The sequence below is a fragment of the Benincasa hispida genome, chromosome 2 (genome assembly GCF_027475165.1).
Source record: "Benincasa hispida cultivar pf3 chromosome 2, pf3_genome.v1.1, whole genome shotgun sequence".
Classification (NCBI taxonomy): Eukaryota; Viridiplantae; Streptophyta; class Magnoliopsida; order Cucurbitales; family Cucurbitaceae; genus Benincasa; species Benincasa hispida.
In genome coordinates, this window is record NC_143479.1 from 28,782,658 (window position 1) to 28,843,605 (window position 60,948).

The 60,948-nt window shown below is 32.0% G+C and overlaps 2 protein-coding genes, 1 long non-coding RNA gene and 1 pseudogene across 6 annotated transcripts; 3 read left to right on the plus strand and 1 right to left on the minus strand.

Moving 5' to 3' along the window:
- Window positions 1-5,459: 5,459 nt before the first annotated feature.
- On the plus strand, window positions 5,460-6,536 carry LOC150037789 (uncharacterized; annotated as a pseudogene).
- A 14,295-nt stretch (window positions 6,537-20,831) lies between these two features.
- Window positions 20,832-23,884, plus strand: LOC120070544 (S-adenosyl-L-methionine-dependent methyltransferases superfamily protein). Of its 4 annotated transcripts, XM_039022335.2 has the most exons (9): window positions 20,914-21,197; window positions 21,461-21,575; window positions 21,693-21,750; window positions 21,855-21,902; window positions 22,597-22,825; window positions 22,938-23,046; window positions 23,138-23,203; window positions 23,332-23,400; window positions 23,479-23,884. In XM_039022335.2, the coding sequence occupies exons 3-9, from the start codon at window positions 21,696-21,698 to the stop codon at window positions 23,569-23,571; spliced, it is 669 nt and encodes a 222-aa protein (XP_038878263.1). In that variant the 5' UTR covers window positions 20,914-21,197; window positions 21,461-21,575; window positions 21,693-21,695; the 3' UTR covers window positions 23,572-23,884. The 4 variants fall into 4 exon arrangements, with proteins under 4 accessions (XP_038878261.1, XP_038878262.1, XP_090166648.1 ...); XM_039022333.2 differs by lacking the exon at window positions 21,693-21,750 and having other exon boundaries at window positions 20,832-21,197; XM_039022334.2 differs by lacking the exon at window positions 21,693-21,750 and having other exon boundaries at window positions 20,832-21,197; window positions 22,938-23,025.
- Window positions 23,885-41,538: 17,654 nt separating this feature from the next.
- LOC120072013 (putative xyloglucan endotransglucosylase/hydrolase protein 26) lies at window positions 41,539-42,879 on the minus strand. The gene is made up of 4 exons (XM_039024437.2): window positions 42,714-42,879; window positions 42,503-42,603; window positions 42,234-42,427; window positions 41,539-42,062 (listed from the first exon to the last, which is right to left on the minus strand). The coding sequence occupies exons 1-4, from the start codon at window positions 42,877-42,879 to the stop codon at window positions 41,639-41,641; spliced, it is 885 nt and encodes a 294-aa protein (XP_038880365.1). The 3' UTR covers window positions 41,539-41,638.
- Window positions 42,880-46,649: 3,770 nt separating this feature from the next.
- LOC150037790 (uncharacterized) lies at window positions 46,650-47,831 on the plus strand. Its single transcript, XR_016527897.1, has 2 exons — window positions 46,650-46,962; window positions 47,340-47,831. It is a non-coding gene; the product is annotated as an uncharacterized LOC150037790 (long non-coding RNA).
- Window positions 47,832-60,948: the final 13,117 nt, after the last annotated feature.

Consider the following 60,948-nt stretch of genomic DNA (forward strand, 5'->3'; position numbering starts at 1 on the left):
TTTTGGGCCAAAAAAATTGGTCATCCGTACAAATTTCCCTCAAAACTAAAGACCTTGCATCAATTTAATGGGACCATTTATGCAGCTTTTTTATATGACTTGCCAGAGTTTGTTATTAATGATATACCAAATGATTGGAACTCTCTCAAACTCGTCAAAGCCTTTGAAGATGGAGAGATATTGTGTATGATCAACATGGACTTTTTTTGCTTCTACAATCCTATCACTGAGAGGAAGAGGATCATGCCGAATAATCAAAAAAAGTTTATACAAATTTGTTCAATGGAATCCTTGAATTTTGGTTCTCTACCAAATATTTTGACGAGAGACGAGACAAATTCAAATTTTTATTTTAGCTTCAAGAAATGCATATTTATTTTTACTGTTTTAATAGACTATATTTTGTTTTGTTTTGTTTTCAGGAGGCTATGTTTTGTTTTATTTTTATACCGAATATGAATTATATAGCATATAAGTTTCTTGTCATGTTCAATCTATTTTGTTTTATTCACATACGTTCTGTTTTCATGTTTTTCTTGTTCCAGATATTGCATCATAGACTTTCTTTATAGGATGTTGTAGGTTAATATTGATTGTTTCTAACTTCTTTTTTTTCTCTTAGGAGTATGTGCTCATTTCATGCTTGATAAGTTAGCTTTGTTAGTTATGTTTGTATATTATTGCATTGTTTATGTAGAGATTCAAATGCGGTGAGTTAGCGAATCAGGAATGTACGCACATAGCTAATGAAATCAATTCAATCTTATGAATTAGATTTTAATTTATTTTATTCTCTTTTGACTTCATGATCGTGGTCATAACTGAGGGCAACACCCAAAGAAAACAAAAGATCGAATACAATAATGAAGAAAGAATATTAATAAAAAAAATTAGAGAAGACCAAGAAGATCAACCCGTCAGGAAACAGCATGAGCACGAACCATAGAGATAATAAGATCGAATAAAGCATACGCCGTCCTTAGACGACCTCCATGTAGCCGACGATTCCTCTCCTGTTAGATAAATAGAAGCACACCAGAAGACTCGAAACAACTTACTTCATACCCCCTTACCTGCCTCCACTCGACAAACCCAACTCAGCTCAACATCCCACCCAGCCACCTGATGAGACGACCCTAACAGACACAACACACCCGATCATACCTCTCTTCCAAACCCACACTCGAAGAATAAATGATCCCAAGACTCCCAACCTCCAACCTCCCACACACAAGCACCATAGACGAGACACTCCACCTCCTAATCCAATCCCCCAACCTATCCCGCACAGCCAACCAAGCACAAAAAGAGTGTCGAGGAATACCACCCCCAGACCACTGAAGATGCACCCAAGACACTTTAGGATAACGATGACGCAAACTCTCCCACTCACTCGCAATAGAAAACCAATCATTAGCACTCGACATCCACACCCAATAATCCTCACCACTCACCCTAGACCCCGTTGCCTGAATCAAATCCCAAATCTCATGCAACTCACGCGAGTTTCCAGCCCCACTCTCCATCCAAACAATCCGATAACCGCGCTAAGATGCACACTTATTTGTTTCAACCCACATTCTGCCTACACTCAACTATCAGTTCAAGGTTATTGAAGCCAAAGCATAATCTAAGCATTAACGATAACACACAACTGATTTGGTTTACAAACCATCACAAAGTTGAAAAAGTTGATAAATAAAATCGCAACTCGTATTTACACAACAGTGTACATATAAAAATCATGTATAAGATAAGAAAAGTGACATAAATCAGCTCTAATCGACACGCTTGAAATTGTGATGTTTGGAACAAAGAAAAAATTAGGAAGAAAGGATTAGTTAGCCCATTGAGTGGTACTTTTAATAGCAGTTTATTAAAAATTTGTTCTCGTGGAAAAATATTATTTGAATTCTTGAATCCATGTAAAACACGATCAAATAATCTTAAGACATTTAAACCATCTTAAAAACCAAAAGCTCAGGTGTAAAAATCTTCACCAAACATGTACGGTGTACCCATTCCTGATCATACTAGCATAAACTAATCTCATAGCTCTAGTCAATATACGACTTATCAATCAATCTCTAGTAACGATGAAAATATTGTTATCGATATAAATATCATTAACTCAAATTTACAGATATATTAATGGATATTTAAATATCAACGGATATTTTGAAAAGAAAAAAAAATCACGGATTTCACGGAAAATTTATAAAAATATTTTAAATTTTTTAGTAAAATTTTAGAACAAATTTATTTAAGTAATAAACTATAACTTTAAGCAAATGAACCAATAATTAGAAGCTAAATATGACTGGTAATAAAATAATAAAAATAGTGAAGACCGAAAATTATTATGAACTGGATGTTTTATTAATAAAGTCTAAATCATACAAAATGAATGTCAAGTATTGCTAATAAAAATAAGGCTAAATTATATATAAAAAAAATTACCCCTAAACTAACACTTTGTGTCAAAAATGCCCCTAAAATTTCAAAAATACTCTTAAACTTTAAAAATAGTTCAAAAATATCCTTGTCATTAGTTTTGGATGGAAACCGTTAAAGTTTAGTTTAAAGAATGCCTCTGAACTTTCAAAGTTTAAAAAATAACCTTAACTTAATAAAAGTTCAAAAATACCTCCAACATTAGTATTTGAACAAAAACCATTAATTCTTCGTGAGAAAAAAAACTTTAAAAATTAAAACAAAAAGTTAAAAAATGCTCCTACCATTAATATGGTGGTCAATTTGTTTGAAGTTCCCTTAAGTTTGAAAAGAATCAATTTTAAAACAAATTATATAGATATCCTCTTTTTTTTATATAAATACTTTCATATTTCTCTTAATTTTCTAATTTTTATTTTATACCAATTGTCTCTACAATCAAAATAAAAACCAAAATTTAAAGTTAAAACACAAAATCTCACAAAATTTCACAAAATTCCAAAATCAAAATCCCCTCTTAAAATATACCAAAATAATAAATAGTCAAATAAAAAATGCATTTGACTATTAACATATACACAACTACTATTCTATAATTTTGTTAAAATATGCAAGTCTTAAAATCATTTGGTGCTTTATTTATTATCTTTCTTCGTATTATAGTTCATATATCTTAATCAAAGTGTGCAATTTTATTTATTTATTTACTTTAGATAAACAAGTGTCAAATAGTTAACAAAAAGGGGAGTAAGAGTGTATTGAAGAAGAGATAAAAGAAAAAGATGAAAAATAAAGAGGTAAGACGATATTAACAGTTTATGTTCATATAATATAAAGGAATAATGATATTTTTTAGCTTTTTTTTAAGTTTAAGGGTATTTTTGAAAATTTTGAAAGTTCAAGGGTATTTTTTAAATACAACTTTAACGGTCTTCATCCAAAATTAACGACAAAGGTATTTTTTAACTCATTTTGAAAGTTTAAGGGTATTTTTAAAACTTGTGAACCTTGACATTTTTGACACAAAATATGAAGTCAATGAGCACTTTTTATCATTTCGTCTAAAAATAAACTTGAATAATTTGTAAATTAAAATTTGGATCAACAAGTCCATTCATAATTTGATAATAACAGATGTTCTTAGGACATTCCAACATTAATATAAAGATAACAAAATATAAATTATATTATACAATATAAACAAAAATAGAAAACAAAAATAGTGAATAATAAAAAGGAATAGATAGGGGAGGTAACTATAAATTATATAATAATTATAAAAAATAAAAGTTAGAATATGAAACGGAAAAGATATTGAGAAAATAAAAAGGAAAAAAAAAAAAAAAAAGAAGAGAAGTGAGAGAAGTGAGGTGTAACGAAAAAAAAAAACTTTGAAAATAAATAGAAAAAGTAAGTAGGTAAGAAGCCAAATATGATTGATAATGAGATAATAAATAAGAGTGAAAAACGAAAAATGATCATGAACTGAATTTTAGTTCAGGAGTTTATAATCAAGTGAATTAGTGGCCTAGTTTATAATTAAGCGTAATCGATTTAGTTCAAGAGTAAAATTGGACTTGTTTACCATCAATATTTTTTAAAAATATGCATTTTCAATATATTATAAGAAGTAAGATCAAATTTCAGAATTAAAAAAAATAGACAAGAGGTAAAGAGAGATTGAGATTATGGACCAGGGAAAAAAACAACAAAATATAAACTATACAATATACTAAAATATATATATATATTAAATAAATAGATGTAATTAGAGAATTAAAAAAATGTAAGGGGAGAGATAGTTGTTGTGACTGAAAAAATTGGATTGATATATATTGTAGGTTTAGAAAATATTTATGGAAATATTGTAGTTTTAAGTATTTATAAAAATATTGTAGTAGTGATGATTTAATTAGTCGAGTGTTCAACACTCGATCACTTACTTTTTTTTCTTTTTTTTTTTTTTTATGGTCCTTGTATTTATTTATGGTTGTGTGTTTAGTGTTTTTTCTTTCTTTCTATTTTTGGTTTTTCTTTAATTTTTTTTCTATCTTAGTGTTGTGAGGCTAAATGTATTTATAGTGGATTTTGTGTATATAGCCAATCCACAAAATTCAATTGAATTTAATAAAACTCTTTATCTCTTATTTTACAGGTGAGGGTTAACACTCAACCAATTTTTTCTTTCTATTTTTAGTGGACCTTATTTTTCCTTTCCCTTTTTTCAATAGAAAAAACATATTTTATAAAAATTACCATTCTATTTTTTTAATAATAAAAAAATATTTTTTTATTAATAATAAGATAGAATGGTAGTTGGTTTGATTTTGTCGGTTTTGGGACCAACCCAAAATCGAACCAAATCAATGATTTTATAAAGGAATGATCCAAACCAATATCCAATAAAGAACAAAACAATGAATTGTTTTTTATTTTGTTCAGTTTATTATCGATTCGATTCTCGATTAAAACCATTCTATCTTTACGAGACATTATAGAAAATAACAAATTCTCAATCATTTTTCTGTCATACTTAAAATATTCTTCATAACAAAAAAAAAATAATAAAATGTCTATATTAATGCAATAATTTAATGTTTTATATTCATTTAAAAATAATAATTAAAAAAATCAATGTGTATATCCCACAAGGTGGACGTTGTCGATCTCGAACTGATTATTGTAATATTACAACTTTTGGAAGCGTAGGAATATTTTTTAAACAAAAATAAAAGTTGAAGGGTATATGTTATTATTTAGCCTATTATTATACAAAGGGTAGTTGTTATGGTAATATTTTAAAAAGATTGCAAATATAGAAAAATGGTTCTAATATCCTGATTTATTTTAGAATTATTCCGCTTATACCCTTGTCAACGAAGAAGAATGATACCACCTCTTCCTTTTTTTCCCACACCAAACCCACATTCTACTGCTGGTATATAATTTTCCTAATTTCTAGATCTTTCAACTTCATATATAATATTACTTATTAATTAATCCAATCCTTTTCTTTGCTCAAAGCCGCACGTGCGACTTTTTCTAATCGTCACAGATATGAATCCCAAATCTTCAAGGTCGGGAGTTATAACTAGTACGTTTTTCTAACATGTATTATCTAATTATTTACTTTTTCATTTCTCTTTATATTTTGTTTCTTAGATATAATTTTCTTTTAATTAAAAAATAACTTGAATCAACTAGTCTCTATACTATTTTAGAATTTGTCACAATTTAGTTTCTATTATAAAAATTTCATTAACGTTAGGTGTCAAAATTTATTAACAGCTTAGTTGTTTATAAAAATATTTGATTCTTAATTAGTTTATCTATTTGTATGTGTTATTAGATCTTACATATGCACTATGTTGTTATTTATTAAAATTTCAAAACAAGATTACTTTTTTTTTTTTAAAAAAAAAAAAAGACTAATTTATTATTAGAAACTAAAAGTATAAAAACTATTTTAGGGATAGTGTTTTATTTTTTGATGGGACAGGAAATTAGCTCTCCATCCCAATGAAGATGGAAAACAAAATGGTACTAATCATATTTTCCTCTATTTGATAAAAGCTTATCAACCCAACACTACTTTTTCGAGGTTCATGTTAGTATTTACATTTCTTGTTTACGACACTCTGAAAGATCAATACATGACACTCCAAGGTAATCAAACTATTTAAACTACTCTTAACACGTTTTTAATTTTTTGTTAGGGTTCTTTTATTTCTTTTCCTTTTTTTTTTTTTTTTTTTTTGAATTTTAATTTGTGCATTATTTTACTAACTAATTGATTCGAAGGAAAAGTTAGATGTTTTCATGCGACGAAGAAAGAATAAGGTTTTGAAAAGTTAGTGTCACTTAACACTTTTAATGACGCTTCAAATGGAATTTTGGTTGATGATTGTTGTGCTTTGGAGTTGACGTTATTGTTATGAACTTATGAAATCGTATGATGGGAATGGAGAGGTCCTTTCCTTGATTAAGCAACCAAAAAATTACAAATATACATCAAATTTTCCCAACTTCTGAGTAACGAATTTTATAAATCAAATCCTTTTACCGTGGAGAGCTATACTTGATATGTACAATTTTTATTAAAAAAATATATATAGATGTATGCCATGCTGCTATTTTGGAATTAAAATGAATTTGTAGTATTGTATATATTTACATTTATCCATGATAATTTTTATGCACAATCAAATAATCTCGAAGAGTAATTTCATCTCAAATACTACATTACATAATACATAAATACTATCAGTGATATTCTTTACATTAATAACAATAGACAGATATAACTGACAAGAGATATCAATGATATCCTTTATGACTATCAATGTAGAAGGATATCATTTTATACCTATATGCATCAATAACGACATACAAACACACTACATGTATCAACAAATTAACTAATCAAAAGACCCCGATTTTTACTAACAAGTATAACATGATATCAAATTCAAACAATAAAAAACATAAAAATATTACCATTGATAGAAACATATTAACAATAACTACTAGTTGGCTATCATTGATAGAAACATATCAGTAATAACAACAGATAGCTCATTTCTTGAATTGAAAGCTATAATAATTGCAACACTAGTAACAGCTATCAATGATAGTAACTGGATAGCACATTTCTCGAATTGAAAGCTATCACGATAGCAGCTATCAATTGTTATTACTAATAGTAGTTATCAACGATATTCATCGATAATAGCATCACTGATAGCAAATGATAATAGCATTAGTCATAGCAACCGATTAGATATTTCTTAAATTGAAAGTTATCTTTGAAGCAGTATTACAGATTGCAACTATCAATGATAACAACTAATACCACACTTCTCAAATTGAAAGTTATCACTGATAGCAACTAATAATAATAGTAACTAATAGCACACTTTTCAAATCGAAAAACTACCACTAATAGCAACTATTAGTAATAGCTACTGATAGCAGTTATCAGTGATAGTCACTTATCACTTCTCAAATTGAAATCTATCAGTGAAAGCTTTCAATTTGAAAAAAGAATCAGCACACAAAATGGTGGTTGGGTATAAAATTTTTAGTCTTTTACTGTTTTTATTTTTATACATACAGTTGTTTTATCTTTATACTATATATTCTATTATTTTGGACTTGAATTCCATTTATATAATACATAGAACTTGAAACTTTTAGCCACTGGAACTTTTTTTTTAATTGCTTTTGTGAAAGAAAGAAAAAAAAAAGTGAATCAAATGAAAAACCAGTTAGCATTATTTGTTAATACTCGGTAGTATTTACAGTCTACTTTATTAAAGTGAATTGTGCACTTGGGTCCAATGAGAATGGAAAGTGGTTCCCAACGCAAGAGATGAAGCATGAGCAACTCTAACAATTTTGCATAAGATTCTAAATAAAAAAAAGCACAAATGAATAAACTAAATGAGAGATTAGGAGACTACATAGGGTATATACAACTTAAATTACATAGTAATGATGAAAGGGAAAATTACGAAAACCATCCTGTGATAGTTGTAATTATACCATCAAATTTTTATTTATAAAAGTTAGGCTCCTAAATTTTTATAATTATTAAAATTGAACCCCCAATTTTACAATAATGGTAAAAATTGGACTCATAAAGGATAAAAATTAAACCCTTAAATTTATACAATTTTGTAAGTTTGAAGGTCTAACCTGATAAGACTTTTAAGTGTTTAAACTTATATTAGTTTGGGGCTTAATTTCTAAAATTGAAAGTCAATTTCTCACCAACGTGTATTTTACATGATCCACCAAATGTCACTATTTATAGGCAAATTGGCAACTACAAGGTAGATTACAGGGACATTAATGGTGTGTTGGCTTTTTTGCCCTTAACCTCAAATTAATTAATTTTAATTAACTAATTAATTAATTAATATTTTGATGATAAAAACTTGCTTTTATTATTGACAATTTAAATGTTTTGAAGTGTCTATTGCGTAGAGCTCGGAATAACGATTTCAACACAATTAAAATGGCCTAAATCAGAGCTCAAACAAAGAAGATATAGGCAAAACAAGTTTAATGGAAAAATCGAGAGCTAATGACATGGCATAAGTTTTCTCATCATAGTGGGCAAATTGGAAGGTGTCACTTGGAGGAATGGATGAGTGACACATGGTGGACTTTTGATTTTTAGATTGTTTTTTTTTTAAAAAAAATTAAATGAAAATAAATTTAATATTATTTTATGTTTTTGTCTAACAACTAGTTTTGGACATATGGTGCTCATGTGCTTTTTATTGGGTTTTAAAAGAAATTATTTTAAAAGATATATATTATTATATCATTTTTTGTTTGTATCTAAGGGCTAGTTGGGTTCAAAATCTTCACCATTGATTTTTCTTTTCTAAGATCCAATGACCCTCATTAATGTGGTTTTCAATATTTTTTCTTCTCTAAATTAACATAACAATTTTTATCATTTTCAATCCTCCATAACTCATTAAGTCATCATTGTTGCTCTCTCACAAAGCTTCAATTTTCTTCTTTTTCATCTTCTTCGCGAGAGATATTTTATATTGTAAGGATTGATTCATTGAGTGCTACAACTTACATCCACTCTATTGAGAGAATTGTAATTGTGTCCTTTATTTTTACAAATATTTTGTAAGGGTTGTTCTTGATCCTGAAAAAAGAATTGTTGCTAGGTGTGTACATCAGTCGGTCGGTGTCAAAAATAGAGTGTGAAATTCGCCCGACCATTCATTTTTTTATGAAAAAATTTAAATAAATCATGTAATGAGTTTGAAAATGAGGCAACATAAAAATAATAATAAATCAATACTAAAATAGTAGGCTTGGGCTTGGGTTGGTGGTAATGGGCTTGCTTTTATATTTAGTTTTTTTTAAAAAAAAAAATATATATATATATATATACGTTGGTCGGTCGGTCAATTTTCAAATTTTTTTTTTTTAGGAAAATCGAAAACCAACCAACCGACCCCTAGCCTTGACCGACCGACCTTAATTTTTTGGTTGGTTTGATGTATACCCCTGGTTGTTATAATGGTTTGATCCACAACCGTGGAAAGGATCGGGTTCCTTCTTGCTCCCAGAAAAAGAACATTGTAGCTGTTCAACTCTAAGCCATGAAAAGAATCAAGTTCGTAGTGACATACCCAAGAAGAGCTTAGGAGGTGGATGTAGGCCGGTTGTGTCAAACCACTATAAAATTCTTGGTGTCAATTTCTCTATCAATCTCCTCTTTAATTTTGCAATTAATTTGTTATTATATTTTATTGCTTGAAATTAATTGAATTTTTGTTCTTGAAATTAATTGTTCGTATTGGATTATTTTGATTGGTTGTTCTTGAGTTTCTACCTCCATTATCAATCTTGTTATGAGAACCAATTTGGGTACTTTAAAGTATATTATTAACTTCTGGATTGTTTTGAGTTGAATTATTTTGCATGAAGTTATTGTTTAAATTACTCGTTAGCAAAAAGTTTGTTAGTTAATTTAATTGGGCCCACATTAATAAAAAGTTTTCATTAAGTTAAATAAACTCTATTCACCCTTCTAATGTTGTTATACCAATCAAACAGTTGGTATCAGAGTCTGTTGCTCTCTTATTTGTGATATAAATTTTCATAAATTATTTTATATTGATATCCATTGTTTAAGTAACTCCTACAATTAGTATCTAGCTCTTGTACGTAAATTATTTTTCAAATATTGTTTTGGTACTTGAAGTATCTTATTGATATTTTGAAAAATTATTTGAAAGCTTAATTGCTAGAGTCTTATGGCAACTTTAAAAAATCATTTTGTTGTTAGATCCCTCTTCTTTGATGGAAATAGAAATTATGATGTATGGAAAAATAGAATGAAAATATTTATGCTTGCTATGGATTTAAATGTTTTGTATGTTTGTGAGCATTATTTAACTAAATTGGAATTGAACAATGAATTACTTACATTTAATGCTAAAAACATAAATATTATATGTTTTGCATTAGAGAGACAAATATGTGATAAAATATTAGATTTTGAATATGCATATGATATTTGGAATTTTCTTGCAACATGTTTAGTTTATAAAATTCTCCTTGTACTACTAATGTTTTATTTGATGTAAATGAGAATTATAATTCTAATAGTCAAAAAAAGTTTCATGAAGTGATAAACGAAAAATGTGATGAGTCTTCTTTATGTTTGATGGCCCATTCGAAATATGACCTATTGATGAGACCGACGAAGATGATGTAAGTCGCAAATCTCTATCTGATGATGAACTATATGATGCATTTGTAAGTATGCAACATGATTTAGAAAAAGTTAGCTCTAAATATCTAAAACTTTCAAAGAAGTTTAAGACATTATCTATTGAAAATAAATCTTTGATAGATGAAAATACATGTTTGAAAAATACAGCAACTAGTGATGTTTTGCATGATGATAACTTTTGTGGTGATGAGAAATGTGACTTCAATGATAGAACTAAGTTTCTTGAAATTGAAACGGTGAGCTCAAATCTTTAACATGTGAAATAAATGTTGAATCGAATGATTTGAGGAATGTAAATGAGAAAAATGAATATTGTTCTTTGGAATTGAAAGATGAAATTACTAGTTTGAAAGATAAAATTCTTATTTTGGAAGATAACAATACATCTTTAGAAAAAAATAAATTTTCACTAGTTGACAAAATTAAATTTCTTGAATGCGATATTCATGAGAAAAATGACCTTTTGCATATGCTTAAAGAGAAAGAATTGCTTGCTAATAGAGAGCTTACAATTGCAAAAGAGTCCATAAAGAAATTCACTATGTGCACAAAAATTAGATAAAATTATTGACTTGAATAAACCTTTGAATGATAAAAGGCGGTTAAGCCATGTGAATAAAAAGTCTTCATCTACTTCTAAGAGTATTACTTTTGTTAAGACCACCTCCTCTATGTCCCAAATGTCTTATTTGATGTATCTAATTTTATTGAAACTAAATTTGTGCCAAAGCATGAAAATTTTAGAAACATTCATGAAAAATCAAATTCTATGCCTAAACAAATTCATGTTAGACCAAAATGTACTCATAATGTGATTTTTATGTCTAAGCATGAAAAAAGTAGATCTATGCTTGAAAAAGGTAGATCTATGCATGAAAAATCAAATTTTGTGCCTAAACATTTTCGTGAAAAATCTAAATGTATGCAAAGTGTTAAATTTGTACCTAAACATGTAAATGCTGGAGATTTACATGCAAAATCAAAATTTGTGCAACTTATCATTTTTGTGGAGTTAAATGTCATATTAGACAAGATTGTTTTAAATTGAAAAATGCTCCTAGAAAGAATTTCTTGAATAGAAATAAGGTGCAAAATCAATTAGTTAAAAAGAAATTTTTGCCTAATGTTGAATGTTGTTCTTGTGGCAAAATTGGTCATAAAATTGATACTTGTTATTTACAAAGAATGAATCCTAGTAATATTAGAATTAAATTTAAATGTGTTTCAAAGTTTTTGCTCACTAACAATGAAGGACCTAAGAAATGGGTATCAAATTTTTTTGGTTGAGCTTTCTTTGTAGGTGTGATTTCAAGAAGCAATTGGTTGCTTAGACTTCAAATTAAAAATTAATTCAAATTGGAGCAACTAAATAGCTTGCTTGAATCCAACGATGGAAAATAGCTCATTTGGTAACATTTATGTTTTTTCTTGAGATAATTATTCTTTTGGTTTATTTATGGAAATTATATCTCTCGAATAGTTTTGATTAGTTAAAATTTGAGATCTTGTGAAATATTTTGATTATTGGTTTTAATGCCATGAGAAACGATTGTATATCTATCTATTGGGCACTTGTCCTTATTGCTTATGATTTGGCTTTTTAGAAAATTAGATGCTTGCTCTATCCATGTGTTTTTTGAAAAGTTTTAAGTAAAAGGATATTGAGTCTTGCAATAAATTTTTCGTTGTTTTGATGATTGATTTATCTTGTTTATGCTCTTGGATATGGAATGGATTAATTGCTTTTTGAACACGAATTATACATATTTTATGGCTTAAATTGTTGAATGAATGTTATTTTGAATTGATATTAGTCTTGTTGAAAAGGATATGATTGTATGGTTGTTTGGAAGATTTGTTAAATTCCTTTTCATAGGGAAAGTATATATGAAATTAATTTATATTCTTGAACCCTTTGAAATTTTTGTTCAGAATTGGTGTAATGCTTTATTATATTGATACCATGCTTACATTTGATCGATAATGTATTCTCTTTTTTGGTGATACTGAATTTTCTAAAATAAATTTGCTATTATTTGGTATCATTATTTGTTTTTCACAATTGGTGTTTATGTTATAATATTTGATATTTTGATACTTCTATTGCTTGATTTTTTTTGTTTACTTGAATAATTTATCTCCTTGGTTTTAATTGATATTTCTTATTAGAAGGAGAGTGCTTGGTTGTAGGGGAGTTATAAAACTTTTTTATATGAATGTCATATTTGAATAAAATTGTTTCCCATATTGCAATACTAGTTTGTACCCCTCTTATGCATATTGTTCATTATTTTAGGGGGAGTTATTGTATTTTGAGTAAAAATTTGTCTTGAGAATTTATTTGATATATCTACTCTCAAGTTGAATTATTTGATAAATGTCCTTTTATCGTTTATTAAGGGGGTGCTCAATTGATTTCAAAAAGGGGAGAAATTTGTAAAATTGGTCAAAATAGAATTAGCTTGAGCTTGGTTGATTCTTTATGATGCCTCTTGAATTTACATGTTGTTTGTTATGTTTCTTTTTAGAAGACATGTTGATAGGAGAACAAATATGCAAAATTATGTGTTCATGTTTTTTTTTTTAAAAAAATTCTCATGTCTTTATGTTATTTTTCGTAATTATCCTTTTTTGATTGATTCCAAAAGGGGGCGAGGTAATAAGAAAAATGAAAGCATGTTGTTATTGAATATATTCTTTGTGTTCAAGTGTATTGACATTATGTGTGTTGATTGTGATTTAAGTTCATATTTCATATCATACACCTATTTAGATTTCATTTTTTTTATTTGTTTGTCATCATAAAAAATGGGAGATTGTTAGCTTTTCAGCCCTTAACCTCAAATTAATTAATTAATTAATTAATATTTGATTATAGCAAACCTGCTTTTATTATTGAAAATTTAAGTATTTTTAAGTGTCCATTGCATAGAGCTCAGAACAACGATTCCAAAGCAATTTAAATCGCCCAAATCAGAGCTCAAACGAATAAGATATAGGCGAAACAAGTTTAACAGAAAAGTCTTGAGCTAATGATGTGGCATAAATTTTCTTATCATAGTAGACAAATTGAAAGGTACCACTTGGAATAGTGGATGAGCGACACATGGTGAGTTTTTGATCTTTGGATTGAAAAAAAGAAAATAAATTTAAAAGGAAAATGAATTTAGTATTATTTTATGTTTGTGTCTAATGGCTAGTTTTGAACACATGGTGTTCATGTGCTTTTTGTTAGGTTTTAAAAGAAATGATTTTAAAAGATGTATTTTATTATATTACAAAAAAGTGATTTTAAAAGATAAATTTTATTATATTACTTTTTGTTAGTGTTTAACGGCTAGTTGGGTTTCTTTTCTAAGATCCAATGACGACCCTAATTAAATGTGGTTTTCAATAATTTTTCTTCTCTATTTAATTAAACACATCTTCTTCTCTAAATTAACATAACAACTTTTATCATTTTTAATCCTCCATAACTCATTAAGCCATCATTGTTGCTCTCTCTCTAAGCTTCAATTTTCTTCTTTTCATCTTCTTCTTGAGAGAGATATTTTATGTTGTGAGGATTGATTCATTGAGTGCTACAACTTGTAAATCCACTCTATTGAGAGAGTTAAAATTGTGCCGTTTATTTTTACAAACATTTTGTAAGGGTTGCTCTTGATCCCGGAAAAAGAGTTGTTGCAACGGTTTGATCCTCAACCATGGAAAGGATTGGGTTCATTCTTGCTCTCGAAAAAAGAACGTTGTAGCGATTTGACTCTAAGTCATGGAAAGATTTAAGTTCATAGTGATATATCCAAGAGGAACTTGGAAAGTAGATGTAGGTCGGTTATGCCGAACTACTATAAAATTCTTGATGTCAATTTCTCTATCACTCTTCTCTTTAATTTTGCAATTAATTTGTTATTATATTTTATTGCTTGAAATTAATTGTAATTTTGTTTTTGAAATTAATTTTTCATATTGGATTATTTTGATTGGTTATTCTTGAATTTCTACATCCATTATCAATCTTGTTATGAGAACCAATTTGGGTACTTTAAAGTAGTATTATTAACTTCTTGATTATTTTGAGTTGAATTATTTTGCATGAAATTATTGTTTAAATTACTTGTTAGCAAAAAATTTGTTAGTTTATTTAATTGGGCCCACATTAGTAAAAAGTTTTTATTAAATTAAATAAACCCTATTCACCCCACTCTAGGGTTGCCATACTGATCCTACAGTGTGTAATCTTGAGATACATGGACAACATATGTGGTAATAGAAGTATGAGACACGACCAATGAACACTAAGCTGCTTGATACAGATCAACACATTTCATAAATATTATGAAATTAATTGTAATGGACATCTATATTACACTTAGTTTCATACTATTTATAACAAAAATAAAAATAAAAAAGTGTTACAAAATATGGACCATAATAATGTAGGGCAAGTGAGAGAATGTAAGGCAAGTGGAAGAATGTCAATAGTATATAGATGCCCTAGTTTATTGTATTTTCTCTTTTCTCAACATTATATATTTGTATATATTAGTAACCCACGGGAGTTTTAGTCCAAGTGAAAGATTGTTGGGAATATCCTAAACCTCATAACTCGTAATCATGGAAACATATTCTATTTATCAATGAAAGTATTATTGAAGAATTTATTCAATAAAAATGTTATTGAAATTGCATTATGTTATAAAATCCAACAAACGAATCCATGGCTATAGTATGAATACTGTGACTTTATGGAGAGACATAAAAGAAGATCAAGTAATAGTATATAGCCAAAAGGGTCTATAAGTATGTGGATGAGATTGGGTACCTCGTCTTGGGGACACTATGGATGCGACCTACTTTGTATACTAATACAAACGGCATGATCCCAAAATTGTTCATGTAGAGACATGCAGTGGGGGCATCCTATGCAAAAGAGTTTTTGCATAAGACCAGACCATGAAATAGTCACTTTTCTTTATAACAAACGTTTACTATTAAAACTGACTATTTTAATTTGATGACCTAGGGTAACTCGATCTTAATCCTAGGCTAACTATGAACTCCTGTTTATTCGGGATTATCCTTTGATCTGCATAGGTGAGAGTAGTTCAAAAACACTGCTCAACAAGCCTCCCATTTTGGGGATAAGATCGAATAAATAGCTGGGGACATAGTCCTGCAAGATGGAACCTACTTTTATCCGTTTTAGAATTAACATATAGGTTGTTCCCTTCAGTATTGATTCCTGGTTTTGAACAAAGGGGCCCCGTCCTCTCATGACCGAGAGGGACATGGTTTATTAGTTGGACTATAAACCAATTATTCAATAGAAAATTAGTGGGAGCTTAAGGAGCAAGATGTATTTACAAGGGTAAAATGATATTTTTGACCTAGCTGTAAATACAAACGACTTGTGAAGGATCGACTTACTGATCATGGTTAAATCAAGTGGATATAAATATATCTACAGTGGGGAGACTGCAACAGTGGTATGTCTCAGTAGTTAACGAATATTGATTAATTCGGTTTAAAGAGTTTAGCCAATTAATCTCAAATTGTTGAAGCTCGTGATCTGTAGGTCTATAAGGTCCCTCTACTAGCTCGTAAAACATTACACCTTGGGTTAGAAAGTTGAACAAATTTGAAGTGTTCAAATTTGAAATTAGGATTTGAATTTGAAATATTCAATTTCAATTTTAGGGTTTGGATAATTATATTTGATATAATTAACATTTAAATTTATCGAAGTTAAATGTTATTGGAGAGTTTAAAATATTTAAATATTGATCTAAACATTGATTACATGAATAGGATTCATGCTTAAATTAGGTGTTTTATTAATTTAATATTTAATATTAATTTATTATTTAATTATTTATTTATTTAAATAAATCAATTTTCAATTTTTAGAATTGATTGTTTAGGTTTTTTTTATCTAAATTAATTTTAAAGTAAAATTAATTAGATTTAAAAAATAAAATAAAATTGAATTTTAATTTAATAGTGGAGTTATCCAAGTTTTCAATTGTTTTAGTGGATTATTCCATAATTCAACACCTAGGCCATTCACTAAGTATAATTTGAAGTGTCAAACTACTGAATGAGTGAGTGCTTGCATATTTGAGCTTGATAAAAGCTTCAATTTCTGAAATTATTCACTCATACAATTTGAATTTTGAAAGATTCAGCAAAACTGTTTTGCTCTCTAAAACCTCTCATTATTCCACCTTAATTCAACTTAATTTAGAGTTTCTACCACTCAATCTAAGACTGAGAATAGTAGAGAAGTTCCTGCTGGTGCTCTACTAAAGATTTGGAGATCAAATTTGTGGAGTTCAGTGAGGATCAAGAGTAATTCTACAAAGCTATACACATATGAAACCCTCTTTTATGAAAATATGTTTTAAGCATGCTTTTGAACTCAAATTAAGTGTAATTAGATTGCTTAATGATTCTGTTAGCTTCCACTTTATGCATGTTTATCCTATCAATCTCTGTCTATCCTTGATAGACAGAGATAAGACTCTATCTTTGTCTATCATCTTTGTCTATCTCTTTGTTTTGTCCCTGTTTTGTTTTGAATTGAATTCATTACTTTGTATTGTATTGTATTAGCGAGATAGAACTATTCATTGATAGATAACGATATAACATTTTTTTTGTCTGTCACTTATCATTGTGATTGGGTGTATCGATGATAGATAGAGATAGAAACTATTTTTGTTTATCCCTGATAGACAAAGATAAAAGTCCATCTTTTTTTGTCACTGACAGATAGAGATAAATACATATCTTTGTCTATCTTTTTGTTTTGTTCCTGTTTTTTTTTTTTAAATTGAATTCACTACTTTATATTGTATTGTATTAGCGAGGTAGAACTATTTATTGTTAGACAACGATATATCACTATCTATGTCTATCACTCATCATTGTGATTGGGTGTATCGATGATAGACAAAGATAGAAGCCTATCTTTGTCTAACAGTGTAGATAAAGATAAAACTCTATCATTGTTTATCTGATATACACTGATAAAGTTCTATCTTTGTCTATAATAGACAAAGATAGAACTCTATTTGTATCCATCACTATTGGATAATTTCATTATGAGCTTAGTAATATTTTCATTATGAGTTTCTTGTATAATATTTTTTTCATTTTTGTAGAATACTATGACTATTCCTATAGTTGTTTTTTTATGGAGGACAGTGGAATGATTATCCCTCCTATGAGAATTATGGGGTTGGTAGAATTTTGATACATGACCTAATAGACTTTAATGGTTTAGTTAGTTTAATATATGAAGAGATTCAATTGAATGAGTTGGTAGATTTGTCCGTTTTATTGGATTTTGGTAAAAATAGTATTCAAACTGTGGTTCCAATAAAAAATAACAAAGATGTTTTTTAGTATCTGACTTTGCCTAAAAATGCAATCAGTATACATCCACTAGTTGCTCATGTTAGTGTTTAATCTTTGGAAGAGTCTTCTACTGCTATTAGTAGTGTAGGTGACAATGGTGATAGAATTTCTTGAAAGTGACCCCTGATTCTAGTTTCCTTCCAAATCCAACATCTAAATCGAAAAGTTTTGGAAATGTTGCAAAAGTCCAATAAACTAATGCTATTCTTTGAAGGTAGACAACATCTTTCTCAGTATGTGATGCCCTTTTAAAGAATTGATAGGTTAAGGTATAAGACAATCTTCCCCAAGGATAGTCTTTGAAGATTTATTCATTGTCCAAAATGTCTAGTATTTTAAATTGATATGGTTGTGTTGTCGCTTGGGGATTAAAAGAGCTTCTAGGATATAGAGATCGACTAATTTAACTTTCAATGAGTCTTCCTCATTGCAGAGTGCTTTGAAAGGTCTCTCTATATCTCTCCCAATTATATGATCATCATGAAAAAAAAAAAAAAAACATTTCTAAGTTTTGACATTTTTCTTTCTCCTAAATCTAATTGAGGGAATTTGTTATTAAACAAAATTCCTTCAATCCAAATTTTGCTATACAATCATTAAAGTTGAATTCTAGGACATTCAATTTCTTTGTATAGCATTGCTTTCTTACCAAGTAGTTGAAGAATTGGTTGGGTATTTTGACCATTTTAATATTAAGGAAGTGTCCAAATGAGCCATTTAAAACTTGAGGAAAAATTGTTTCATCAAATTTTGTTCTTATCAAATTCAACACCTTTATACTAAAGCACACTACTTTTAAGTTTCTATTCACGTTCTCCATAATTAATTCATGTTCTACCTATTGAAAAAATATATTTAACAATATGTTAGAAAGTAAAATTTGAATAACATCAACAATTAGCAAGATAACTATCAATAAAATCATTATGTATTATGTATTATTTATTGATAGACATTGATAGTATTCTATCTCTATCTATCTCAGATAGAAAATGATAGAATTCTATATATCATTATCTATCTTAAATAGACAGATATAGGTATTCTATCTCTATCTATTTCAAATGGATACTGATAGAATAGATAGACTCTGAAAGAATTATATCTCTGTCTAACTCAATTCAAAGTTACCAATAGGTACACTCATATAAACAAGTATCTATTAAATAAGCATCAATGCATAAGGTGAACATAATGAAAAACTATCTACCAACAACAAAAAAAATATATATTGCAAACCATATATAAAATGATATTACTGTTTATCATTGAAGTCTATCACTGTCTATCTTAGATAGAAAGAGATAGTATTCTATCTCTATCTATTTCTGATAGACACTAATAGAGAACTATCACTGTTTATCTCATATAGACACTGATAGTACTCTATCTCTGTCTATCTCAATTCAAAGTTATCAATAGATATACTCAGATAAACAAGTATCTATTAAATAAGCTATGAACAGAACATGAAACTATCTACCAAAAGCAAAGGGAATATATATATAGAGAGAGAGAGAGAGAGGAAACCATATAAAGTGATGTTATTGTTTAATTCTATCCTTGTCTATCTTAGATAGATAATGATAACTATCTCTGTCTATCTCAAATATCGTATTCTATCTCCTTCTATTTCAGTCTCTATCTATCTCAGATAGATAAAGATAGTATTCTTTCTCTTTCTATCTCAGATAGACATGTATGTATTGATGTTAAAGTTCTATTGATACATGGAGATAGACAATGAACAAGATATAAAACTATCTACCAACAACAAAAAAAATATTTAGAGAGTGCAAACCATTGACACTATCTACCAACAACAATCATTAATCAACACAATGTTTAGTGATCCTATCATTGTCTATTTGTGATAGACAGTGATAGAACACTGCCACTCTCTATCACATCTACCTTTGTTTTACCTTTTTCTTCTCTTCAGATTTTATTTTGTTTCCTTTTGTTGTGCTTATTGATGATTCAACTTTCATTGTTTTCTTTCCTTTTCCTTTGCTTCCTTTGCTTGTTGTTGATCTAGTTTTGACAACTTTTTATTTTTTGCTTACCATCTATTAAAAAAAAATTAGGTTTAGTAAGGTTTAATAACTATGATTAAATGGAAGAGTTGATGAAATGAAAAGAAAAGAGAATGATTATAATCTTGAAGAGTTGATTTGATATAGACTGTAACCTTGAAGGAGAAGCAGTGAAATATTCAGCAGCAATGAGAGAAGTAGATTGAGTAGTAGCGACAGAGGAAGAAGAAGAAGAAGAAGAAGATGAAGATAAAGCAGTGGAAGAAGAAGATGACCAATGGAAGAAAGAGAGGCAACGAAAGAAGAACAATAGTGGAAGAAGGACAATCGACGAGATAGATGACTATAGATTGTTATCATGCACTGTTTGATGAAGAAGAAGCCATTGGAAGAAGGCGTGGGAAGGAGAAGAAGCAAGCATGAGCGATATCGGGCCGATTGATGGGTAATCAAATTAATCGTAATTAATCGGTCGGGTTTTGGATAATCCACGTGTGGGCTAGGGACATTTTTGATATTTCACTACCATGGATGGGACTTTTCTTCTATTTCTTTACTTCATTTTGAGTTGAGCTGGATTAAAATTTTGCTATTTTGTAAATAATTTGTGCTTTTTTATTACTTTTTGAAGACCTCCCTATTTCAACGGAAGGTTAGATGAATGAAACAGGGGTGAAAAAGAAAATGGAAAAGACGAAAAATGAGCTACATACGCGCCGCCACGGTTTTGCCGCGAAAATTGGGAATAACATAACAGTCGTTAGTAGAAGCTGCCTAACCCTAGACATATTACTTCTTCGCTGCCGCCGCTTATTCTGCCGGAAATTTACTATCGTTTATCCACGTTGCATCTTCACTTCCGGGAGTATCAGCAACGGAGATAACTGAAGTTTCGATTTGAGGTAATGGCCGAAGAGCAGGAGAAAACCGAAGCAGAACTAAAGAAAAATCCTAAAAAACGCAGGAAGCATGCTTTTCCCTATGGCAATTATCAAAATTACTATGGCTACCGGGTATTTCTCCTGCCCTATTCTTCCCCACTTCCCCTAGGGTTCCTTGTTGTCTCTCTCTGGTCTGGTGGTAAATATAGCTAAGGGAAGTATTCTTGATTGTTTCCGGTTTCTGGTTAACATTAGAACTGATTTTGGTTCTTTGTTTATATCAGTTAAATCTTTGTTTTTCCAACTTCAGTGCTGTTGCCATTTTTGATTCGTGCTTTTTCGTTCTTTATCATCATCATCATCATTATTATTATTTTTGTTTTTTTGTGTTGCAGGTAGGTCAAAATTTGGTTGAAGATCCTCGTTTAAAGGTTTTCAAGAAAGAATGGTTTGAAGGCAAGGATTGCCTGGATATTGGATGCAATAATGGGATAGTTACCATACAGATAGGTAGAGCAATACTTGCATCTCAGTATTTATATGTAAAGAAAAGAAAAAAGATTGATACATCATGGTCATGCGCTGCACTTTTATGAACTTTTTACTCATTTTACGTATGGATAATAGGACATGCTTGGAAGGCTTAAAACTGTCTTTTGTGTGCATTTGAGTGCAAGGAAGCTCTGTAATCACTGGCTATCTATTTCTCATTATTTATTGAAGATTGTGGAATTGGTTTTCCTCAAATACTAAAGTTCTTTACTTATGCGGATAATTTTCCTTTTTCAGCTAGAAGGTTTAATTGCCGGAGTATTCTTGGTGTTGATATTGATTCTGGTAAGATCTATACTTTGTGCTCTGCAGCTCATTGCAGATCCACTTTATACTTTCACAAATTATATGGATGCCATTTTGTGAATGGTTATTTTTCTTTGAAGGTCTAAGCCTTAATCAATGATGCATTTTATTAATAACTATTTTAGGCACTTATGTATTTAGTCATGTAAAATATAGCCTGAGATGGCTGGATGTTGATTTATTGTTTGACTCTATCATTAGGGAGCATCGATGAAATTGTTTCTTCTAATATTTATAATCTATATCATGCTGGAGAGCCTCTTAGTTACTAAATGGGTGGGAACTGAATCAAAGCTCATGATCTGAAACTGTTCTATGCATTAAAGAAGGAAAGTCTTCAAGTCCTAGAAGATTTTTCTCATTGTTGCAAGTTGTGCATACCAACTATAAACTGCCCAGTATTTGCCTGAAGAAGTTTGTGCGTAGAGAAAATAATTTGGAACTTTCATTGTTCAGTTTCATGGATTATAGTGACTTAATCAATATGAAGTCTATCTTTTCACTGGTAGCTTTAGTAATCATTACATCATGCCTTGGTAGTTATTTTAGGAGGAAGTTGATCTCAAAAGTGAAAATTTTTTCACAAATCAAGGTGCTTAAACTGGAGTTAACCTCTTGGTCTTTCTATATTATTGGTTGCTTTGTTTCCAACCTGATCTTCTCCTTATGCAAGATCGAGTTGAAGATGCTTATTGGAATCTTAGAAGGGCAACAAGACTGGGTGATGGGAACCCTAATAATGGTAAGCGTGGTGCTTCCAGAGCTTCAAGGATAGATTTAGAAGCTTGTACAAGTATTTCTTCTTCCAAAGAACATGATCTCCATACCGTTGTCTCCTTCAAACGGCAGAATTTTATATTCAGTCACCATCCACCTGAGAAGCGTTATGATACCATTCTTTGGTAAGTTAATCTTTTTTTCTTGTGTGTTGCACATTAACGCTATTTGTTTCCTTGACCCTTGATACATTTCCCTTCTGGGGTTACAATATGCATGTTTTTTTCTGCATTGCAGTTTGAGTGTGGCAAAGTGGATTCATCTAAACTGGGGAGATGATGGCTTAATTACATTGTTTTCCAAGATTTGGAAACTGCTTAACCTGGTGCTTAATCGTCATACATGCGTACCATCTTGCACTTTGTTTTATATGTTTGTATGTACATTTTAAATCTAATTAAGAGCCTTCTTATTTATGCATTCATTCTGAAAGGCAGGGTGGCATTCTTGTTTTGGAGCCTCAACCTTGGAAGTCTTATGAAACCAACTATAGTGTTTCCGAGGTAAAATATTCAGTGCATCCAGATTGTTAATCAACTACCACTTTTAATCAAACTTGAAAATTTTCTTACAACTCTTCTAGCTTCTCGTGTCACATTGCCTTAGATTTCAGCTGATCTTTCAAATGCAGACAACTAAAATGAACTTCAAGACAATAAAGATCCGTCCAGAAGAGTTCCAAGAGATACTCCTAGACAAGGTATTTTTATGATTTATTTGGATGAGTTTTTCAAACAACATTAGTTTTCACTAATTTTTGGACAAAATGCCACCCCAGATTGGATTCAGAACAGTTGAAGCCTTAACCCTCGGCTTGTCAGACAGCAATTCAGGAGGATTCAATAGACCAATTTTAGTTTTCCAGAAGTAAGTTGGTAGTAATCTGGACATCTGAACCAAATACAGAAGCCATCAGCTGCTCTTTTTTGTTTTTGTCGAGTTCAACATGTGGGGTTGGAAAGATTCAAGCTTTCGACCTCTGAATCAAGGGTATTTGCCGTGCCAGATTGGATCTGTAGATTTAGTTGTGATATAATAGTAGTGGATCTCTTTAACTTATGCATAGGCGTCTTTTGAAGGCTTGTTGTAAGCTTCTGGTTTTTGATGTTTACGTAATTATCCTTATTAACGATTTGATCCATTATGTATATTATTATTCATATACTCTTCTTTTATCATTTTCATTCACCCATGTCTAAGTTTAAACCTTTCTATGTGACAGATCAAAATTGTTCATCTTCTTTTATAGTTTATATTTAAGAATTAGGTGACAGTTGATGAAGTTGATGCCAAATCAGCTCTTTTTTTTAATAGTTTCTTTCAGAATATAAACATTTTGAGTTGATATTTGAACTGCTTTTAGGAAGTTAGAAGTGATATCTTTTGAGGGAAAAAAGGGTCAAAAGTGATCCTAACCCATCTGTTTATTTTAAATTTAATGAAGGAATTGTTAACCCGTTCAGCTATGATCAAATTAGCTGCTAAATGTCTAAGGGGCCGTTTGGTGCTCAGATTGAGATAAGTTGAATTGGTAATTATTATAGGAGAAGAGTAATTGGGAGAGTTGATACGAATGACGAGGTAAGAGTTAACATGAATAACGAGGTAATAAATCTCTTTAATAATTGGTGAATTAAATAGTGAATGAGTTTTTTTTACCCACCCAACTCAACTTGGGGGGCCAAACACCCCCTAAAACATACCTTGTCTAAATCCTCCATTTTCATGTTTTTCAATTTATTAAAAAAAATTGAATTTCTCTACTTGTAATTCGAAATAATGAATGGTTTGGTAGATTCAGATGGAATTAAGAAAATTGCATGACTGAAGGATATTATTATATGGTTTTTCAACATAATGCCTTGCCCCTTTGAAACTTTTTGAATATTTATTGCTTATTATTTTATTTTTTGAGTCAAGACAAAATCAAAACTTTATTTGATCAATTTCTCAAAAATTGTCTGAATAGAATTATAAATAAGGCTATTATTATTATTATTTCTTTTTGAAAATTGTTCTAATTCTCAAAGAATTCGTTTACCGCAAACTATTTACTGACTAGAAAATTGAATCAGAATTTTTTTTTTTTTTTTTTTTTTTTTTTTTTTTTTTTTTTGTCTTTTTAAAAGTAATTTTCTTCATTTCTCTCTCAATTCCTGTTCTATTTCTCCCTCTCTTCTTCCTCTAGATTGGTAACAACTCTTTCTCCTTTATATTTCTCCTCTCAAGACAGACAATAATGATAAGATAACGAATAGAATTGTTTCTTCTTTCTCTAGCAACACTAAACATCTATGACAACGAGTGGAGTTTTCCAAATAATAAAGATAAATGACAAAGATGAGAAAGTGAACCAAAAAATGAGCAAAGAGAAAGAAAGTGAGCTAGAAATAGAATAGTAACTCAATAATAAAAGGGGAGGTAAAAAAATTTGGGAAAATTAAAAATATATGGTAGTTTTAAAAACTATTTAGAAAAATATTGTACTTTTGAAACTATTTAGAAAAATATTGTTGTTTTTTTTTTAATAGGTCGACCTAGGTCGAATTTTGAACCCTCGACCTTTAGATTTTTTTTTTTTTTTAATAATTTAGACATTCGACCTTCTTCTTTCTTTTTATTTTTTTAAATTTTCCATTTTATAAAAATAATTTTTAAAAATATTTTATTATTTTATTATTTTATTTAAACTCTAAAAAGAATAAATTAAATAATAATAATATCTTATAAAAATAAAAGTGTAAATTAAAATATCTCATTTATATAAAAATAATTACAAAAATCAATGTGTCCCACAAGGCGGACGTCATCGATTTCGAGCTGGTTGTCGTTGTTGACTTCGAATTTGAGGTTGCTCTTGTTCTTTTTGATGTTGCTCTGGTACCTCTGCAGACTCTTCATGATATAAATATTCATTATGCTCTCCACGACCCCGACCATGTCCATGCACGTATGAAGACGAAGGACCAGCCTCTGAGTCATAATGTCCTGAACCAAATGCTGGCATCATCATCGGATTAACATAATCAGTTTGACTATGCGTCTGCATCACAAGGGGCAACTCTTCTACATTATGGGAAACCTCATCAAACTCATCCTCTTCTCGTACAGGTCCTCTATGTCTAGGAGCTGGTGGAGGAACAATAGGTATATCGTACATATAATGTATCTCCTCCATATAGCTTTGGTTGTCACTATATATAGCAAGAACCTGGTTCGGATCATTCGCAACATCACGGAGTCTACTGTTGTTCGATCTTTGTGAATTATAAAACAATTAGATAATATTTAAAATAAATTTAAATTAAAAATAATTAGATAATATTCATTCATTTACCAGATGACCCACAGTTGCTCTTGGACAAGTGACGTAGCGCCTTGTGATATTATTATACCAATAAATATAGTTTTGAATGACATCCCTGTCAAACTGTTCAATAGAAACCCCCACTGCAATAAACCTTGCACGATAGTGCCATCGCACAACCAAATGTGCAACTTTTTCGGACCAATCTCCCTTAAGTCTATATCATGCAGTAGGGGTTCAGTATTACAAGGTGATGAGACATCCTACTAAAAACCAAATTGTCTCATCACCCTATCAGGAAGATGCCACTAACCAATGTGAAAACATATGAGAGGACTCATCGTCCACCATATGTTTTGACCATTCGTACAAAAATTGGGCAAAGTATGCATAATAATTTTATACAACTCCCAAATAACCTGAAAAACAAAATATTATATTGGAGAACATTAAAGACAAATACAATAAAAATATGTATAAAATAATCATTTAGGTTCAATATAATGTATTTGATCAGGTTGAAGCAGATCAAACATGTATCTGTACTGGCTAACTACATGTGTGGCTGTCCAAGTCACACAAAATTTGTCTCTCCACCTAAATTTTTAAATTGATAATTTAGAATCTAAATTAACTAGATCAGTGATATAAAAATTAAATTAAATTAAAACAATATACCAATAACCGTAGGCTCGTCTAGCTAACTGAGCATCATTAACATGTTGTAGCTGTGGAGCCATTGTTAGAAATCGCTCCCAAGCCCATAGTTGCAAAAGTATGAGAGACCTAGCTATCTCTCAACCTCAGGTCTTGTTGCTTTGCATAGTTGTCTATACAACCATGTCAAACATGCTCCACCCCACGAATACCGCCCCGCATCATAGATGTTAGCTAATAGTGGCAGGAACATCAAGTAAACAAAATGACTTGATTTGTCAGAAAATAGACTTCCACCCATCATTTGTAGTATATATGCTTGCGCATATCTTATGACGGTTTCCTCGTCTGCATCATCTGTGAGCTCACGGAATTGTGTTCCTAACCATATCAAACTTAACCTCGATCCTTTAATTTTGTCAGCAGGTGGGGTCACATCGAGGTACAGTTGACAAACTTGTGACCAGTCATCATACATCACTCCAGTGACCGGCTCACCATCAACAGGTAACCCCAACAACACTTCTATGTCTTGTAGAGTGATGATAGTGCACTCTCCAACGGACATATGAAATGTATGTGTCTCAAGCCTCCATCTCTCGACCAAGGCTGTGATTAAATGCCAGTCCAACTGAATAAATCCTAATCTGGCTACCCATAGAATCCAAATGTACATAGTAGCGATAGTATTCGAGGGTGGAGTGGGATAGTGCACTGGAGAACTGCCTCTCGACGCCTGCAAGATATTTCTCCAGTAGTACGATCTCGCCATACAACAGAATGAATGGACTGGTCGTGCCAAACCTCGGGATCAACAGATCTTGGGTTTAAAGCCATGATCTGAAAGAAAAAAAAATATTTATTTCTCAATTTGAAAAAATATTTATTTCTCAATTAGAAGAATAATGTACAACTTTATAAATTATAATAAAAAAAATTGAATATACAATAAAAGTATCTACACTTAATTAAGTATACATGATAAAAGAAGTATTTATTTCTCAATTAAAAGAATAATGTATAACTTTATAGATTACAATAAAAAAAATTGAATATACAATAAATTATTATAAAAAAATTGAATACACAATAAATTATAATAAAAAAATTGAATATACAATAAAATGAATATATAATAAAAAAATATTTATTTTTCAATCCCTAACTATCTGAGTCCGTCTTAGTAACGAAGGACACTTCCTTCGATTATGGCCTAACTGATTACAAAATCCACATCGTTGTTGTCAAGTGACTGTTCTGTCCAAACCATCTCGTTGTGATAACGTGAACTTTTCGGTTTATTAGGTTTTTTCAACAACGATGGATAAGACGGGCATATTAGGGTGCGTGATCCAGTATTCTTCATGCGGTACAGGTTGAAATTGAGGAGAGTAACATTCTGCATACGTTGACAATTTATAATAGTCCTCAATAAAGTCTTCGTAGTGCATGTTAAAATGTGAGCAAACGACCATAAAATGCGAGCATAGAATGCCGAATACTTGTAACTTGTTACATCAACAGTGAATGTACTTCATGATTACTAGATCTTGCAGCCCATTTATTTATTTTATCGTATGCGTACCTGGATTTTTACTCCACTTAGTATTATAAAATATGTTTAAAATAAATTGTTAATAAGATATATATATATAAAATAATATTACCGGGTGTATTTATCTTGATGCTCCAATGCATCCCTTATTTATTATATTCTTTTCTCGAATTAATTCACGCATTTGAAGAATATTATCTGAGCAAGAGCATTTATAGGCAACATTCGAGCTTATTTGAAGACTCCATTTATGCACTTTGATAGATTTATCATCATCCACTCATATCTGAATCCTCCATCATGTGTTTGAGTCCATTGCTCTAAAATAATGTTGTAAAAAAAACTCATACATTTTATTGCAAAACATTTGACCGTGTATTGTAGCATTTCTTTGTCTTGACAAATCATCCCTTTATACAATTGAGTATTGTCAACGTCCACAGGAGCTACAATTGGGTCATGTTCTCGAATGCTATCCAGTACATTCATATCCAAATCGTTGAATGTATATGAAAGTATCTCATGTTCACGACCATCGAAATCCAACTCTTCAAATTCCTCATCTGTCTCAGTTCTGAAGTTTCTATACAGATTGTTAGCCGCCATATCTTCATTATCACATGATGATGCAACTGACTCTGGATCAGGATCAATACAGATCTTCAAATTGGCTAAATGATGTATTCAAGTTTATATCGACCCCTATCCTATTTACATTTACATACAAATGCACTAAATTCGGTAGTGGCATTGCAATTGAGAACATCAAGTTCATAGCTTGTGCATTCGAAATAGGGAATGACATAAACCTTATTGATCCTCATGGTTCTAGGTTAGGATGTCTATATATTATTTCTATCTGATTTGTTCCCATATCTACACTAAGTGACATCCCAACCATTTCAATGAATTGTTTAAATACAATTCACATTTATGCTAAAACTCCCACTTGGTGGTTGGTCGATGGCTGGTCATAGTCAACTCCATCAATACCATCAATTATATTATAAACAACAAAAATCCCAAGCATTTGTCCGCTATTTTCTAAAAAAAAAAGAACATAAACTTTTTGTATTATACTTTTTATAAGAAGTATATTAAAAAAATTTTAAACTTTTTAAAAAAATCACAATAATTTTATATTATACTTTTTATAAGAAGTATATTAAAAAATCACAATAATTTTATATTATACTTTTTATAAGAAGTATATTAAAAAATCACAATAATTTTGTATTAAACTAAAAATATTAAACTTTTTAATTTATAAACATCAACTTTTTAAATTTTATGAACATCAACTTTTTAAATATAACAATAAATTAAATTTTTTATAACTATTTTTAAACATAACAACAAATTAAACTTTTCAAATTACAATGAGGTAAACTTTTTAAAACTATTTTTTCAAATTTAATACAAAATAAAAAATAAAATAAAATTATACTTTTTCAAACTATTTTAAACTATGTTTTCAAAGTTAATACTAGAAAAATCAAATATCATAAGAAATATATTTAAAAAAATCACAATAATTTTATATTAAACTAAAAATACTAAAACGTTTAAACTATAAACATCAACTTTTTAAACATAACAATAAACTAAACATTTTAATACTATAAACATCAAAGTTAATACTAAAGAAATTAAATATAATAAGAATAAACTAAACTTTTTAAACTATACTAAACTTGTTAACTATCACAATATTTTTGTATTAAACTATAAATATCAACTTTTTAAACATAACAATAAACTAAACTTTTTAAACTATACTAAACTTGTTAACTAAAAAACAATACTAAAATATAGAATATCATTTAAAAAATCGAAAAATAAATAAAATTACTTATTGATCTTCAATTAAAAAATAATATTAAAAAATTAACATTATCATGGTAAACATCAATATAAGGAATAAAAATGATATATTTAGCATAAACAAATAATAAAAACAAAAAACTACTTTTTATCTGACAACAACAATAAAAAACTTTTTAAAAAAAATAATAATATAAAAACAAAAATAAAATTTATAATTATTCTTAAAAAATAAAAATTTAGTAGAGTAACGAACCAGTATAGTTTGTGATCAAGGGAGAAGTGTGGGAACAATTTGTATCAAACGAAATAGAAGAAGAGAAATGAAAATGGAAAGCAGTGAGTTAAAAAATGGGAGGAGAGGGATTAATAGAAGAAGAGAAATGGAAACGGAAAGCAGTGAGAAAAATGGGAGGAGAGGGATTTAGTAGAAGAAGAAAGCAGAGGATTTCGAAATTGGGCAAATGCAAAGACTGTGATCTGAGAATGGTTGGGGGCTGTTTAAAAATATATAGGTCGACACTCGACCCACAGGAGTTGAAATTAAAAGTGGTGGTTGGGGCAGCACGGTAGACTTATTAAAGCTGCCTAGATTCGGTCAGCAACGCAGGTTGGTAGCAGCAGAAATGGGACGACTTAGCTTGTTGAGGGTTGAACTTTCGACTTATGTAGGTTGAATGTTCAACATTCGACAAGTCTCCAAGCAAAGCATTGTCGAGTTCTCAATCCTCGACATCCACCTTTGTTGAATTCTCAACCTTCGACATCTAGCCTCGAACAGACAAAACTACCCCAAATCTCTAATTAGTTTTAAAACAACCATATTTTTCTAATAAGTTTTCAAATCTACAATATTCAAATAAAAGATCCAAAAAAGTCATCTAAATAAAGGCCCATTCGAGAAATGGCTAATATATATATATATAATTAGAAATTAATGTTGAAAAATAGAAAAATTAAATTTTGATTTTCATCCAAAAATTATATTAATCATCCAGAATATTTAATTATAATTAATAACTCAAAATTTATGCACGAAATTAAATAAGCAAATACCACTATTAAATACTCTCTACTCATCAATTCTAAAAATGCCTCATACTAAGTCCCACAAATACCTTCTACTCAGATTGAGCCACTCAAATAATGAAAATAATATGTATTAGAAAAATGTCAATTAAACCACACAAATACCCCTAAACTAAAAATCTACATATATGTTGGAAATGAAAGTTAAATTAATGTAAAGCTATGCGAAAATTGTAACATTTGTGTTGTATTTTTGTTGCTTACAGAGATAAATATACAGAAATGAAAAAACAAAAACATAAATTAATCAAATATCTAGGCTTATCAATTAGAGTACAAAATGAAATACCTAAAGTTAAAACAAAATAAAACTCATTGACAAAAGGGAAAATGACTTTTTTTGCTAAAAATTCAAAGAAGAAGCCTTCTTTTGTTGCTCTATTGATCGAAATCCTTGAATAGCAAGGTTGTTCATCGTCAATCCTAACCCAATTGCCGGATTGATCGAAATCCTCGAGATGTAGAGAAAAATCAACAATTTAATTAAATTTTAAAATCAAATCCCAATAAAATCTTAGTTTCATACGGGTGTGAATTTTCCCAAAATCATGTGATTTTTTTTCTTTTTATTTTTTGTTGTGGGTTTTCTGAAAAATATCCATTTTCCATATATGGGAGGCGTGAGCATAATTGGAAACAAAATATGAGGTGGGGCCTACACCTCACGATTTTGGCTATAAATTATATAATAATTAAAAAATTTGAAATGTGAAATTGGCCATTAAAAAATGCTTGATAAGACCGGCTAAACATTAAAATTTGTTTTTTTTAAAAAGGGTTTCAAATTTCATTTTTCATCCTTACAAAAATTCCACAAACGCAATTTATGAATTTCGGAAAGAATTGAACAGAGTAGGGAAGAAGATGATCGATCGGAGATGTGGAGAAAATGGTTGGTATGGTCCAGTCTGGGGCACAACTAACCCTCTCAAATATTCCACCATTTCAACTAATCTCCTTTCATCAACGCCATAACCAGTGTGGGGTACGCTCTGTTTGGTATTGCTCTTATTGCTTTCTTCTGCGTTTGGTTTTGCATTAACTAATTCTAGAGGTTTTTGTGGTGATGACCCATCCTTCAGCGTATTTAAGTTTCATAATCGCCTCCGAACTTATGAATTATAACTTTTTGTTTACATCACATGCCCTTCTCAGGACACAAACGCATCATGGTCGTAACCAACCTTCTAGCCCGATGAACTTTTCCTACCCCGGCCCGATTTGACGAATACAACGCGATGAAGTTTTAAACCTGACTCGACATTACAAAATATATTCGCGCTAGCGATGATCATGTTAACTTGACCATTTTGACTAATCTTTGACCCAATTTCGTAACTCAAATGTGATAAGTGAAAGTGTTTTTGAAAATTGGGTATAATGCATATCGCGATAGGGATGTACCTTACCATCTGATATTTGGTCATCAATGACCCGATTTCCAAAAATACAAGCTACGATAAAGCATGACATGTAGAGAGACTATGGAGTGGATATAAAGCTACGATAAAGCATGGCGTGCGTGGGAGATTGCTTTCTTAATTCGTAGAGGCTCGCCTGAGGAGTCTCATGCTATGCTTCATGCTTACAGTGAAGTACTTAAGATTGCCAATCTAAGTACTGTATTTTATATTGAATTAGAAGATACAATACATTTCAAATACATGTTCATACATATGGCCAATCTATCAGAGGATATTCCAATTGTCGTCCTGCTGTAGTTGTCGATGGATCAACATTGAAAGGAAATATAAGGGTCATATGTTGGTGGCTATTTGTGTCAATAGTAATTACTAACTATATCCATTGGCGTATGGAATAGTTGATAAGGAGTCTGATTCTTCAAGGTCATATTTTATTTGACACATTCAACGATGCATAGGAGAGAACCCGAACATGGTTATTCTATTTGACTGCCACAGGGGAATAACGAGCACAGTAGCCAGAGTATTCCTAAGTACGATCTATGCATCACACTTACCACTTGAGAAGCAACATACAGAAGAACTTTAAGGATGGTGCAATATTAGAGGTTTTTCACAATGCAGTGAGAGCATATAAGATGTGTGAATTCAACCTTTTTTTAGAAGAACTGTGTGGGTTCAAGAATGGGGCCATGACACAATAACTTGAGAGTATCAAATTGGAACGTTGGACTCGAGTCCACCAAGCTATGAAATGATACGACAACATAACAAGCAATGATGCAATAATACCTTTGCTTGAATTTATTAGAAAGAAACTCTAGGAATGGTTCCTTGATCGACGAAACCATTGATCCTCCTATACAATATCATATTCGAACTACAGTGAAAAGATAACGGTTGAAGAGTTCGATATGGATATGGGTAGACGATACCAGGTAAGCCCAATTGACTGCCATATATTCATTGTTAAGGATGGTCACTTGGATGGTATCGTCAACATAAACAGCCACTAGTGCATATGTAAAAAGTTCAACTACATAGAGACTCCATACTCACAAGCAATTGTTACTGCTAGATTGAGGATCATTAACTTATACACGGTTTGTAGCCAACACTATAGTGTGGAATCCATAATTTTAGCATACCCAGAACCCATCTTCCATGTCGGACATTCTTCAGAGTGGAGGAGACCGCAAGGATATGTGGAATGTGTTATCCTACCATAAAAAATAATCCCACAGTTGGTAGCCCACGTGTCAATTTCATTCCAAAAACACGTGTGGCCCAAAGGTGCACGAGGTGTGAAAATACAGGACACAATAATAGAACATGCATAGAGCCATTGTCAAGCAATATCAATAGTGACTGACGATAATAAAGGTAACCAACGTATAAACTCTCTTCTATGTCACTTTGAAAATGTGCTTCCCACTCCATTTTTTTCTTTACTTTTTTTTCCTTTAATAATATTAAAACTTATGAATTATTTAAATTTTTTTATCATACAAAAATGGTGTTAAGTCGATGGACAATTTATCAACCTCTAACCCGATTCAATGAAAAAAAAAGATTGACATCTGGATGCATTGCACTGTAAGGTACATCCCTATCGCAATATGCATTATACCCAATTTTCAAAAACACCTTCACTTATCGCGTCTGAGTTACGAAATTGGGTTGGGGATTAGTCAAAATGATCATGAGGATATGATTATCACTAGCGCAAACATATTTTGAAACATCGAGTCAGGTTTAACTTCATCGCATTCATCAAATCGGGCTAGGAGTAGAGAAAATTCATCAAACTAGAGGGCTGAACGCGATTGTGATGCGTTTGTGTGTCCTGAGAAGGACATGTGACGTAAGCAAAAGGTTATAATTCATAAGTTTGTGAGATGAGGCTACGAAACTTAAACGCATTGAAGGATAGATCATCCATACAAAAACCTCACTAATTCTACTTTCTTGATTGTAATTTGTAAATGATTTTCTTATCAATTGTTTCTTCATTTTACTGCCGCAATTGTAATTTTCCCCTTCGCGGACATTGTAGAGTTTGACCCCAGATGTATGTTTGTCCTAGTGTTTGAAATCTCAACATGTTTAAATTGACACTGTTGCAATACCATTTGTAGTAAACTTTGGTGACATCGGTAGCTGGGTTGTGTTTGATTTTTGAAATTCGAAACTAATCTGCAAAATGAACTTAAAAAGTGATGATTAGTTTTGATAATGAGTCGAATGAAATAGAGAGAAGGAAAGGCTAGACTTGGTTTTGGAGATTTGAATTCTATTAAGGAGAAAAATCTATCCTACTCTAATTGTATACAATTAAAAACGTTCGAAAGGTCCTTGTGTGTATTTTCACAAATGGTTCATTTTGATGCATATATATATTTTTTTAAATGAGTAAAGACAACTATGAGATATAAATAGGCTCTAGGAAACCCTAAAACAGTAAAGGAAAAAAAATCTAGGGCAAAGTAAATTACTAAAAAACCCGTGGGGCTAAATACATAAACAACCCCTCATTTTCAACTCCCCTCCAGTTGGGATGTAGATGTCAATTAGATTCAACTTGCTAAAACATGAGCCAAAGGTTTGCCTGAGTAATCCTTTGGTGATAATATCAGCAACTTGTTGACTAGAAAGGATGTAGGAATACAAATACTACCACTGTTCAATCTAGGTCAAAGTGTCTATCGATTTCTACATGTTTCATTCTATTATGTTGCACATGATTATTGGCTATACTTATAGCCACTTTGTTATCATAATAGAGCTTCATAGGTAGATCACAATCTTGGTGAGGATCAGTCATGACTTTCTTTAACTAGATTTCTTTACAGATTCCCATACTCATAGCTTTGTATTCTGCTTCAGCACTGCTTTTAGCAACGACATCTTGCTTCTTACTTCTCCAAGTGACAAGGTTATCCCACACAAACATACAATACAAAGGAGTAGATTTCCTATCCACAACAGATCCTATTCAATCAGAATCTGTGTAAGCCTCAATGCATTTTCTGTCAGTTTTCCTGAACATCAAACCTTTATCTGGAGTTGTTTTCAAATATCTCAGTATTCGATTCACTGCTTTCATATGTTCCTCATAGGGTGCCTGCATGAATTGACTAACAACAATAACAGCGTAGGAAATGTCTGGTCTAGTGTGAGATAGGTAAATCAATTTTTCCACTAGATGATGGTACCTTTCTTTATCAATAGGAACTTTGTCAATGAATCTCCACGTTTAGCATTAAACTCTATAGAGGTGTCAGCCGGTCTACATCTAGTCATACATGTTTCTTTTAATAAGTCAAGGGTGTATTTCTTGAGAGACAGAGATCCCTTCTCTTGATCTCGTCACCTCCATTCCAAAGAAATACCTTAGACTTCCAAGGTTAATCTCAAATTCATCAACCATTTTCCTTTTAAGCCTGATAATCTCAGCATCATCATCTCCTAACAAAACAATATCATCAACATACACAATTAGAACAACAATTTTTCTTGATACTGACATTTTTCTGAAAAAAGTGTGATCAAAGTGCCCCTAAATAAAACCTTGGGACTTAACAAAGGTAGTAAACCTGTCAAACTAGGATCTTGGAGACTGTTTCAAACCATACAAGGATTTTCTGAGTTTACAAACTTGATGATCAAACTGAGCTTCAAAACTAGGAGGAGGACTCATATGAACCTCTTCTTCTAATTCACCATTCAGAAAAAGATTTTTCACATCAAGTTGACGAAGGGGTCAATCTTTGTTATCTGCCACATAAAGAAGAACTCAAACTGTATTTAGCTTCGCTACAGGAGAGAAATTAAAGTTTCTGAATAGTCTATCCCACAAGTCTGTGTAAATTCTTTAGCTACCAATCTAGCCTTATACCTGTCAAGAGTTCCATCAGACTTATACTTTATAGTGAACACCCATTTGCATCCAACTGTTTTATGTCCTTTAGGAAGAGCTACACAATCCCACGTATTATTCTTTTTTCAAGAGCTCTCATTTCTTCCATGACTGTAGCCTTCCATTCAGAAACTTCTTGGTCATATGTATGTTGTTTGGTATTGTTTATATATCCTGGTTGGTAGTGAAATCCATGAACTTAGAAGATAATTACTGTAAGATAGAAAACTATGCATGAGATACTTAGTGCATGACTTGGTGCCCTTTCTCAAAGCAATGGGCATATCAAGAGAGGCATCATAACCCTCTGTTTTTTCTGACGGCTCATTAGTAAGAGGACAATGGTCACGCTCAGTTACATGAGGCAAAGACTCACCCTCATGGGTTTCTCCTAATGACTCATCAATGCCTACAACCCTATCATTCTCTGAAACTATCATATCGGTTCTGTCACTTTCAGCCACATCACAAATATCACCCTCAATACACACATCAGTATTATCGAGAATGGGAGTATCTCGAGCTAGTGCTGGTTTCGATTCATGGATCAGAGCTGACGGAGCAACAAGTGGTACTATTTCCTTTATGAGATTCTTTCTATAGTACGTTATTCATGGGACTGATTTAGTAGGTATGATAGTATCATTTGTACCTAGGATGGGTTCAGGAAGAAGATCAGTAGGAACCAAATAGGTGGATCAGTTAGTCTCTTCACTAGTATTCTCCCCTTGAAGAGAAATAATAGGGAAGAAAGATTTATCCTCAAAAAATGTTACATCTAAAGTAAGTGGAATGTCCTAGAACTCGCAGTTCGTAAATTTTGTGTTAAACATTCTATTAATCAATAAAATTTTATTGAGTATCTTATTCAATAAAGTTGTTGATTTTGCGTTCCATTATGAAAATTCAATAAACATATCCATGGCTATAGTATGAATACTTTAACTTTATGTGGCGACATAAACAGGATCAAGTTAATAGTATAGAACCTAAATGGTCTATAAGTATATGGATGAAATTGGGTATCTCATCCTGGTAACACTATTGGATGCATCCCATTTTGTATAGGTAATACAAATGATGTGATCCACAGATCATTCATGTAGAAACATGTGACTGAAGGCATCTTATGCAATGAGTTTGCATATAGACTGGACCACAAAATAGTCACATTTCTTTATAACGATCGTTTACTGTTAAAACTGACTATTTCATACTAAAGTAACCTAGGATAACTCGATCTTGATCCTGAGCTAGCTATGAACTCTTGTTTATTCAGGATTATCCTTTGATCTGCATGGGTGAGAATAGTTCAACATCACTGCTCAATAAGCCTTCCATTTGGGAATAAGACTGGATGGATAGCTAAGGACATAGCTCTGTAAGATGGAATTCACTTCTACCCATTTTAGGGTTAGCAGATAGATTGTTCTCTTAAGTGTTGATTCCAAGTCTTGAACAATCAGGGCCCCGCCTTCTCATGATAAAAAGGGACATGATTCATAAGTGGTGTTATGAATCAAATTGTTCATTAGAGGGTCAGTGGGAACTTAAGAAGTAAGATGTATTTACAGGGGTAAACCGGTATTTTTGACCAAGCTATAAGTACGAACAACCTGTGAAGGATCGACTTACTGATTATGGTTTATATGAACATAAATGTATCTACAATGAGGAGAGTCCAACTATCGAGCTATAGTAGTGTGTCTTGATAGTTAACGAATAGTAAATAATTCGATTAAAGAGTTTAACAAATTAATTACAGATCGTTGGAGCTCATGATCTGTAGGTCCAATAGGTCTCTCTACCAGCTCTTAAATTGGAATAACAAATTGAGTATTGATGTATGAAATTAAGGTTATGAATTTGAAATGTTCAAATTCAATTTTAAGGTTTTCAATTGATTGTATATGATACAGTTAAGAACGTTTAATTTAATTGAAATTAAACGAAATTGAAAAATCAATTAATATTTAAATTATGATTTAAATATATAATTGATTTATATTGGTGAATTTGATATTTTATTGATTTAATATTAAAATATTAAATTAATATTATTTTAATTAAAAAATTAATTAAAATTCATTTTATTTAAAATAATTATTTTTGAATTAATTTTATAAAAATAATTTAAATAATAAAATGAAATGATCTTTGAAATCATTTTCAAGTTAGTAGATTTTTCCATTTTTTGGGAAAAATCCACTAACTATATTTTTATGGATTATCACCAAAATCCAATTCAATTTTGTGATGATCACCAAGTAGGTGGTGCCTTCCATGCAGCCTATTGGTTTTGCATGAATTCTATCTATATATAGAAGCTCCATGCAGAAAGATTATCAAGAAATCTGAGTTTACTTGCTGAAGTAAAAATAATGAAAACCTTACTCAACCCTCACTTATTCATCCTTAATTCAGCTTGATTTAAGTGTTTCCACCACACGTTCCTGCTTGAGCATAGTGGAGAAGATCTTGGTAGTGGTCTTCTTGAAGATTCAAGCTCTATCTTGGTGGATTTCTGTTGAATTCGTGGAAGAAATCTTTAAAGGTAATATGTATTTCAAACCCTTTTATGAATGTCATATGAACAACATGTTTATAACTCAAATTAAATATAGTTTAAGTACTTATTGATTCTGAAGTCTTCCGCTGCATATTATATTACTCATTCACAAATTAATTGAGGGAATTAATTATATGTGATATAATTAATTAAATTAATTATATATGTGATATAATTAATATAATGTATTTGATACATTATAATATTAGGTAATATGAGAGGAATTCGAATATGATTCAAATACTAATTATATGAATGAGATTCATGTAATTAAATTTAATATAAATATGATTTATATTAAATATCATAAATAAATTGAGAGGAATTAAATATTTGAATATGATTCAAATATTAATTATATGAATGAGATTCATATAAGTGAATTTAATATAAATGTGATTTATATTTTATGCCATGTATGGTTGAGAGAAATACGTCTATAGGTTATATTGTATTTGATACAATTTATAACTATAGATTATGTGTTATATGGTATATAATATATGGTTTATATACATATAATAAGGTTGTTATTATATATATAATTATTATTAATTTAATTTTATTAAATTAATATTAATTAATTAAAGGGAGGGAGTTACAACTCCTCCCCCTAATTTATTTCAGCCAAGTACGTGGGGTGAGAATGATGGTGGTTGTTGGAATCATCTTTCTCCTTGGATGATTGAGAGAAAGGTTCTCTCTAAAAGAAACATATTGAAGAGAATAGTTTTTGAAAAGTCCCTCCCCTCCTCTCCATCTCATTTCCCTCTTCCAAGAATTCAAACAAAACCCACAGCTCTTGTTTGAATCTTTTGTCCCAAAAGAATATAGAGGGTTCTGAAGTGGTGGTGTCCTGTTTGGAAAAGGAGATCCGTTCGTGATTTGTTTAAGGGATTCTTGAAGAAACTGTTCTTCAAAGGTAAGGGTTTCTGAAATCCTAAATTTTCCTTTATTTATTGGCTATAATTTATGTAAATGCATATCTCATTCTTGTTTAAATGTAAAGCTTATATTCAATGAAAAATGGAAATTGAGACGACGACTCACCCGTTTCAAATGTATATTTCCGGCTGTCGACGTTAATGCTACTTGGGTGGTCGACACTAGAGAGGCCGATAATGGGGTAGGCAGCACTAGTAGGCATCGGTGGAATGGAAGGGGCCGGCGGCAACATGGGCGTCAGACCGAGATTAAGAGACCGAAGGTACCGGTCGATTGTAGCTTGAACGTCGACAAATGTAGTAGCGGCAGCGGCAACTTGGGCGGTATCAAAACTAGCAGCGACAACGACACTGGTTTCGGCAGAGGTGACGTCGTCGGCTGAAGGTTGAATTTTGTCAATGACGGCTAAGGTTTCGTCACCATGCTCTGATACCATATTGAAAGATGGAAGAAGGGAATACAAGATTTACGTGGAAAACCCTAGTACAGGGGAAAAAACCACGATAAAAGGCACTTTTTATTGTTTTCTACTATATCACATACAAGAAAGAACTGAGATATAAATAGGCACTAGGAAACCTTAAAACAGTAAAGAAAAAAAAGCTAGGGCAAAGTAAATTACTAAAAAACCACTTGGGGCTAAATACATAAATAGCCCCTCATTTTCAACAAAAACTCAAGGTAAACTAAGTGTTGGAGTACTTGTACCCTTCCAATTTTGAGTACTCTCAAGAGTTGATACTCCAAAATATTACTTATTTCCATCATTACTAATTTTCAAAGTCAAAGATGGTTTTGTGGTTATTCCTTTTCCTCAACTACTGGTGTCATAATGTTTCTCTTAAAGTTGATGCATTGACCTCAGTTTTGAATATCCTACAGCTTGCTACAAAAAATTCATTCGCATCTTTCCGGATAAATCTTCCAAGAGTCCTTTCAACAAGTCCGTCTAAAGAGTAAAAAATGAACCACTTCTGGATCAAATACTTCCTTTCCTTACCTTTCTTTGCCTCTTCACTTATTTGCAAGACTTGTTTTCTGCATCCTAAGGCAAATAGACAAATACTTTTGTACTGCTGTGCACTAATACCTTGTAGAGCTCCTCAGTTACAGGACTTCACATATAAATTAAGTGGGAAAACAAGTTTTATAAGTAACATGTAACCATTCTCAAACCCAAAAGGAAAACCCGCAACTCTCAAACAGGACTTCTCTCAAAGATGAAAGAAAAACAATTTTCATAAGTGCTAAGAAGCATAAACACTTTAGTTTGGCTAGCATGTACATATCCAATATGTGTTAAACACTTGGACACTCCGATATTTGTTGGACACGTATTGGGCAGTTGTTAGTGCAATAAATGTGTATACATGCATAGAACAATGGTTGAGTAGATTGATTAAAAAGACACATATGTAACAACAATAATAACTTTCAAGTGTAAAATACATCAAACTAAGTTTTTAAAGCATACAAATGTATCAACCCACTTACATTATATTTTTCTTGGGTATGAAAATGATATATATTATTAAAAATGTATATTTTAATAAACATCCCCTTGCCATGTCCCGTCCTAGATTTTTAAAATATGGGGTATAGTGTTATGTCGTATTTGTGTCTTGTATCTGTATTTATACTTCTTTGTGTTAGTACTGGGGTCGATAGCATTCTGGTGGCAATCGACCATTGGGGCGTTTACGTGCAGGGTCTCTGCAGTAATCATATATCATGTAATTCCTCCGGACTCGACCAAGCTTTGCCAACTGACGTACACTTAGTTGCGCATAATCCGGAGAAGTCCACCAGTTTTCTGGGGATTTAGTGGCACATTGGCTATTGCTGAGCTCTCCAATCCAATGACAAGCTCTGGGCCTAAATCGGCGCATATTAGCAGTGAATGGTGCGTTGGTCCAGTTTGTTTTCACACGACCTCCTTGAGTTGCCCAATCATCTGCATTCCACAAAGTGGTATATAACCTCATACCTTTCTTATTAGGGAATCCTATCCTTTGCTTCAGGACGTTCTCGTAGTTCCGGAAAACTCTTATCGGGATACTATCGATATACCACCTGAAAATCATCTCCAAAAACTGAATGCTTAACAAACGGGACCTTAACAAGTTTCAAGGTAAAAATTGATTTTTTTCCTCATAATATTCTGATCTGATGAAATAAGGCAGTAAATGGTATTCTTTTAAAGTAGAACTTAGAATTTGGTCCAGGATATTAATTCTCACTTACACAACAGTACTAGGATTCCAGTGAATTGTGTAGTTATGGAAATCAGCTGTAGGGTCAAACCACAATCGAAACTGTTGTTCTCTGTGTCCAACACCCTGAGCAAATATGTTTGTATGAATTGTATAAGGCTGTCCTGAAGCATTCCCCAAAAACTCATAATCTATCTCATCATGATATGTCCCCGAAGAAGAGAGCTGCAAAAATATTTTAAGATCATAATTTGTCACATATCAAATATGATGTAACATTGTTTAGATATTGAACCATACATAAAACGCTGTTACTAATCCTGCAGAATCCCCTGGAACGAACTTGATGAGAGCTTCAAAGCTTCCAAATAAGAAACTTCTCTTCGACTTTGCTCCCGAGCCTGCGAAAACATGATCGCCACGACATGAAATTTGTTTATTTTGCACATGGCCATGAGAAACATGGAGGTATGTTCAAGAAAGCAGGAAATTAAATGATGTTATTTTTCACCTGTGCTTTTGTCCAAAACAAGCTGAAGGTTATCCCCTTCTATTTTGGACTGACTATTTCCCCAGAATAGAACCATGTTCTTTGCCATATTGGCCTCAACTAAAATGTGATTAGACACAATCACATAGACCAGAAATGCTGTAGAAAGGGATTGAAACGTTGCCATTTCAATCCCAATATCAGGAAGATCTTTTTGTCTTCCTTTTTGGGATTGAAATGGGATGTTTCCAAAGATTGAACTTTGTGATTGCTTTATATAGCTTTATTTTCCTTGTTCAATATTAGACACTGGTTAAATATATGAATTACAGCTTTGCAATCTTTAGAATAGTAAATTTGAAAAGGTCCTTTGTTTCAATGGTGGAAATTGGTTCTTTTTTCTATTAATGTATATTTACTGAATTGATAGACATCTAATAGCAACCATGTGTGTGTGGATGTTTTGATGGCCTACGATCCATTAGCTATAATTTGTTGGTTCAAATGGTGTAGAGAGATGTTTGGAGCCCCCAGTTTGATAAAGGGCATGGAGCATAATGCTAAGAAAGTATGAACCATATGATATAGATTCTCAAAATTTCATGTTTTATTGATTATTGGACAAACTTACTTTTAACACATTTATTTGGCTAATGGTGGCTAAAACTCGAGTTCAAATCATCCTTGTGCAAAGACTAAAATACTGACGTCGATAGAGATATCGATCTCTTTATTTATGTGTCGATAAAATATTGGTATTGATAACTACAACAAAGATTACATATGATAGTATTAATAACATTCTTTAGAGTAATAAAAAATGTTACAATTGACTTTCAATAGCATTTTTATAGTAGTACAGATTGTTATAAAAACATATAGCATTGTTAATCTCATCATGATAGTCAATTTTAATCAAATCGTGTATCGTTTACCTAACATTTTATACGAATAACAAATTGTTACAAATGTAATTATAAAATACATTTAATGTAATCAAGTACATTTACATCAAAAAAATACTCAAGAGTCTAAACTTATATATGGCTCGTAATGCCTCAATCACTAAAAGTAGGAGTGTACACAATTCGATTCGATCCGATTTTGGGCCAAACCAAGAACCGAACTAAACCACTCGGTTTACACTGATGTTGAATCGTCGAAAATCGAGATTCTTCGGTTTCAATTTTTGAACCGAACCAAACTGATTCAATTCAGGCCGGTTCAATTGGGTTTTAAACTTTTTTTTAGTCCCTCCACTAGACCATTGCTAGTGCCTTCTGCTTTCTGTCCGACTCACTTTTACTCTTTCTAGTTATCAAAATCTATCAATAATCACCCAAAATCTTAATCAAACCTCTAAAGCAACCTAGAATGCGGGAAAACAAGGCAATACAACTATTTAATTAACTATGGAGTGGGGGGTGATAGAATAGTGAAAGAATCAGTTTAGAACGTATCCGCTGGCACTAAAACCCTTAGGCATGAAAGCGATAATTCATTTTTTGAATGGAAAGTACCACTGAATGGATTTCATCTCCACAATTCTTTTTTTCTATGAAAACAGGAAAGTTGAGTTCCAAATTCAGCCTTATTCCATGAGATCTAGTCTGGGGACCTTCTCTTTTTCGGGATCGTCGGGATGGATAGCTGGTCTTTTCTCTTTGTCTTCCTCGACCATCTTGATCTGGTTATATCTTCAAGCATCCGAAATATGCCGGAGTTATAAATGACATAGCGTTCCTGATAGAAAATGATGACTTGAATGTGTATTGATTTTCGCTTAAACCATGCTTGGTTTCCGTCACTTTTTCTCCCCTGACCAAACACCTAAAATTCAATACTTTTCATTTAAAGTATTAATCAAAGTTCATCCAAATTCCAAAGTCAGTTGAAGTTCAAACATAAAATACAATCCATCCATTTAGAGTCTACGTACTACAAATTTAAATATAAAATACAATTCATCCAAAGTTCAAACACGAACATAAAATGCAATTGAAGTACACAAATTACAAACTTTGAAGTCCAAATACAATGAAATTGAATTATAGTCAAAGCAACAAATTTCCTCCAACTCCATTCTTCAATCACCTAAATTAATTTCTGTGGATGCTTCTTCTCCTCTACTAATGATTTCTACAATAGAAAAAAAAAAAAACAAATTAGTTTATGAAATATAAATAAAGAGATTAAAAAAGTATATTTCGATTGAAATTTTTTTGTCTAACTCAAGCTTTTTAATACGATTTGTTGTTATCTCAATTATCTTATCTTTATGTATAACTGGTGTAGAACACATCCAATTTTGTATAGAGCTTCAACCATTTTTGAAGACAACATACTCCTATGTAAATCTAAGACCTGACCTTCTGTGTTGAAAGCTGACTATGAAGCTACTATTGAGATAGGAATGGAAAATATATCTTTAGCCATTTTTGGTAGAGTCGTGTACTTCCCAAAATTTTCCCTCCACCATGCTAAGATGTCAAATTGACTATCTACAATGGGATATACTATTACTTTTCTTGAACTGGATTTTTCACATGGCTTAGTTGTTGGGGTTGACGCCCTAAATCTCGTGGGTTCGTAGTTTGTAAATTATCTATGCACAAATTATTTATTTAATAAAATAAAATGTTATTTTATTTGACATTTAATCTGTATTAACCCAAATCCAATAAACTAAGATCCTAGGTTATTTAATGTAACTTAAACATGTATGAGTGACATACAAGTAGATCATGTTTAAGTAATAACCTAAATGGTTTGTAGTATATGGATAAGACTAGGTAGTTTATCCAGGTGACACTACGAATATGACCTACTTTGTAATTGTTACAATTGTTATAAAGTGTTACAAATGATCTGTTCCTGATCGTTCATGTGGAGATATGTGAGTGAGAATATCCTATACAAAAAGTTTGTATAGGACCAGATTACAAAATGATTAACCTCTCTTTATAACACCGTTACTTGAAGAGACTTATATTTCACTAGGATGACCATAGGTGATTTAATCTTAATCATGAATGAGTTGTGAACTCCTGCCTATAAGGGTGATCCTCTGATCTGTATGAGTGAGAGTGGCCAAATTCGCCAACTCAATATGCCTACTATTTTGAAGATTCGTCCAAATGGGGAGTTGAGAACACAACTATACAAGATGAAATTCACTCATTCCCAGTCATAGTGTAAGTAGATGAATTGCTCCCTTAAGAGCTGATCTCAGCTCTTGAATAATGAGGCTCCTCATCCTCTCACTGGCAAAGAGGAGTATAGTTTATAGTTGGACTATAACTAATTTTTCATTAGAAAGATCAGTGGTACTTAAGGAGTTAGATGTAACTATAGAGGTAAAACGGTAATCTGACCCAATTGTTGTTACGAGCAATTTGTGAAGGGTTAACTTAATATTGATTGGTTATATATCCATGGACACATGAATATATCTATAGTGCAATGAGTGCAACTATCGATTTTTAGTGGAACAACCGACAGTTAATGAATGTTGATTGATTTAATTAAATAGTCTAATTAATTAATTTTGTATCGTTGGAGCTTCTAATCTGTAGGTCCATAAGGTCACCTTGCTAGCTCGCTAAGGGTTAAATAATAATCGATTATGTTTTGGATTAATTTGAACTATTCAAATTAACTAAGGGAATTCCTTGTATGAGATGCAATTAATATAATGTGTATCAATTATTATAATATAATTTTGATGGGAGAGATAAATATTTGAATAGGATTCATATATTAATTATATGAATAAAATGCATATAAAACTATAGGTTAAAATTAATGTGAATATCATTCATATTAAAACTATAGGTTATAAGGGAGAGTTGCATTTTAATTTGATTAAAATGCATAATATATAATTAATTAATTAAAAAGGTTAATTATATATATATATATATATTATAATAACTCCCCACTTTAAGGGAGTTATTTGGTTTTTCACGAGAGTTATGTAACTCCTTCCACCCTCTTCATTATCTCTATATTGAGAATAAGGAGATAGATTACAACGTGAATTTCATAGAAAGAAAGACTCTCTGAAAATTCTCTTTGCCATTATATTTTTCCTTATCCCAAAACTCTAGAGAAAAGCCCATAACTCCTTTCAATTCTTATCCTGAGAATAGCAATGATGATTTTGTGGTGGTGTTTAAGATCATTATTGTTCTTGTACTGTACGAGGGAGGAAAATACTATTCGTGACTTTTGGGAGAGGAAAAACATAAAAGAAGAAAATTCTTCAAGGGTAAGCATTTCTTCTCCCCTTCCTCTATGTGTTTAAAAAAAGAAGCATACTTATAGACTTGTAATTATGTTTATCCTTCTGTATGTTCTTCACTGAGTTTGAGTATTAAAAAGAACGTAATACACTGACACATGACGATTACTCGTTTTCGCTTGAGACTCAAATCTTTTTAATTAGTACTAGAGCCAAATCGTGTCTATGAATTTATTTTTAGAAATGAAAATTAGAGAAATGGTGGGTAGTACTGCATTGTGAATGTTGGTTGAAAAATTGGATAATTTCAAATTTTGGAACTTAAAATTACTGCTTTAAAGTTGTCTAAAATTGAAAGGGCCCATTGTTTTGGAAATTTAATTTTGCTATCGAATATGTATCAGTTTGTTTTGATCGTGGTGAAGCGTTTGCCGTGATGGAGGCGAAAAGTTAGAGTTGGAATGGATGAAAAATGAAGAGGATAGAAGTTTCTGGACCAGGGCGCCACGATGCTCTGTTACAGCGTAACAACGCTCGAGAAAAAATGTGTGGAGCATTGCGGTGCTCTCATTGAGCGCAGCGACACTGAATGTGTTTTTTTGCCCAGCGCCGCTGCACCTTACCGCAGTGTCAGGCTGCATTGCGAAAAGAAGACTAGAGTGCAACAGCTCTTTTCAATAGTGTAGCTGCGATCCGAGGCTGCACGCATGCGTTCTAGCAATTCCAGTTTGTGGGTTTTAGCCTCAGGAGTGATTTTGCAACAGTTTTTTTTTTTTTTTTTTTTTTTTTTTTTTTTTTTTTATTTTCTCGAATTTTAATGTAATTTACTTATTTTTTGATTAATTAAATTAATACAAATATCATATTAATTTAACTAATTTTTAAAGATACCAAAATTTAGTCCAATTTTGTTTTTTTATTTAATTTTACATGTGATGTATGATTAATTTTATATGTTACATAAAAGGAACAAGCACATACATGAGAAAGAGGAGGAAGGAACAAAAGAGACAAATTGTGAGATAGAAGGGCAATGAAAAACAAAAGAAAAAAAAGCAGAAACTTAAGACCTGCTACAACTTCCGTGGTGGAAGAAGAAAAAAAAGTGAAGAAGATGTTGCGAGGTTGAAGAAGAAGATAAAAGAAAGGGGAAATCCCGAGAACAAGAAAGAAAAAAAGAAAGAGGAAAGAGAAAAGGGTAGAGGAATCGGTAAAGGTAAGTGGTGAGTCTCACTTAATTTCTTTATTAATTTATCTATTTTCTTAATTTACTTATTCTCTATTTGGTACTTTTATTTTTTTCTTCTTAATTCATTTATTCCCCAAAATATTGTTTTCAATTCAATTTCAAAATTTTCATAAAACTTTATTTGAATTTTTGAACTTTCAAATAAGTTCTAGATAGAAATCTCATTTGGTTTTAATTACAAATTTTAGGTGGAGTTTCAATTTAATTTTAATTGAATTTTGCAAACAAATATTATTTTGATCTTTAATTCAGATTTTTTAAAAATAAAACTGAATTCAACTTTTGATTTTGAATTTTTCAATTAGTTTGTAGCACTTTACAATAATTGAACATCTACAAAGCGGGTCGTACTAGGTATCCAACCTTATCCATCTACTACAAACTATTTAGATTATCCACCCGTATGTCTCTACATACATGTTTAAGCTACAAGATAACCTTGTATGTTAGTTTGTTTGTTTGTGGATTAATGCAACTAAATGTCAAATAAAATACCACATATTTTATTAGATAAATACAATGTTTGTACAATACAATTACAAACTATAAGACCCTACATGATTTAGGGCATCAACCCCAACAATCTCCCACTTGACCTAAAGCTAGTGGGGTGTACAATATAAAAGTTAAACTAATATACAATGTAAAAAAAAACAATAAACTAGGGCATTACATGCCCATTACAAATCTCTCACTTGCCGTAGTCTAAACATGACATATTCCATAGGCCCATACCCTACAGGTGACCCTCAAACACCATAACCGTGAGGGCTTTGTAAAAGGACCAGTAATGTTGTGCTCCGAAGCTATCTACATGACGATCACGTCCCCTTGATGCACAATCTCTCGGATGAGATGATACTTCCGCTCTATGTGTTTCCCGTGCATGTGACTCCTAGGCTCTCTGGAATTAACCACACAATCACTATTATCACAATAAAGGGTGATGGGCTTTGACATGTCTGGAACTACTTCCAAATTAGTCAAGAATTTCCTGAGCCAAACAACTTCTTTAGCAACTTCATAAGCCGCTACGTACTCAGCCTCCATGGTAGAGTCGACAATGCACCCTTGCTTGGTGCTCCTCTAGACTACCACTCCTCACTGATTCTGATTTAGATTTCCTAGAATCCTTATCAGTCTAGAAATTAGAGTCTGTGTATCCTGTAAGGATCAAATCCTTCGAACCATACACGAGCATGTAGTCCTTCTTTCTCTGTAGATACTTGAGGATATTCTTAACGGTGGTCCAGTGATCATATCCTAGATTAGACTAATATTTATTAACTATCCCCACCGCATAGCAGATGTTAGGTTTAATACATAACATCGCATACATTAGGCTGACAACAACCGATGCATAAGGGATTTGTCTCATTTTCTCAACCTCTTGAGGTGTCTTAGGACATTGTTCCTTAGAAAAAATAACTTCATGCCTGAAAGGTAATAAACCGCTCTTGGAGTTCTGCATCAAATACTTGACAAACATTTTGTCAATGTACGATGGTTGAGACAGAGCTAGCATTTTTTTCTTTCGATCTCTAAAGATCTGAATTCCTAAAACAAACTAAGCCTCTCACAAATCTTTCATTTGAAATTGGGTCATTAGCCAGTTCTTAACTTCAATCAGTAGACCTGCATCATTCCCAATGAGTATAATATTGTCTACATACAACCTCAAAAAAGCTATTGAACTGTTGATGATTTTCTTGTATACGCAAGACTCATCAACATTCTGATGAAAGCCATAAAATTTGATCGTAGTATCAAATCTTATGTTCCAAGATTGAGAAGCTTGTTTCAGTCCATAAATGGACCAATTAAGCCTGCAAATCTTTTGCTCTTGACCTTGGGTTATGAATCCCTCAGATTGCTCCATATAAATTGTCTCCTCAAGATTGCCATATAAAAAAGCAATCTTGATGTCCATTTTCCTAATCTCATAGTCAAAATATGAGGCAATGGATAGGAGGATTCGGATAGAATTTAGCATGGCAATATGTGAGAAAGTCTCCTCATAGTTGACTCCCTTAACTTTGGGTATAACCATTTTCCACTAGTCTAGCTTTAAAGGTTTGTACATTCCCATCAACACCCTATTTTCTTTTGTAGATCCATTTGTAACCTATAGGTTTAACCTCATTAAGTTGATCTACAAGATCCCAAACTGAATTGAAGTATATCGACTCCATTGTGAGATCTATAGCTTTGATCCACTCATCTTTGTTAACATCCTTCATTTCCTTCTTGTAAGACAATGGATCCTCAACATCTTCTCAGTTACCATAGCTAGGATTTCCGTTAAACGAATATAACGGGCAGGCGGGTTCACAACCCTCCCACTATTTTGAGGTTCCCTCAATACTTGAGGTAGATTTGACCTACTAGATGATTCAACTTCAACAACTCTTGTTGAGGTGTTGGTTTCTTCAGCAACTCTTGTTGAAGTTTCAATAGTTTCTTTGGAAATTTCATTCAACACTATTTTACTATAGAGCTTGTGCTCCCTTATATGGTATTCTTATAGAAAAGTAGCGTTTGTCGACAAAAATACTTTATTTTCCTTAGGGTAGAAGAAATAACCACCTCTCATTCTTTTGAGGTAGCCTACAAATAGGCACAATTTTGAACGAGGTTCCAGTTTCTTAGGATTTGCCTCAAGTACATGTGCTGGGCAACCCAGATTTTGAAATAATGTAAACTAGCTTTATGGTCATTCTATAACTCCAAAGGTATTCTCGTAATACTCTTGGATGGAATCCAGTTCAAAATATACATTACAACATGTATTGTAAAACCCCAAAACGATCAGGTAAGGAAGCATAACTCATCATAGATCAAACCATGTCCAACAAGGTTCGATTTCTCTTTTCTAATACACTGTTCTGCTGAGGTGTACCAGGTGGTGAGAGTTGGGATACTATTCCATGCTCCATCACATAGTTATGGAATGTAAGATCAAAAAATTCTCCACCCCGATCAGATCGAAATGTCTTAATTGTTCTATTTAATGCATTTTCAACTTCGACCTTAAACTTTTTGAACTTTTTAAAGGATTCGGACTTATGTTGCATTAAATTAACATACCCATAACTTGAATAATCATCAGTAAAGGTGATGAAACATTCAAAACCTCCTCCTGCTTTTACATTCATCGGACCATAAATGTCTGAATGCACTAGCTCTAAGGGTTCTTTGGCCTTGTGACCTTTTCCAGTGAAAGATCTTTTAGACATTTTGCCTTCAAGGCATGACTCACACACAGGTAAAGAATTTTCTTCTAACTCGCTTTGAAGTCCATTCTTTACCAATCTCTCAATCCTCTTGAGATTGATGTGTCCTAATCTCAAGTACCAAAGTTGGCCATTTTCTTTAGGAGAAATTCTAAGTCTTTTATTTTGAGTTACCATAGTTTTAAACATTCCAGTGTTAAGGAAGGCTTTAATTCCTAACAGTCTTAGCACATAAAGATTGTTTTCTAACTTAGTAGAACAAATATTAATACCATTCTTTGAAATAAACACTTTATTTGCAGAGAATTGAATACAATAATATGTTCTAACAAACACTTTATTGAAATTAAGTTCCTCTTCAAACCAGAAACAACATGTACATTTTCAAGTAAAATATATTTATTCTGTAAAGTCAGTTGGAGACCTGTCACTGCGAAGCTGAAATGACGTGCCCAGTTCCAACCCACATCATCATCCCCAGCTTCCAGCTGTCGTCAGAAATTAATTCCCTAAAATGAAGAACAAACATGGTTAGTGGCGTTTGAATCAATTATCTAGGTAGAATAATCATTCTCCACTAAACAAGTCTCCAATACAAGTCAATCATATTTACCTTACTTGGCCTTCTTCTTTTCTGCCAAGTATTTGGGATACTTTCTTTTATAATGTCCCTCCTGGTTGCAATAGAAACAAATTCCCTTTTCCACCTTGGCCTTCTTGCCCTTCTAGGCAGCAGCTAGTGAGTTAGCTTTCCCCTTTCCACCTTTATTCTTCTTCCAGTTTTTGGTTTCGAAAGAAAAAGGCACAGACTTTGTCCCAGAGCTCGGATCTCTGAAGAACTTCTTAGAGGATGAAATAACATTTACCTCACCCTTCCATTCCTTGGTTTTCATCAAGGATTGAAATGTCTATAGCTCGTTGAGCAAGGTGGTCAGGTTGTAGTCAATTTTGTTCATAACAACATTGCTACGGAACTGTAGGAAACTTTGAGGTAAAATTTCCAGGATGAAGCTAATCTAACTAGCTTCATCGATGATGGATCCATTCATCTCTCCACGTTGAAGTGGACCATCATGTTGAGAACATGTTCTCTAATAGATGCCCCTTCTTGTGTACGGGCATTAAAGATGTATTTGACAGTGTCGTGCTTGAGCTGTGCAGATGGTTGTCCGAATATTCCCCTCAGGGACTCCATGATCTCACGGGTCGCGAGTATAGGCTCATGCTTTCTGGCCAAGACTTCAGAAAGGCTTGTTAAGATGTATATTCGGGCCTTATCGTTTGCTCGTGTTCGACGCTCATATGCTTCTCGAACGTTTTGAGCAACATTTGGAGCTGGAATGGGAGGATAATCCTCCATTAGGACAAATTGGAGGTCATCAATGATTAAGATAGTGCTGATTATGTTTTTTCAAGTTGTGTATTTATCACCCGTTAGTTTGTAGGCAATGAGTAAATTAAGAGTCGCGGAATTCATTATGAATTAATTTGCTGAAACCATACAAATTATTTATATTTGTATATTTGCATTAAACCACTTAGGAAAAAGAATCAATGTTAACAAAATAATCTAATGTACCCTAAGTGACATATATTTTTGCAATGATGCTTTAGTGAGATAGAACAAAAGCCATCATAGGGTGATCAAGTGCCCCTTCACTGAAATGAGATAATCTCAGCCAATAGACAAAATAACTCCTTGTTACTGTAATTATCAGTCACCATTGTTCGGTCAAAATATAGTTAAACTCACTTAACATTTCTTGTAAGTGTAAGCTCTCATTTTAGATTCTAGAGTTCTGCCTCAATAAGCCAATCGTAGGAAAAGCTGATTGGGGCAAAAACTAAAGTAACTCTTATCCATTTTTAGAGTTTGAATAAAGCGTTATGCAAAAATTTCATCCATGATGGGACACTCTAGGTGCCACGAGGCCGTGCATGAGTTTTTTACTTCAAACTAATGAGAGAGACTGAGGGATGTGTTGTCACACGTCCCGCTTCCACTTACTATAAATACTCTCTCCATTCACCTTGATATTAATCTATACAAATACCATCCGTAGGGGGGCACTCAAGGTGCCTCGAGGCCGAGTATAGATCTCACGATGTGAAATTTTAGGAAGAAATGTGAAAAGGATAAAAAAGAAGTATCATATACCTCATTTCCCTCCCATTGAGTATTTTACCTAGGGAAACTCAAAGTTATTGTTTAATCTGCCCAAAAAACGACATTTGTTTTGGATAGTTAAACAATTTTGATTAAAGTTCATTAAATATTTAACAACCATTAACTAATAATTGCATGCTTGTAACAAATCTATCTAATTCACTTTTCAGGTAAGTTTTCAGGTAGGGGTGTTACGTTTCTATCGACTAAAATACCCCAGCCCAGCCTAGACAGACCTTAGACAAAAAGTCTCTTATAGATATATTTGTTACAAATTTAATCTTTTAATTAAGAATTAATTTAATCCTATTAAACCGATTAAGAAATTAAACTTAAATTTCTAGTCTCATTAGAAAAGTGATCTTAGGTCTATGTGACGAACGCTCGAACACAGTAACCTCGAACGCTCGAACAAATGACCGCAACACTACATAAACACTTCACGCTCGTCCTCAACGATCACCTTGATCATGAAATCCCCAGCAACATGAACGGCCTCCACAGAACCTCGATGATGTCGAGATGAGTATTAACACCACCAAGAAGGTTACCTTGGTATTCTCGGTGTGAGAATCCAAAAGGTGGGCTCTATGTGGACTTGGTTAATATTATAACAATTACAAAAGGTGGGCTCTATGTTTAAATGTATGTTATTAAAAAATGCATTAATAACTATTTTAAAAAATGATTTTAACCTAAGATTTGAATGCAATTTTGAATTATTGATTTTAGTTATCATTTCATTTTAATTATAAGTTTTATAAAAAAAAAAAAAGAAAATTAATTAAAACCATACATTGTAAGTTAAGCATACTTAGTTAATATTATAACAATTACAAATTACCCTAAAGTGGTGACATGTTCATGCAATTCTATTTCATTACTAACATACATAACAGTTATATAATAAGGTAATGAAATAAATAATAACATACATTTAAACATGCATCCATACACTATATTATAACTCTTATAATATAAATGATGCATGTATATGTTATTAATGCATGCATACATATATTATAACATTTATACTATATGATGTATGAACATGCTATATCAATCAAATCATGCAATTACATATATTATAACACTTATAATATAAATGATACATGAAATTAAATACATAACCTATGGTGGGATTTAATACTATATGACATACAATATGACATATATATTTAAATAAAATCATACATCAAATGCATAACTAATAAAAACATTATTGGACCGGATTAGACACTTAAACAATTATTTAAATTAATATAAATCTTAATTAAAGAAAAAAATCTAACTATTACATAATTAAATAAACAACCGGTTCAAAATAAGGGAACTAGACCTTGAATTGCTCGAACCAAACCATCTATCCTTTGAATCGGACCCGAACTACTCGAACTGATCGAACTGCAAGCAAACCAAGCAAGCCACAAACCGAACCAGATAAGGACCGATTTGTTCTTTCCGTCTGGCAGCGTTGCAATGCTATGGAAAGAACACAATGTTGTTCTTCATCGTAGCGTTGCAATGCTACGGTACGGTCTTTACTGTACAGTCGCGTTTTCCATTGTTTTTCTGTCAAATTTGGTCTTGTTTTCTCCAGATCGACATTGAAAAAACCACGAACAACTTAAGGACTTAGATGTACAGACTTGATAGCAATTAATTGCCCTAAAATATGGGCCCTTACAAACCAATTTTGTAAAAAGAGTGCAATAAACAAAAGAGCCAATCCCAAAAACATCCAAAAATTTTAATCAAACACATTTTTAAACATCAATCACATGAAAATTGACAAAATGTAAAATTCCATCAAAACAATGTAAAATTAATTATGAAACGTTGGAAAAATTTGAGCCAAAAACCTGGCTCTAAAACCAATTGAATGAAACATTAAAGGTCCTTAAGCGAAAAATGGGATCAGACCCAAACCCAAAATTTATAGAACATCAATTTTACAAAAAGAACATATAGAAATGCATCTAATTAAAATACAGCATGTGAGAAAAGAATTAGAGAAGAGTAAAAGTGGGTTTAGAAACCCTTACCTTTGAAGAACCTTTCTTCGAGAAAGAAAACCCTTGAACCAAAAAAGACGCCACCACCGTGGAAATTTCTGTATTCTCTGGGTGAGAATCCAAGAGTTTGTGTGTGCTCTGTCTATCTTGGAAGACGGAATTGAGAGGAAAGCAAGAGATTAGGAAGGAAAAATTTGAACTTACAGAACCTTTCTGTAAATTCTTTTAGGAAGAAGAATATGAATCAATAATAAACGTACTGCAACCCCTTCCCACTATCACGTTGAGGAGAGAAAATAGGGGGGGGGGGGGGGGATTACAACTCCCTCCCAAAATTGATTTTTAAAAAATAAATAAAATAAATTTATTTTTAATAAATCAATTAATATATATATTTATATAATAACTACCTTATTATGTAATATATATATATAACTATATTTTATATCAAATATAACATATAACCTATGATTTCTATATTGTATCGAATACAATATAACCTATAATTTCAATTCTCTCTCACCAATGACTTTTAATATAAATCACATTTATATTAAATTTAATTATATGAATCCAATTCAGATAATCAATATTTGAATTATATTCAAATATTTATTCATCTCTAACAAACTTTATATTATAATGTATCAAATACATTATATTAATTATATCATATATAATTGATTAAATTAATTATATCACATATAATTAATTCTCTCAATCAATTTAAACAATTCAAATTAATCAAAAATTGATTCTCATCAATACCCATTGAGCTATAGAGGGGATCTTATGGACCTGTAGCTCGAAGCTTCATCGACACGTGAATTATTAATTAAACTTTTTTAATTAAATTATTCACCATCCGTTAACTATCAGACACTCAACTAAAGATCGATAACTACACTATTCACACTACAGATATATTTTTGTGTTCATTGGATATAACCAGTCTACAGAATGATGACGCTTCACAAATAGCTCAAAAGTACAGTTAGGCCAAAATTACCTTTTTGCCCCTATAGTTACATCTAACTCTTTAAGTACAACTGATCCATCTAATGAACAATAAATCATAGTCCAACTATGATCAAATACCTCTCAGGCCAGGAGAGGGTGTGACATCACATTGTTCAAGCCCCGTAATCAACCCTTAAGTGAGCAATTTATCTACTTACCTCGACGTTAGGGAATGAGTGAATTTCTTCTTATGTAGTTGCGTTCCCAGCTCCCAGACGAATCCCAAAAATGGTAGGCTTATTCAGTCAGCGATCTGATCACTCTCACCCATACCAATCAAAGGACCACATTCATAGGCAATAATTCACAACTCATTTAGGATTCAGGTCATGCACCTATGGTCATCCTAGTGAAATGTAAGTCTCTATTATGAACGGTGTTATATAATAAGACTAAGCATTTCGTGGTTCAGTCTTATACAAACTCTTTTGTATAGAATACCCCTGTTCACATGTCTTCACATGAAAGATCAGGATTAGATCATTTGTAGCACTTTACAACAATTGTAACATCTATAAAGTGAGTCATACACGTAGTGTCACCAGGATAAGGTATTCGGCCTTATCCATCTACTACAAATCATTTAGATTGTCACTTAAACATGATCCACCCGTATGTCTCTACATACATATTTAAGCTACAAGATAACCTTGGATGTTAGTTTATTGGTTTGTGGATTAATGCAACTAAATGTCAAATAAAACATCACATATTTTATTAGATAAATAAGAATTACAAACTATAGGACCCTACAATATTTAGGGCATCAACCCCAACAAGTTTAATATAAAATCACTATTTAATGGAATTTCTTTTGGTTAGGATGCATATGAATCAACTCAAGACCTCAGATAGAAAATTAGCAAAAGATTCTAGTTTACTTGGGAAGATCCATGCAGAACAATTTCCCACATGGTTGAAATCTAAGGCAATATTTTATACTATGCTATTTTCATAAAGGTTCTATTGAGCATTGAATGTATAAAAGTGTAACATACTTTAACTAGCAAATAGATATGTTTCATCTTTCAGATTCAGTTCAACGATTTTCACATAAGGAGTGTGGAAAGAACAACCCAAAATAGTGGTGTTCTTATAGATGCAACTACATTATGTAGTTCCAATGCTAAAGATAAATCTCAAGTTATGAACACAGCCGCTTATTATGGAGTTTTACAAGAAGTCCTTTTGTTGGACTATTATGTTTACCAACTTCCAATATTTAAATGTGATTGGGCAAATGTTCGAATTGGAGTACAGGTTCAGGAAGGGCCGACTTTTGTTAACTTACATCAAAGTCAAAGCGTATTTACATGAGAGCATTTCGTCCTTGCCTCACAAGCAAAAACTTGTTTTATGTTAAAGAACATGACACCTCTGTTGGGGTTGATGTGCTAAATCTCGTAGGGTCCTATAGTTTGTAATTATATTGTACAAACATCTTATTTATCTAATAAAATATGTGATGTTTTATTTGACATTTAGTTGCAATAATCCCATAAACCAATAAACTAACATTCAAGGTTAACATTTATAGCCTAAACATGTATATAGAGACATACAGGTGGATCATATTTAGTGATAACCTAAATGGTCTGTAGTAGATGAATAAGGTTGGATACCTTATTCTAGTGACACTACGAGTATGATTCGCTTTGTAAATGTTACTATTGTTGTAAAGTGCTACAAATGATCTGATCCTGATCATTCATGTGGAGACATATGAGTAGGGGTATTCTATACAAAGGAATTTGTATAAGACCAGACCACAAAAATGATAAGTTTCATTATATAACACCGTTCATAATAGAGACTTACATTTCACCTGAAGGAAATCACAAACACAGATCTCCATGAGCAGCGGTAGTAGATCGTTCCAAATCCCATTCAGATTTAACACAAACAATTACAGTCTTAAACGAAAACTAACAGGTTATGCGTAAACAAAAATTATAACATGCTACGAGATAACCAAGGGATAGAGGATGCGTACCTTTAAATAACCATTCTTTAAGAATTCGTCGATCAGTCTCCAATGCATCCAACAACAACACTCGAACGCAACGAACAGAAATACCCACAACACAAACAATGAACGCAGCCTCAATGAACGTCTGAATGCTCCTCAAACCCAATTGAGTCCAACTCGATTAAAAAACACCACCACAAGTGTTACACCCCATCGCATATGCGAGTAGAACCTTAAACCCAGCCCAGCTTTCTTTCAAAATGATCTTTACGAAACTTTCTAAGAGCATCGCATGAATCATTTCAGTCTATCAGTAATGAGGACATTGTTGCATTTAAATTTGGAGGTGCCAATATTTATTTTCAACCTTGCTACTTTTAGACATTTGAAAAAAAAATCATAACGTTGAGATCGGATCCTACTCGTAGTTAGATGTCCGCATGACACTCATGGGGGCAAGCCAAAACGAAGGTATGAATCGTGATCAACGCATAAATCAAGTGATCCCAACTCCGCTGCCAATTGGGCATAAGTTTAGACTGAGAAAGAGCGCCTCGCTCGTAGTTGGATGCTCGCATGACACCCATGGGGGCAAGCCAAAACGAAGGCAAGGCACTTGGATCAGCGCAAGGTCACAAAAAGAATATTTAAACCGCACAAGGATAAAAATTATTTGCAAACACCTCAGTTAAAAAAAAAAGTTTTGAAATAAATCATGCGATGCCCTAAAAACAAATAAAGTCTTTTTGAAGGTTAAACTTGCGGTCTCTAAGTATTAAAAATATTTTAGGAAGAGACCAGGATAGAAATTAAGAAGATTTTGGTTCATAAGATTTGAATAAGACACCTCGAGAAATCTAGGTAAGGAAAAGGCGGCTGACTCTCTAAAGAAATCCTTAGTTTATGCTTGAGGACAATCATTGTTTTAAATTTTGGGGTGTGATAACGGGTAGAAATGCACGTTATTACAGCGAAAATAAGTAAAAAAATGAGAAAATGCGACAGTAAAAATACGCAAAGTCATGTCCAAAAGCGTTGAACTAAGAATATTGCGATCGCATGCGCCTATTACATAAAAGCAGCTAATTTACTTATTTTGTGCAGGAAAAATGTGTTGGTGCAAGTAAAATTGCGATCCAAAGAATTCGGTGTCTGCGCGTATGGAAAGATTGCGATCACAAAGCCAGGCGATCGTATGCACTTGCGAAAATTCGTTCAAGAAGGTGGCCACATAAAGACGGCACATCAAGGTGAAAGGATAATAAATCATGATTGGATGAAAAGTTGATGATGGTCGAATCCGAATTTAGTTGACAAGTCGTTAACGACACACTATAGCAAGTACATTCAACTTTTTGGTGACCAATTATCGGCGCTCAGACAGAAGATTTAATGACCTCCCATCATTGCAATCATTAGAGAGTAAAGCTTCTTCACCTCGAGCTCTATAAATACCGAAGGCCACCATCGTTAAAGGAGTTCGCCATATAGAGAAGTTAGATCATATACAAATAGATAGTCATTAATTTGTAATTATTTATATACTTAGAAGACAAAGGAAAGCGAAGAGAAGAAGACGCCGAGAGGACATTCTTGGACAGTCGGAAGACTGCTGGGAAGTGCTACAAAAGGAGAGAGGACCAACACTTGCGAAAGTAAGGATATTCTTCTGGGCAGAGTTAGAGTGAAAAGACAGTGTAAAAGGCCACGGGAAACAAGACATTGCTACCGGGCTTCTTATCTCTACATTCTATTGTTGTTTTGTATTCTGCATTTAATCTTTAGACAATGGAAAGCTCATTTCAATTTATGTTCAATCTCTCCACATTTCGCATGAGTAGCTAAATTTTAGAATGGGTTGAGAAGTATTTAGCTAGCATGATCTAAGATCTTTACTTTATGCGATCGTCTTGTCTTATGTATGCGTCATTCATCCTTTAAAGATGCTCGGGCAAGTGGTATAAAGATAGAATCTAGGCTTGGGAAAGTCGATTAGAATCTATGCTCGGGAGAGTCAGATTAGAACCGCATAAGCAAGAGATAGAAACTTAGGAATAAGTTCTGTTTGCTATTAACACATCACATGCACCCTAAAGATAGAATATGATAGTATGCGGTCACATTGTGTATGTGTGCATCATTAATCATCGCATAAACAAGAATAGAGGCTTAGACATAAGTCCTATGGACATTATCATACATCTCATGCGTCCTAGAAATAGGAATTATGGCATTTGCATTGGGAGATGACTTGTTGTTGTGTGTGTGTAGCATGATCGCATAACTTGAACGTAATCTTAGAAAGTGTTAGCTAAATCCCTTCTCGACCCGTCCACCGCATACTCATTGTAATTCTCGTT

What these genes read in the sequence shown, in the direction of transcription:
- LOC120070544 (XM_039022333.2), top strand. Translation starts at nt 21,090, where the DNA reads ATGGCCGAAGAGCAGGAGAAAACCGAAGCAGAACTAAAGAAAAATCCT. An exon ending in AAAATTACTATGGCTACCGG is followed by an intron (nt 21,198 to 21,460) that starts GTATTTCTCCTG and finishes TTTGTGTTGCAG; the next exon opens with GTAGGTCAAAATTTGGTTGA. An exon ending in CGTTATGATACCATTCTTTG is followed by an intron (nt 22,826 to 22,937) that starts GTAAGTTAATCT and finishes TCTGCATTGCAG; the next exon opens with TTTGAGTGTGGCAAAGTGGA.
- LOC120072013 (XM_039024437.2), bottom strand. Translation starts at nt 42,879, where the DNA reads ATGGCAACGTTTCAATCCCTTTCTACAGCATTTCTGGTCTATGTGATT. An exon ending in TGTTTTGGACAAAAGCACAG is followed by an intron (nt 42,604 to 42,713) that starts GTGAAAAATAAC and finishes ATGTTTTCGCAG; the next exon opens with GCTCGGGAGCAAAGTCGAAG. An exon ending in TGGAATCCTAGTACTGTTGT is followed by an intron (nt 42,063 to 42,233) that starts GTAAGTGAGAAT and finishes GATGATTTTCAG; the next exon opens with GTGGTATATCGATAGTATCC.